A 64,920-nucleotide genomic window follows, 5' to 3' on the forward strand; every position below is an offset into this window, starting at 1 on the left:
ATCCCTGAGTGAGACAAAAAGGATTGCAAGGCAAACCCAGAAAGCTACCATTAAAGGGGTTCTGCACTTTCAATTAACTGATGATCTATCCTCTGGATAGATCATCAGCTTCTGATCGGTGGGGGTCCGACACCCGGGACCCCCGCCGATCAGCTGTTTGAGAAGGCAGCGGTGCTCCAGCAGCACCGCTGCCTTCTCACTGTTTACCGCCGGGCCGCCCGCCCACTGACGTCACGACTTGTATCAACTAGAGTGGGCGCGGCTAAGCTCTGTTCACTTGAATGGAGTTTAGCCGCGCCCACTCTAGTTGATACAAGTCGTGACGTCAGTGGGCGGGTGGCCCAGCGGTAAACAGTGAGAAGGCAGCGGCGCTGCTGGAGCACCGCTGCCTTCTCAAACAGCTGATCGGCAGGGGTCCCGGGTGTCGGACCCCCGCCGATCAGAAGCTGATGATCTATCCAGAGGATAGATCATCAGTTAATTGAAAGTGCAGAACCCCTTTAAGTAACAGCACTATCTTTAGACATAGAGCGCGCTGCCACCCGCTGCGACTTCCTGACCCCGGGTATAACGGAGTCAGACGTGGCTCTTGACACCCTCGTGACAAAATACTGGGGGCACTGTGGGGGCATTATAACAGTAGGGGGCGATATAAATACTGGGGCACTTCAGGGTGAGCATTATAACAGTAGGGAGCATTATAAATACTGGGGACATTAGGTGTTCTTATTACTACTGGTAGCTCTATAGGAGGGACTTATAGATCCACATTATTTCTACTAAGAGCACTATGGGGGTCTTATTACTACTGAAGAGTCTGTAGAGAGCTTTATTACCACTGGGGGAACAATAGGGGGCCTTATTTCTACTGGGGGCTCTGTAAGGGCATTATTAATACTGGAGGGCTGTTCTACTAATGGGGGCACTCTTGGGGAGCACTATCACTGTTGGAGGCACTGTAGGGGGCAGTATTACTAATGAGGGGACTATGAGGAGCAATATTACTATGGGGGGCACTTAGGATAGTTTTTTGGGGGTACAGCGAGCAGCAGGATAACACAGTGGGGACTCCAGGTTGGGAGATGATGATAGAAATGTGAGGAAGCTAAGATGTCCGTGTGTCACACTGTACAGAGACGAGGCGCGGCTGAGAGAAGTTGTATGGACCAAATGGAGAAGATGACAGAGAAGATCTCCATCAGAGGAGACGTCACCTGGGAGGGACTGGATGTGAGCGGTATGTGCTGCTGTATAGCAAGTACAGCAAAATGTCTTCAGTGTTAGTGTTTTACAGGGGAGGGGGTTTGGTTGGGGGAGTGCGTTTGCTCCATATGCATTGGGGCTTGGGCCCCAGATTTTTTTAGACCCTAGCAACGCCCCTGGGGAAAGCATTAAATCCACATTGAGTAATTGCACAATTTTTTTTATCCATTTAGGTAACAAGTATAAACGGCTAAAATTAAACCCCCATGGCTTACAGCTACTGTAAAGCGGACAATAAAAGGACAAAAAGAGAGCATTTAAAAAATGCTAATCTGAGGGGTCAGCTGTAGCGTTTGAAGATTACAAAGGGCTTAATAAAATCTGCGAAAAGGAGATAAAATTAGCAAAAATACAAAACGAACAGCAGGTGGCAAAAGAGAGCAAAACAAATCCCCAAAAAATTATTTAAATATATAAATGCTATAAACCAAGGTCGAGCAGGTAGGTCTCCTAGATAATGGTAAAGGGGGGGGGGGGGGGTAATCGCTGAAGATAAGGAAAAGGCAGAGTTACTAAATGTTTATTTTAGCTCTGTATATACAAAAGAAGATAAAGGAGCTGATATCTGTGGTGCTGGGGCTGTTAGTACATCCAGTAATATACTCAATTGGCTAACTGTAGATATGGTCCAAGAGAAGTTAAATAAGGTAAATGTGAACAAATCTCCGGGTCCAGATGGATTACACCGAAGAGTGCTTAAAGAGCTCAGTTCAGTCACTGCTGTGCCCCTGTTTATAATTTTTAAAGATTCTCTAGGGACTGGTACAGTGCCAAGTGATTGGCGCAATGCAAACGTGGTGCCCATATTCCAAACAGGATCTAGGTCCTCCACAGGAAATTATAGACCTATAGGCTTGGAAAGTACAGTTTGTAATTGGATTGAAAACTGGCTGAAGGACCGTGTCCAGGGAGTTGTGGTCAATGATTCCTATTCAGAATGGGCCCAGGTTATAAGTGGTGACCCCAAGGTTCAGTGCTGGGCCCTCTATTATTTAATTTATTTATTAATGATATTGAGGACGGGATTATTAGCACCATATCTATTTTTGCAGATGACACTAAGCTGTGTAGTAACTGTACGGTCTATGGAAGATGTCCATATACTACAAGCTGACGTGAACACTCTGAGTGATTGGGCATCAACATGGCAAATGAGATTCAATGTGGATAAAAGTAAAGTTCTGCATCTTTTTTTTTTTTTTTTTTTACTTTAAATCTTTATTGCTTTTTACATCATACAAAAAAGGTTATAACAATATTTTATTACATAGAGTTATATACCCTCCCCACCCTCTGCCCTTATTCATTACTCCCTCTTGAAGAGAACAAAAAAAAAATAAAGAATAACTTCTTGCCCTCTTGCCCCTCTCTCACCCCTATACCCCTCCGACCCCAACCAAGAAAACCCCCTTCATCTCCTAGGGAATAACTACATAAGCCATTTCTGACATATTCTAACAAATCTTTGTTTTTTCTTAATATTTACCAGATGAAATTCCTCTCTATGAGGTTTTAGTAGACTTCTCCCATTCCCTGACCGTGGGAGTCATACCACCTCCCCAGTGTCCAATAATACACTTCAGAGCTTGGAAAATAAGTTTAGATGCAATTTCCCGATGTTGTGGGACATCAATTTTATCCATCACCCCCAGTATACATGTCTCAAATTGGCTAGGGACTTTAAAGGGCTTCTGTCACCCCACTAAACTGATTATTATTTTTTGGTGTACTTATAATCCCTATCCTGCGATATTGCTATACCTTATGTTATTAATAATTTTCGTTCAGTAGATTTTGCAAAAAACTTACTTTTATGATATGCTAATTACCTTTCTACCAGCAAGTAGGGCGTCTACTTGCTGGTAGCCGCCGCTAAAAACCGCCCCCTCCTCTTGTTGATTGACAGGGCCAGCCGCAATCTCCTCCTCCGGCCGGCCCTGTCAGCATTTCAAAAATCGCGCTCCTGTGTTGATTCGGCGCAGGCGCTCTGAGATAACGAGGCTCACCTCCTCAGCACTCCCTCAGTGCGCCTGTGCCGATGACATCACCGAAAGAGAAGACGTCATCGGCGCAGGTGCACTGAGGGAGTGCTGAGAAGGCGAGCCTTCTTATCTCAGAGCGCCTGCGCCGAATCAACACAGGCACGCGATTTTTGAAATGCTGACAGGGCCGGCCGGAGGAGGAGATCGCGGCTGGCCCTGTCAATCAACAAGAGGAGGGGGCGGTTTTCTGCAGCTGCTACCAGCAAGTAGACGCCCTACTTGCTGGTAGAAAGGTAATTAGCATATCATAAAAGTAAGTTTTTTGCAAAATCTACTGAACGAAAATTATTAATAACATAAGGTATAGCAATATCGCAGGATAGGGATTATAAGTACACCAAAAAATAATAATCAGTTTAGTGGGGTGCAAAAATGGCGGCTGGGATGCGGACCCAAACAACGGCCGTGTGCATGAGGCCTAAGCAAAATCGTACCTGTCAGTACCCCGGCTCCCTCACCTCTCCTCCAGTGACACACCACCATTCTTCTGCTATCTGGCCTTCTATTGTATAGCATCAGAACACCCACAGGACACACAGGGGCCACCAAGCAGATCATGTAGAAAGGGACATAAAAAGAGGAATGGGCTCTTTTTGAAGCATGGGGTCACCAGCCTTTTTGGGGGGAATTTATGGCACTGAAAATAAGTTCATCTGAATGGAGCCTTTTTAGTGGCAAACACATGGATTTCTGCAAGTCTAATTCAAATTTAATTTCTGCAACAATATTCGCTGCATGTGAAGTCACCTATAGACCCTTAAAGGGCATCTGTCAGCAGTTTTGTCCCTATGAAACTGGCTGACCTGTTACATGTGCGCTTGGCAGCTGAAGGCATCTGTGTTGGTCCCATGTTCATATGTGCCCGCATTGCAGAGAGAAATGATGTTTTATATATGCAAATGAGCCTCTAGGAGAAACGCGGGCGTTGTCATTACACCTAGAGGCTCTGCTCTCTCTGCAACTGCCGTGCTCTCGGCACTTTTATAGGTACACAGGTACAAATCTGCTTACTAATGCCCTTTAAAGGGGTTGTCCAGGACTAGAAAAACATGGCTGCTTTTTTCGCCCCCCTCCCCCCACACACCGCATTTTGCTGTATTTGCTATACAGCAGCACATACCTGTCACATCTAGAGCCTCCGGGTGACGTCTCCTCCGATGTAGATCTTCTCTGTCATCATCTTCTCCATTCTGTCCGGACACTTCTCTCAGCCGCCTCGTCTCTGCAGAGTGTGACACACGGACATCTTAGCTTCCTCACATTTCTATCATCATCTCCCAACCTGGAGTCCCCACAGTGTTATCCTGCTGCTCGCTGTGCCCCCCAATACCTCCAGATACTATCCTGAAGAAATAATAGTGCCCCCATAGTAATACTGCCCCTACAGTGCCCCCAACTGTGATAATGCTCCGCAAGAGTGCCTCCATTAGTAGAAGAGCACTCCAGTATTAATAATACCCTCACAGAGCCCCCAGTACAAATTAGGCCCCCTATTTTTCCCCCAGTGGTAATAAAGCTCTCTACAGACCCCTCAGTGGTAATAAGACCCCCACAGTGCTCTTAGTAGAAATAATGTGGATCTCTAAGTCCCTCCTATAGAGCCCCCAGTAGTAATAAGAACGCCTATAATGTCCCCTGGATTTGCAGTGCCCCCTGTTGTTATATTCCCGCCTCCACCATACAGTCCCATGTAAATAACATCACACCATTTCTCCTGCCCCCTCCAAAATACACTCCTATGTAAATAACATCCCTCTCTATCTACAGCACCCTCCAAAATACAGTCCCATGTAAATAACATCACCTCCTCCCAGGCCGCCTTCAACATACAGTCCCAAGTAAATAACATTGCCCCCTGAACATTCAGTCCAATGTAAATAACATCCCTCCCACAGCCGCAATCAACATACAGTCCCAGGTAAATAACATCACTGCCTCCCCCAGCCACCTCCAACATACAGTCCCAGGTAAATAACATCCCCCTCCAACATACAGTCCTATGTAAATAACATGACCCCCTCCCCAGCCACCTCCAACACACAGTTCCATGTAAATAACATCCCTCCCTTCAGTCCTAACATACAGTCCCAGTTAAATAACCACAACTCCCAGCATTGCTCTGCCTCTCCCCTCACTTACCTCTCCTGATGTAGCAGACATCCCCTCAGGTTCTTCCCCTCTTCACTGCCGCCCTCTGCTGCACTGGTCACATGATGGTGACATCATCACAGGTCCTTCTCAACCACTGACTGTTTTACTGGTCACATGACCTGTGATGTCACCACAGGTCCTTCAGCTCTTCCACCGCATTAGATTCAATTATATTGCCGTTGTTCTAACAAAAATCCTTACTCGTGAAAATACCTTACCTCTCTTGACTTCCGGTGGGGTGTGCCTCAGCGCACTACCACGGCACGGGTAAGGTAAAATGACAGGGAGCGCTGACCCACGGACACCGCGCGTGCACCCTCAGGGGTAAGGAGATCTGACGGTCTTTTCTCCTTACCTTCACACTGCGCACATTGTGAAATCTCCTTACCCTCACAAGGATTAGGGTTATGCCCCCCAATATGGTGCACCCACCCCCTGGATGGCTGATAGTGCTGGGAGCAAAAGGAGATTTCACAATCCGCGCGTGCGCAGTGTGAGGGTAAGGAGAAAAGACCGTCAGATCTTCCATGAGTCAGCGCTCCCTGTAATTTTACCTTACCCGCGCCGTGGTAGTGCGCTTGCGCTGAGGCGCACACCCCCGGAAGTCACGACGGGTAAGGTATTTTGACGAAGTAAGGATTTTTGTTAGAACCCCGTCCAGTGGATGGCAATACAGTTGTATCTAGCAGGTAGGCAGGACTTTCGGGGCCTGGGACAAAACATCAGGGGCCCAGGCCCCGAACTAGCAACACCCCTGTTAATGAGCAACACAAGGCGACAGACGCCCTCAAAGCGGTATTCCAGTTTTGGCACGTCCTGTGGATAGGAGATAACTATTAGATCCGACCACAGGGACCCCAACCGATCACCAAGACTTGGGACACCCCGAAATGAACTACGTGGCAGGTCGGGCATGCACAGTGCTCATAGAGATGAATGGAGCTGCAGTATGCATGCCCAACCTGCCGCGTGGTTCATTTCAGAGGGCCCCGATTCTCAAGTTTGGTGGGGCCCCCACCAACCTAATAGTTACCACCTATCCCATGGATTATTGTTTAACTTGCCACAAGTGAAAGCCCCTTTTTAAACATACCATGTATAATGATTCAGGACACACTGGGGGTCATTTATCACAAACTGGTATAAAGTAGGGCTGGCTTAGTCGCCCATAGCAACCAATCAGATTGCACCTTTCATTTTCCAAGGGAGCTGTGAAAAATGAAAGGTGGAAGCTCATTGGTTGCTATGGGCAACTACGCCAGCCCTACTTTATACCAGTTTGATAAATGACCCCCACTATTCGTGCAGCACAGTTCCCCTTTAAATAAAATCCCACCACTTATAAACAGGAGTCTAGGAAAACTGTGCGACAACCATACAATTTACCATATGGGTTGTCACCCAGCTTTCCCAGAAACAGATAGGAATAAGTGGACGCCACAATGATTTGAAGGCACAGATACGTTTATTTTAGGAAGAAACGCATTCAAGAGCATAATGTGAACGGCAGAGAGAAAGTGACGGGATATGGAGCGTGAGACGTAAAGAGAGCGCTCCATCCCCGCGCCGCCTCACTGCAAAATGGAGGAAACAAACAAGGAAACGAAGACGCTTTTTCTGTGAATGAGGAGGAGGAGGAGGCGGGGAAGGGCGTGCCCACGCTGGCGTAATAAGCACCCACGTCATCCAATCAGCGGCGGGCGCAGGACAGCCTCAGCCAATCCGGCGCGGCGTCTTCCTCTGAAGCCCCTCCCTTCACCACCACGAACATTGTTGTGGAGTGACGTCAGCTCCAGACGATGCGGGCGGCCATTACTGTTGGCTGCTGTGTGATCCTTAAAGCCATCTGAGGAGAGGGGGAGAAGGCCATGGCCAGGACCACTAGCCAAGTGGTGAGGACCCCCGGCTTGTTTTTTTGGGGGGCAGGAGGAGTTCGGGCGGGAACCGGCGGGGCTGGGGAGAGTGTGAGAGGCTTTCCCGAGGAGAGAGGTGTGCGCAGCGGCGGCGGCAGCAGCAGGCCTCTCCCCTCCATAGATGCAAGGATGGGCATCTACCCCTGTGTGCTGAGTCTGTCAGCTGCCCCCACATGGAGAGGAGGTGCTGCCAGCTGACAGGCCCTGGCAGGGTGAGGGTGATGTCACTGCCTGTGTCTGCAGCCCTTCCCTAGGACTACCTTGCCTTGTTTCTATGGCAGCCCCCTGTAACCTATAGATTATCTTACGTAATAGCCTCTACCGCCATAGACCCCACAGATGTCGTAAACCCGCTGTAATTTTTTTAAAAAAAATTTATGCTCGACCGTTTCCACGTAAGCGAGCGACAGCCATCTCGTCGTCGCACTGCAGGTAATCCTGACTTTCCATTAAGAAACCGGGACGTGCAGGGCGGCATTATCCCCGGCAGGTATATGGCGGTATACAGAGAGCATGCTCTGTCCTGTCATGGTGACCGCTGACTTAAAGGGCAGTTCCACTTGGTATAACTTGCGTAAGGAAAAGTTCTGCCACTTTCTAATTCATGCGGTATATTACTATTTGCAATATCTCTGCTTGCTGTTGGCGCATGAGGGCCGTCAAAGGGGCTGGTCCATATGAGACACTGATGGCATATCTCTAGGATATGCCATCATTGTTAGGTGCCTGCTGGGACCCCCTTCTATCTATAGAACGGAGCCCCTGAAGTGAAGGAGAGTGCACACAGCGCTTGCGAAGCGTGTTCTCCATTCATCGCTCTTTTCAGAAGTCCCTTAGCGGTGAATGGAGAGCGTACTGCGCAAGCGCGGCCACCTCTCAAATACACCGCTATGGGACTGCAGGAAATGGGTAAGTTCGGCTATTTTTTTGGACCCTCCCCCATAGCGGTGAGCGGAGGGTGGCTGCGCATGCGCGGCTGTAGTGTGTGCACTTTGGGGGCCTCATTCTGGAGATGGGAGCTGAGAGTTTGCTTCCCTCGGAGGGCTCCCCATGCTTGTGGTTGGTGGGAGCCCCTACGATCTAAGGCTACTTTCACACTCTCGTTTGGTGCGGATCCATGACAGATCCGTTCAGATAAAACAACCGTCTGCACCCGTTCAGAACGGATCCATTTGTATTATCTGTCACATAGCCAAGACGGATCCGTCATGAACACCATTGAAAGTCAAATGGAGGACTGATCCGTTTTCTATTGTGTCAGTAAAAACGGATCCGTTCCCTTTCCTGTCCTGATGGTTTGCTGCAATGTATCGGTGGAGCGTATCACGTCGGAGATCATAGAAGGTCGTCAAGACTGGATGTGATTGTAGCAAACGCTCCACTGTGAGAAGTATGGGATGAGTACAGGAATGACGGCAGAGATCTTGGGTTGCCGACAACCTGGTCAGTGGATATGTAATAAATGTCTGGATGGACCCCCACCTATCTGGGCGTCGGGGTCCCGTAGTCCTAGAAGTCTAACTCCCATGGTGCTGCGGACAGTACAACCATCGCCGTTCATTCTCTGCTACTTTCGAGGTAATCGGCAGCCTCCCCCACTCCAGCTGTTGCGAAACTACAATCCCCAGCATGCTCTATTTGCTCAGCTGCTCTTCAAACTCTCATAGAATTTAAATGTAACATGCTGGGAGTTGTAGTTTTAACAGCTGTTCCTGATGCCTGACCTAGCAGATCTGGTAGGTGAATGTCCCAGAGCTGTGACCATACAGTCCCCCTGTGGATGCGTTTCTGTAAGGCTCTGTTCACATGTGCGTTGGGCGTTCTGTTTTTATGTTTCATCCTAGAAGCAGAATAAAAGCTGTGACGGATCCAGATGCCGATGGACCCCGTGACCTAATAGGAGCCATCGAGTTGCGTCACGTCCAAACGCTGAGCTGTTTTTCTCAGAAAACCTGATGGAATCTGCTGCGGAGACTCTCATTGGGTGTGAGCGGAGGCTGTGTGCGAGGAGCCTCGGGGTACGGGCAGATTACATAAAGGGGTCCTCTATAGCAGACACAGGCAGGCGGTGTGCAGCTTTGTAGTGGTCTCCCTGCGCCAGTTATACTTCTATGGAATGACTGCAAGCATTGATATATTTATTTCAATGGAGTTGTAATACCGCACACAACCCATGGACGTGCGGGGTGCCGTTTCTGAAAGAAAGCAGCCATGTTCTTCTAATCCTGGACAATCCCTTTAAGTATTCCCCTCAGGTTCAGTGTTCACAGGAGGGTCAGGACCTAGGAGGACTTGTAGATTCTCTTATGGACTGGCTCCCATCTCCATGAATTTGTATCCAATTTCTTAAACGGCACCAATATACTCTCATTAAAGGGGTTCGCTAGGATATGCGCCCCCCCCCCCCCCCCCAAGGTCTGATATGTGCGGGTCCCAGACTCCCACCTCTGAGACCCCCACCTACTCTTAGGCCCCTTGCAGACATGTGCAGATTAGGTCCGGCTGCGTTGCGAATGCAGTGAAAAATGCGCGATTTCGCCAAACAAAGTCGGTCAGTTTTGTCTACGATTGCGTTCAGTTTTTAAGACGCGCGGGTGCAATGCGATTTAATGCGTTTTGCAGGCGCGTGATTAAAAACTGAATGTATACAAACAACATCTTAGCAGCCATCCGTGTGAAAAACGCATGCGATTTTTCACGCAGCTCTATTCACTTCTATGGGGCCAGCGTGGCATGAAAATAGCAGAATATAGAACGTGCTGCGATTTTTCACGCAACGCGCAAGTGATGCGTGAAAACCAATGCACATGTACACAGCCCCATTGAAACGAAAGGGGTCTGGATTCCGTGCGGGCGCAATGTGTTCGCATTGCACCCACGCGGAATACTCGCTCGTCTGCAAGGGGCCATCCTACATTAATTTCTATGGGAGTGCCGAAAATAGCGAAGCGCTATTTCCATTAGTCCCATAGAAGTGAACGGAGCGGTGCCCGCGCTTGTGCTTCCTTCCATTTCATTGGGATTTCCGGAAAAAGCCATGCGTGCCACTCCGATAGAAATTAATGGAGGCCGGCTGCGCATGCGCGGTGTGCCTTCTGTCACATGGTCGGCTCCATGCTAAGGATAGGTGTGGGACCCACAACTGTCGGACCTTGGGGGCATGTCCTAGAGATATGCCCCCCCCTATGTACAAAATGCGCCAACCCCTTTAAGCCTCTCCTCGAGAAAACACGAGACGTGTCAGAGAGACCCCCAAGGAGAGATGTGTACAGATGGTAGATAGTGTGGAGACCACTAATGCTGCCTGTCCTAAGGGAGGTGGAGAATGACACTCGGGCCCCCTATAAGATGACTAGTACCTCTGAGGGCAGATCGTGGGTGCTGTGGCCACCCACACAGTTCGCCCATGTACAAGATCTGTGAACTTTTTGCCCATGGACAAGATCTTTGAACTTACACAGTATGGACTCATTCACATGACCGTATAGTCGCCGTGCCCGTTTTGCGGACCGCAAAACATGGGCACCGGCTGTGTGAAGTCAGCATCACAGATGCGGACCCATTGACAAGGATCAGAAGCCCTTCCATGGGCTTACGGGTCCGTGTCTCTGCATGTCCTATCTTTTGCTGTATCTTGCAGATCGCTGACCCACTCAAGTCAATGGGTCCGCATCTGTGATGTTGACTTCACACAGCCGGTGCCCATGTTTTGCGGTCCGCAAAACGGACACGGCGACCATACCGTTATGTGAATGGGCCCTAAGGATGGTATATTAATCGTTACTCTTTCCTTCCCAATAGTCCAGTCCTGACAGCTGCCCCCCAAAAAAACAAAACGACTTAACATGTGCCCGATAGGACACCGTGCATCCACATGTCCTGTCCGTTTCAATAAACTTTATTTATAAAAGCGCTGGGAGCCCTTTAAAGGTGACCGGCTGTGACTCCAGTAACTTTGTGCAGATCCCTATTTGTTTTGCTCTCGTAAACCATGTCCCAGTTCCCTTTCTGGCGAGTGAAAATGGGAAGCGAGTCAGAAGGGTGAAGCCGGCACTTTACTGAATGGTGTGTGGTTTCTCCAAGTCATTCACAAGTGCATTGTCATTCACAGCGGAGAGGAGCGATCTGCTCACGTGCTGCGCGCTGTTATCGGCCAAGTTCCCTCCTAGTTTCTCTCCCACATTTATGGCAGGCGTTGTATGGGATAATTATGGCTGCATGTAACTACTTGTGGATGTGTACAAGGCTCTGGAATGTGGAGGTGGCATTTGCTTGACTTTGCCAGATCAGTTTTCTTAATGATTATTTTTTTTTTTTTTTATTGTGTATGTACAGTATAAGTTAAAAAAACAAAAATAAAACCCACTTCCTGCAGTATTAAAGGGGTCCTCCCATCTGGGACATTCATGGCATATCGTTAGGATAGATCAAGGTCAGATAGGTGCGGGTCCCACCTCTGGCACCCACTCCTATCTCCAGAAGTGAACATAGAGCAGCCACCCTCCGTTCGCTGCCATGGGAGTCCCAAAAATAGCCAATGCCGGGCTTGACTATCTCTGGCAGTGCCGTAGAGGTGAACGGAGAGGTGGCAGCGCTTGCACAGTGCGCTCTCCATTCATCGCTATGGGACTTCCAGAAACAACTCAGCGTGCTCACTCTGCTCTTTTCAGCTCTCTCATAGACATGAATGGAGAGCATGCTGTGCAAGTGCGGTGTGTTCTCCTTCACTTCGGGGTCCCCATTCTGGAGACTGGTACAGGTCCCACCTCTGGGGCCCACTCCTATCTGACATTGATGGCATAATTTAGCAGTATGCAATCGTTGTCCCAAATGGGGGTCTGACCCCTTTTAAGTGCAACTCTAGTTTCAAAGTCTTACCTTGACTTCTGCGTGGCCGATGCTTTCTTTGGGCCGTACAGTTAAAGGGGTTGTGAGGGGGTATATTGATGACCTATCTTCTTTCTGTGTCAAGCCCCTCCTTCACTGCTTTGATTGACAGGTCCAGTCAGTGGCAAAGCAGCCAGGGAGGGTCTGGCCACAGAAAGGAGCGGAGTTTGGGTGCAACAAAAGCATGGGGGTGACACCCTCATTGCACCAAAAGCCTAATTTGCATATTAAGAAAAAATACCATAATTCGGGAATGGAGCCGCGGATCAAATGGCGGTGAAGCACAGCTGGACGGGGAGGTCGCAGGGGACGCGTTCCCTTTAAGGGTCTGCATTAGCGCCACAACACTAGAACAAAGCCCCCAACTGAACACCAACTGTTCACTTGCCAAATGGGCCACCCATGTAGAAAGCCAGTCTGCTCATACGACCTAGCAAGGCGCCGTCAATGTGCAGACTAGTTGTGGATGGACTTGATTAGCGTTTGTAGGTTTGATGGTGACTTTTATGCTTTCTCTCTATTTTTACATTGCAATTTTGACTTGTGTAGTTATTTGCCTGTTTCTTTGGCTCTTTATATACTTAAGTATTTGAAGATATCGGTGGTTCATAAAGAAGCTTGTACCTGATGGACATGGTTGCCGGTATGATTTGAGAGGTGTGTGGTGGCCCCTGGTTAGAACTTTGGACTTTGGATGAGCTGTCCCCTCTCCTGATAGGTCTGTTTTACTACTTGCATTCCTCAAGTAATAAGTCTGGGGCATCTTAGGCCTAGTTCACACAAACGTTTTTTTTGCGGGTGTACGGGACGTTTTTTTGTGTTCTGTATACGGAACCATTCATTTCAATTGTTCCGCAAAAAAAACTGAATGTGTTCCGTATGCATTCCATTTCCGTTTTTCCGTTCCGTTGAAAGATAGAGCTTGTCCTATATTTGGCCGTAAATCACGGGTCGTGGCTCCATTAAAGTCAATGGGTCCGCAAAAAAAACTGAACACATACAGAAATGCATCCGTATGTCTTCCGTATCCGTTCTGTTTTTTCTGAACCATCTATTGAAAATGTTATGCCCAGCCCAATTTTTTCTATGTAATTATTGTATACTGTACATGGCATACGGAAAAACGGACCGCAAAACACTGAAAAAGCTATATGTTCGTGTGAACTAGGCCTTAGGCTAATTTCAGACAAGTGTGTTGAATCCGGAAAACACGGGAGGGTTATTACCCGGCCTGGTCTCTGCTTCTGTGACAGGACCTCATGGCACAATAACAATTTATAATGCTGTGTGTCCCTGCTCAACATCTGATGTAATGAATCGTACTGACTGCATTGAATGCACATGTCCAACTGTTCAATATTTCAGTACTTTTTGCACAACTTGCTGTTCTCTAACAAAGAGTTTAACGGCAAAATTCACAACAGGTGTTTTATCCATGAATCGGCCAGTAAATTTCCTGGTTCAATTAGAATTGGTATTTAAACAGTTCTCCTCATCATGCTGTTCACAATTTGACATCATGAGACCAAGACGACACCTGACAATTGATCAACAGTACCTCGCCATTGTGAGGCTTCATGCAGGATGTTCTCAGGTGGATGTGGCCACTGAGCTTAGAGCGTCATCAGCAGGTTGTATCAGAGATACAGAGACTGGAAGAGTCACAGAAAGGCAGAGAAGTGCCACATCCCACACTGATGCCCTGCGGAACTGGATGATGAATGCCACACAACTCCAGGCACAAGTGTCACGTCACACCATTTAAAAGCGCTTACATCGGTTTGGTCTGCATTCTGGACATCCTGCAAGTGTACCTGACCACAGGCGTCATCATCTTGTATGGACCAGGGAGCATCTACGCTGGACAAAGGACCAGTGGGCCTCAGTGCTGTTCACTGAAGAAAGTCGATTCATGCTGAGCAGAAATGATGGCCGCCAATTATTTTGGAGACGTCAAGGAGAGCGCTATGCACCAGCCACAGATGAGCCTTTGGTGGCGGTGGTGTGACAGTGTGGGCAGCTGTGTCCAGTCATTACAGAACCGCCTTACACTTTGTGAATGGTCCAGTGACAAGGCCGTACTACCTAAATACCATCATTAGTCCAGTCATTGTGCCTCTGCATGAACAACCCCGGCCTAATTTCATCTTCATGGATGACAATGCGCCAGCTCATCGAGGTCGCGTCATTAGGGGAACAGCTGCTGGAGACTGGGGGACCTCAAATGAAGTGTCCTGCACTTTCTCCAGACCTGAATCCCATTAAAAAATCTATGGGATCAGCTAAGTCGCCGTGTAGAGGCTCGTAACTCTGTACCTCAGAACCTCAATGACCCGAGGGCCGCCCTTCAAGAAGAGTGGGATGCCTCAGCAGACAATAAGTCGACTAGAGAACCGCTTTAGACATTGTTGTCAAGTTACTGAACACTGCCATTTTGTGGGGGTGTACCCTCCGGTGTTGGCTTTGGAGATGAGGAAATCGCCATTGCTGCTTCTACTTAAATGCCCGACTTTCATTATATAATCTATATCTTTTATTTTTAGCTCCATTTCCCCCCCCCCGCATACATACACTTTATTCTAAGCTATCCTGACAATTAGGCCGCCTGCACACTGGTGCGGGTGAATCTGCACAAGTTTCCGTGCGGATGTACGTGCTTTTCTGCACCATAACTGCACCAAAATCCGCAATTTGTAATTGCCGACTAGATGCGGTTTTGCAGCTCATCCGTCGTTTGGAAAAAGGGTGAAATCTGCAGTGCGGAAACCTAATTGACATGCTGCGGATTTGGAAATCCGAAACGCAGGTTAGTTTCCGCACTGCAATAATCGGCAAAGTCTACAGGAGATTGGTGTAATCTCATATGCTTTGCTGCAATATTTCCGCACTGTAATCCACGCAGAGAAAAACGCACATATTCCGCAGCGTGTGCCGGTGACGTTAAAGCTGGAGTAATATGTCATTTGAAAACATATAAAATTAAACTATTAATGTTTTGCATTATATGTCTCACTTGCCCTGGGTCTCATAATTCTGAGGCTCATGTCTGTCCTCCTGGAAATCTACTAAAAATACGTTTTGTGTTTTCTGTGGAATCATTTAATTTACTGAATTTCACACTTTGTAAAATTCCACTCCAAACAGTGAGACTGATAAGCGGCGCAAGACGGCCTCTCCGTCTCCCAGGCATGAAAAGGACTACCACACCTAATATCTGCTTAGGCTACTTTTCACACTAGCGGTTTCCAGTATTGAGATCCGTCATAGGGGCTCAATACCGGGGAAAAAAACGCTTCCGTTTTGGCCCCATTCATTGTCAGTGGGTACAAAACGTAACTGAACAGAACGAGTGCCCCAGAATGCATTCCGTTCTGTTTAGTTGCGTTCCCAGACCGGAGAGCAAACCGAAACATGTTGTAGTTTACTTTCTGTCCTTGGATGCAGAGCAAGACGGATCCGTCCTGGCACACAATGCAAGTCAATGGGGACGGATCCATTTTCTCTGCCACAATAGAAAACGGATCTGTCCTCCATTGACTTTCAGTGGAGTTCATGACGAAGCTTGGCCATGTTAAAGATAATACAACCGGATCCGTTCATAACGGATGTTGACGCTTGTATTATCAGTAACTGAAGCGTTTTTGCTGAACCCTGCCGGATCCAGCAAAAACGCTAGTGTGAAAGTAGCCGTAGTCATTTTTAGGCCTCTTTCACACGACCGTATGGCTTTTTCAGTGTTTTGCGGTCCATTTTTCACGGACCCGTTCCGTTTTCTGTTCCGTTTTTCCGTCTGTTTTTCTTTATGGCATATACAGTAATTAAATAGAACAAATTGGTCTGGGCATAACATTTTCAATAAATGGTTCTGGATGCATTTCTGTATGTGTTCGGTTTTCTTTTTTATTTTTTTTTGCGGACCCATTGACTTGAATGGAGCCACGGAACGTGATTTGCGGGCAATAATAGGACATGTTTGATCTTTCAAAGGAACGGAAATATAGAAACAGAATACATTCATGCGGAACCATTGAAATGAATGGTTCTGTATACGGGACGCAAAAAACGGCCCGTAAAAATGGGGGAAGAAAAAAAAAAAAGGTTGTGTGAAAGAGGCCTTAGGGCTCGTTCACACGACCGTTGGTGTCCCGTTCCCATATTGCGGACAGCATTTGTCATTTCGCATCACGGATGCGGACCCATTCATTTCAGTGGGTCCGCAAATCCGGGGGTGCGGAACTGAAGAACGGAACACTACGGAGTGCTTCTTGGGGTTCCGTGCCTCCGCACCGCAAAAAGATAGAACATGCTCTGCGATCCCCATGCGCCTGCCCCACGAAAGGTGCCCATGCATTGCGGACCACAATTTGTGGTTCACAGCACGGGACACCAACAGTCGTGTGAACGAGCCCTTACAGTGTGGATGATGGGTTTCTTTGCATTTTGGATTTTTATTTATGCTCGTTTGGCTTCATGCACATGACCGTTCCGTTTTTTTGCGATCCGCAAAACACGGAAGCTGCCCGTGTGCCCTCCGCAATTTGTGGAACGGAACAGACGGCCCATTGTAGAAATGCCTATTCTTGTCTGCAAAAACTGCGGCTCGGATGCGGACCAGAACAACTGTCGTGTGCATGAGGCCTTTGTGTCATTCTTCATTCATGTAACTACTCAATTCATTTGTGGAAATTTTATGAAAATGTTATCATTTCTTATTGATTGGAGGATGTCTGGAAAAAATGTAGAGAATTATTCAAAAATCAATGATTCAATAAGGTAATAAGTTATTAAATCTAACCTGTAGATCTCCAAGAGGAAAGATAACTGTTAGCCACTAATTATTATTATTGTGATCGGCGACTGATCCTCTGCTGTATAATATTCCGGCCGCTCATGTGATATTAGATGTAGACTATAAATAATACCGTCACGTGTCGTGTTTTCTATATTCCACAAATGATGAGTCTTCTGCTCTTAAGAAGTGATTGAATTGTGAGCGAGCACAAAGAGCCTTTCATTAAAAGTAACCATGTGCTAGAGATTGATCAAATCGCCGTTATCTGGAGAAAAAGAAAAATCAGGGGATGTTCATTTAGGTTTTTGTGCCATTTTACAAAATATTTCCATAGCAAAGTGTATCCGTAGAGGCAGCCTCCACTTGGTGGGTTTTCCTGTGGATGGCATTTATGATGACGAAATAAATGATATATTTATTGTGTATAATATTTGGAAAAGATAAAATAATCAGAATATCCGGCCGTGATTCATAGTTGGGGAAAGTATCTTAGAAGTGAGCAGTGATTGGGATGTAAAGCAGCAAGAAGATGTCCAGGCATCGGCTTCTATCTAATTATTTCTTAGGCCTCATGCACACGGCCGTTTTTCGGGTCCGCATCCGAGCCGCAGTTTTTTTTCGGCTCGGGTGCGTACCCATTCACTTCAATGGGGCCGCAAAAGATGCGGACAGCACTCCGTGTGCTATCCGCATCTGTTACTCTGTTCCGAGGCTCCGCAAAAAAAAATATATATAGCATGTCCTATTCCTATCCGTTTTGCGGACAAGAATAGTCATGTCTACAATGGGCCGCCCGTTCTGCAAATTGCGGAAGGCACATGGGCGTCTTCCGTTTTTTGCTGATCCGTGGTTTGCGAACCGCAAAAAACTGAATGGTCGTGTGCATAAAGCCTTACAATGAATGTATTTAGCGGTATAACAGAACAGAGGCCGGAGCATTGTTTTAATTTGGGTATTTTCATCTTGTTTGATAAAAATAGCAATAATAATAGTATAACATTCAAATCTAAGGCTACTTTCACACTGGCGTTTTGGCTTTCCGTTTGGGCTCTCACAAGCGGCCCAAAACGGATCAGTTTTGCCCTAATGAATTCTGAATGGAAAAGGATCTGCTCAGAATGCATCAGTTTGTCTCCATTCCGCTTGCAGCGTTTTGGTTTCCGTCTGACGAAACTGAGCCAAACGGATCCGTCCTTACACACAATGTAAGTCAATGGGGACAGATCCGTTTTCATGGATACAATCTGGGACAATAGAAAACGGATCCGTCCTCCATTGACTTTTAATGGTGTTCAAGACGGATCCGTCTCGGCTATGTTAAAGATAATACAAACGGATCCGTTCTGAACGGATGCAGACGGTTGTATTATCTGAACGGATCCGTCTGTGCAGATCCATGACGGATCCGCACCAAATGCCAGTGTGAAAGTAGTCTTTGTTAACATTCAAATAGTAATAATATAATGTAGTAAAATTTAAATGGTTTGCTTTTAAATTTTTTGGGCAGGACTGAGAAATTAAACTTGATTCCATGACACAAAAAATCTCTTAAAGGGAGTCTGTCAGCACATTTACCCCTTTTTTACAGTTCCCATAGCGCTGTAGCCGCAACACAGATGATTAAAACGGTACCTTTATATGCTTTTGTGGACTTGTAAAACTGCCAAAAACGAACTTTGATGCATATGTAAATGAGGCCTCGCAAGTGCCCAGGGCGGCGTCCACCGCGTTGGTGCCCAGGCAGCTCTGCCTCTTCGGCTCTTATCCCCGCCCAGCCTCTTCCTCTGCCCACCCATCATGTTTTCTCTCCCCCTCAGCGAGATCCCGCGCCTACGCGCTGACTTCCTTGGTCGAGGCATGCGCATAAGCGTGCCAGCAATAGGCATCGCAGTGCGCATGCCCCGGCCAAGGAAGTGCGCATGCCCCGGCTGTGGGCTTTCACCAGGGAAGGTCCAGCGCACTTCAGGTCTGTAGTTCAGGTCTTTTCCAAATGAAAATAGTTTTTCTGCAGTTCATTTGGGCCAGCTCTTTCCCAGATCTTCCAGCTTTGTTCCCAAAAATCACTTTTATGTAAATATTTTAGTTTGCAGAGTGCTGTTGCATTGTACATTATAATTTTTTTTGCCTTTGTGCTTTCAGCCTTGGCAACGCGCACCTGCGCATTGGATGTGCTGACTGACCCCCAATTTTTCTTTGCAGTTAAATTTTACTACGGTATCATTTTCACGTTATAACATGTACTTCATGCGACGCACCTAGGTTTTAGAGGAGGAAAATCGGGTAAAAAAAATGTATATTTTTTTTTTCATGAGACTTTAAATTAGACTTCATTTTTTTATAAATGTGGATACAAACAATAAAGCCTTAACAGCTCGTAGAACATACAAAGTATATCAAGTTCACAATCACCCCTCCACCTCACCCTGATGGAAGTATAGCACTGGGGGGAAACCCTCTACGTGAAACCTTTCTAGGATTACGCCACAACGCAGTCGTTAGCGTAAACGCCTCCACGTGTAGCAGTTCTTCAAATTATTTTCCACACCCTGCACAGTAAACTGATTGTAGGGGTCTAGGAAGTGTGCAACCCCCAAACCACCCATCTCCAACCAAGCAGTAGATGTCTTTTGACACGCATGAAGATTTAAACTGAGCGCGTGCGACCCCCACAGTGAGGCGGACAGAGAGAAAAAGGACAAACAGCAGGTGGCGCTTTACAGATTTTATTAAATAACTCAGTAGCTATACTAGATTAATTGCAAAAGTATTCAGATCCAGGTGCTGGATCCCATTCCCCTTGTGGCCAATGGGGTTGAAGCGCTCAGATCAGCGGACGGTTGCACCGGTCATGACGACGTATTGATATGCGCTCTGTAGGTGCCATGTAATGATGCACTTGCCTGTTTTGGTAGCAACAATACTCCATGTATATATAATTAAGATGTCTTCTGGACGTCTGCGGCGTAGAATGCCATCCTTGATTCTTCCTTGGATTAGACAAGGACATTAGCGAGGTTAACCAGTACAAGGCCAATTGTTGTTTTCGACCTGATTGTCGTCCTGCAGTAAAACCCTCACCCGTGAATGACACACAATAAAGTTCCTGTTTGGCCTTTGTATCTGAAATCCGATAGGTGTGTAAGCAGCGTCTGGTATGCGACCTAGAATTCTTGCTCCTTTTTTTTCCCCCCCTCAGAAATTTGCTGAAACGAGGAGGGACGCTACTTTCCACCAGCTCAAGAAATGCCAAAAATAATTTGCCCAGTTTTCTACCACTTTCAACATGTCCAAGTATGTCGCTGATCGCCCTCATAGCACAGAGGAGCAGGAGCCGTGGTGGGGGGTTATTGGTGACGGATATCTCTAGGCTCTTCCCCCCCCCCCGGTGCGTGTTACTTGCTGCAGGTATCTGCTGCCTGGGCCACGTGCAGATATGCTATAGGGAAGTAGTTGTGCAGTGTGCAAATCGCGCACCCATGGCCGACTCAGTAGTTAAAAAGGTGTACGTTTTAAAACCGGAAAAGGGGGCAAAAATGGACAGAATATGGCATGCACGTTGGTTCCGGAAAAAGTACCGTCTCTCTGCACATAGTCCAATACTTTTTTTTTCTATAGTGTGCAAGCACGCACAACCACCACCATGGATTGCAGGGTGGTCGTAACCATGGAAACGAGCAGTGTATAATGTGATGGAAAAATAAATCCAGCCAGCAATGGAAGCAATATGGACAATCACAATACATTAGTAGGTGCCTTGTATTAACTTTCTCTACATGATCAATACCATTTGCTGAAGTGACACAACCTCTTTTTGGTGTAAAATTGTTGCCTGACCCTTTTTTTTTTTTTTTTTTTTTTTTTTTTTTTTTTTTGTGTGACTTTTTTTAAATTCCTGTGCGACAATATATTTATTACGGTGTTTCTCCCCCCCACCACTGTTTTTTGCACATAGGAGTGGCAGGGGCCAGGAACCCCAGCTCCGGTAAATTTTATTAATTTGACCCCAGGATAAAGGTATAACAGTTACCAAAAAACTATGTCCGCAAGGGGCTAGCGTAAATTTTCCAGCAGGTGCAAGGACTACCAAATTGAGCACATGCCCCGTCATAAATTAGGTGCATCGACTGGCAGCAATGTCAGTGTAAAGGACGAGAAAGACCACCGAAAAATGAGTCTTAGGCTACTTTCACACTTGCGTTCGGGGCTCCGCTTGTGAGTTCCGTTTGAAGGCTCTCACAAGCGGCCCCGAACGGATCCGTCCAGCCCTAATGCATTCTGAGTGGATGCGGATCCGCTCAGAATGCATCAGTCTGGCACCGTTTGTCCTCCGCTCCGCTCAGCAGGCAGACACCTGAACGCTGCTTGCAGTGTTCGGGTGTCCGCCTGGCCGTGCGGAGGCAAACGGATCCGTCCAGACTTACAATGTAAGTCAATGATGGCGGATCTGTTTGAAGTTGACAATATGGCTAAATTTTCAAACGGATCCGTCCCCCATTGACTTTCAATGTAAAGTCAAAACGGATGAGTTTGCATTTTTGTTCATGGTAATGCAAACGGATCCGTTCTGAGGATCTAAGCGTTTGCATTATAGGTGCAGATCCGTCTGTGCAGATACCAGACGGATCCGCACCTAAACGCAGGTGTGAAAGTAGCCTTGGGCCTAGTTCACACGAAGGTTTTTTTTTTTTTTTGCGAGTGTACAGGCTGTTTTTTTGTGTTCGGAATACGGAATTTTCGTATACGGAACCATTCATTTCAATGGTTCCGCCAAAAAAACTGAATGTACTCTGTATGCATTCTGTTTCCGTATTTCCGTTCCGTTGAAAGATAGAACATGTCCTATTATTGCCTGCAAATCACGTTCCGTGGCTCCATTCAAGTCAATGGGTTCGCAAAAAAAACTGAACACATACGGAAATGCATCCGTATGTCTTCCGTATCCGTTCCGGTTTTTTTCTGAGCCATCTATTGAAACTGTTATGCCCAGACCAATTTTTTCTATGTAATTACTATATACTCTACATGGCAAACGGAAACAGAATGGAAACAAAAAACGGATCCGTGAAAAACGGACCACAAAACACTGAAAAAGCCATACGGTCATGTGAACTAAGCCTTAGTAAATGACCCATGTTGTACCCATTGCTGCAGAGTGACAGTGTAAACCAGTCTCATTTGTGCACATCTTTCCATATATATATTATTTGTGCCCTTATTCTGATCTCTGTTGTTTTACCAGCGATACTCCTCCTATTCTGGTTGAAGCACAAGTGTCCTACTCCTGGGACCCCCACCGATCACGAGAACAGGGACCCAGTACCTTGTGGGAACCCCCGGAATGAAAGTAACAGCAGGTTAAGGGTCCATTTACACATCCGTATGTGTTTTTTGCGGACCGCACATCATCGGCACTCTCATAGAAAATGCCTTTTCTTGTCCGCAATTGTGGACAAGAATAGGACATGTTCTATTTTTTTTTTGGTGGATCCGCAAATGTGGATGCGGACAGCACATTCCAGCCCCATTGAAAATTAATGGGTCCGCACCTGTTCCCAAAATTGCGGAACGGATGCGGACCTGTTTTGCGGACGTGTGAATGGACCCTAAAGGGGTTGTCTCACTTCAGCTAATGGCATTTATCATGTAGAGAAGGTTAATACAAGGCACTTACTAATGTATTGTTATTATCCATATTGGTTCCTTTGCTGGCCGGATTCATTTTTCCATGGACAATCGCAATACATTAGTAAGTGCCTGCTATTCACTTTCTCTACATGATAAATGCCATTCTCAGAAGTGAGACAACCCCTTTAAGCATGCGGACTGCTGCTCCATTCACCTCTATGGGAGCTCTGGAAATGGAGGAAAGCTATACTATCTCCGGAGCTCCCATAGAGATGAATGGAGAGGCAGTATGCATGTTTGACCTGCTGCTCTGCTCATTTCAGGGGACCCCTTGAGGTATGGGGTTCTTGTGATTGGTTGGGGTCTCAGTGGTAGGAACTAATAATTATCCCCTATCCTGTGGATAGGGAATAGCTTGCTACAACCAGAGTTCCCCTTTAAGGCGATGTCCACACACGGTGGACAATTTGACAATTTCCACCAGGGATTTTGCTGTGGATTTCACCGTCTGCTTTGCAAAGGGTGAAATCCTCAGTGAATATCTGGGGCATGTGCAGAGCGGCTTGTTCTGAAGTTCTCTGGTTGATGCGAATGGGGTTTTAAAAAATGTAAATTCATGCGGAATCCGCCCCTTCCTCGCGCTGGCGATACACAGAGCAGTTTTCTCAAGTTAATCAATTATTCAATTGCCTTCACCCCCCAAAAAAATAATAAATCTGAAGAATTTTGCTCCGCACAGTTGATGCATATGGCTCAGTGTCGCCCTGTATCCTCCTGCACAGCACTCTGCTGGGTGCCAGACACATTAGACGACCCTCAGTGAACCTATCAGTTTTTCGACAGGACCGGCCTACCATCTAAGGCCGCCTGGATCAGGCATGTTGGAGAGGAGTGTGGCCATGTTCGGGCCGAGCATGCATGTGTACTGAGAGTCAGGAGGCTGAGGGATAGCTTCTGAAGGTCAGTGGGGTATGACTTTGCTGCTTGCCTAATGTACAGAAAAGCTGAACGTGAACAACGCTTCCAGCAGCGCGAGCTTGTGTTTCCAGAAATGATGAGCGCGGAGAACATCCACTACAATTAGGAGGATCTGTGTGACTCATTTGTATTCTCTCCTGCCCGGGGGGATTTGCAGCCTCCATTAGCCGGCTATATTCAGACTGTGTTTATGTGAGGATTTGCTCAGACCTGCGCCCGGTTTAGAGGGGAAGATCACATTGTACCTTCCCGGAGTGTTTTTTTTTTTTTTCTGGATGAGCCGTCTTATCTGTGTGACAGAAGGGATGGTCTGCTTCCTTCCAGATAGTGCAGACTCATTGCATCATTCTGCGGTGCCACCGTGCCCGTGCCTTGTGGTGACCTCACGTAGCGGTCTATGGCTTTAATCCTGTAACAGCATTATTATTACATCCTTCTGAATCCCAAAGCGGCTGACCTCGGGGAGACCGCTCGAGCTTGGCGACTTATCCCACGCAATGTATCACTGGGCACCGAATAGAGCGTTTTAAATGATCTATTGCAATATACGAGCAAGAAATATTAGGTTTTTACGTGTATTACGTTTTCCCCCTTAAGTGGCGCCCCCTGCTGTTTTCCCTTCTGGTAGACTAAGCTGCTCAGTAGCTTCCTTGCGCCATTCCTGTTGTGATCTCGTAGAGAAGCAGGTGAAGCGACCCTGACACCTTGTCTTTCACTCGTCCCTATATCGCTATATCTCTTTATAGACAGTGAGGGCGTTACATCTCTGGGGCTATATGAGGGGGAATTAGGGGTTAAAGGGAGTCTGTCGCCTACTTTAGACACATTAGGGCTCATGCACACGACGTATGTATTTTGCAGTCCGCAAAAAAATCTGCATGACGTCCATGTTGCATCCTCTTCTTCTTTTTTTTTTTTTTGCAGATCCATTGTAGCAATGCCTGCCCTTTTCCGCAAAACGGAACGGACATACAGACACGGAATACACAATACACACGGTGTCATTTCCGTTCTTTTTTTCTTCTTCCAAGCCCCATTGACATGAATGGTTCCGCATACTGACCTGTAAAAAATTGTAATGGAAACTGAAGAAAGATACATTAGTGTGCGTGAGCCCCTAAACGAATTTCACTGTCCTGTAGGTGACATAAACAGTTAACAGATCTTATTTCTGTGTATTTGATGTTGAATAAACAAAGTTTGAAGATATATGCAAATGAGCTGCAAGTGCCCATGTCCTCCGGAAAACGCCGTTAGCGCTCCTGCCATGTTTCACTGTAAGCCGGCCCAGTGCCCTCACATCACGGACTCTGCTCCGTGAAATCCCGCGACAGCTCACGTCACGGCCGGGCCCGGGCATGCACCGTATGCTCCATTAGTAAAATGACTGCGCATGCCCGGGCCCGGCAGTGACGCAGGATTTCAGGGAGTGGCAGAGTGATGGTGCAGCAGACGTAGGAGCCCTGCCCTCTGTGCGCCAAACGCCTTATTTGCGTCAAGATTATGGGACCGTATTTTTGTTTTGTTTTGGGGCAGCTACCCTACATGGCGGTATGCTTACTTTGGAGGTAACAGAATACCTTTAAATTCATGCAATAACCCCTTTAACAACACTAGTAAACGTCTCTGCCTAGACGGGATGGTGCATGCACCGTTGTGGGTTTTACTAAAGGTCCATCTAGCACGGGCATCTCAAACTGCGGCCCTCCAGCTGTTGTAAAACTACAACTCCCACAATGCCCTGCTGTAGGCTGATACCTGTAGGCTGTCTGGGCATGCTGGGAGTTGTAGTTTTGCAACAGCTGGAGGGCCGCGAGTTTGAGATGCCTGATCTAGCAGTTTTAATGCCTTTTTATATCATCATTACAGAGCGGACTGCCTTTGGGTATCACACATGACTGATCCATCAGTTTATCCAGCGTGGAAAACTAATAAAGCCGTGTAACTTCCTAATACACTTCCTGTATTACTTTGCATCTGAAAACCTGTTCTGGCTCGTTACAGTGTATCGGTGTAGTCATCGACCTGGAGTCTCCAGAACAGGGGATGATGGATTTGTAGTAACATCATGCTCTGACCTAAGGTACATGCACACGTTCAGGATTCACGTGCGGAGAATCCACAGGTGTTTGCAGGCAAATCCGTGCGTTCGATCCGCATCAATTTTTCGCATGGGGATTTGTGTGCATTGAGAATTTCAAATTCTCATAGAATACAATGTACATGACCTGCGGTGCGGATTTTCCGCACGCAATCCTGATCATGTGCATTTAGCCCTGATCGTGTGCGCGCTCAAGAAGGGAGTCGTTTATAAATCCTTTATTATGAAAGTCATTTTGATAAGGTTTAATGCTTCCATGGGGGGTGGGGGTGGGGGTGGGGGGGGGGGGGGGGCTGGCACGGGCCGAGGCGTGCTTATAATAAACTGAATCACCTTGTCCTGTTTACACATACGCCCAGAAAATGCCATGTCATTGTGAATGTGCAGCCTGTACTACGGATCAGGTGCCCAGCACTGCTTCATCTGTCACCTGTGCCAGGCTCTGCCGAGGCCTTGGGTGGGGACTTCAGGTTGGGTGCTGGCTCCTCGTCACCCCCGATATCAGGAGGAATCCTACTGTACATTGTTTTCCATCTACTAAAACCGCTCTTCTAGTGCCCATAGCGCCAGTCACGGCCCTTCTTTCATTGCCCGCACATCGCCCCTGAGTGGCAAAATGACATGGTCGTGTTGAGTCTGCCGGAACAGGAAAGCGCTCTTCTCATAGACCTGGACTTCAAGCTAGGGACCCCTCTATAATGTCCAAATATCATAATAAGGTTACTTTTTAAAGTTTTTATTTTTTTATTTTTAGGATTTGCCTATTGATGACCAATCTTCATCAATATCTGATTGTGGGGGGTCCTTCTCCCAGCAGCGGATGTGGTCTCTTCTCAGCGTACAGCGCCGTATATTGCGTAGTGGCTGTGCTTGGTATTGCAGCCCAAACCCATTCACTTCAGTAGTGTCACTGGCCTTGGAAGGGAGCACCGCTGCCTCTTCAAACAGCTGATTAGCAGGGGTGCCGGTCATCCAACGATCGGATATTGATGACCTATCCTGAGGATAGGCCATCAGTATTCTGCTCCCAGAAAACCCCTTTAACCGTGTATGTTTGCCGCATGCATTGGCATAAGTCAAATGTATCCATAGACCCGTATTTACCTGACAGAGGACAAAAGAGTGGTCTGGCCAGTAGATGTCCATATAGCTTTCTTTTACCTGTACGGACTGAGATGTACAATATAAAAAGGTTAGTTACAATCGGAGCCTGCGGGCGAGGGATGCATGTACAGTGACGATGGTCAGAGGTATACACCGGAAAATCCCCCCGATGTATACAGCCGACAGGTGCAGATAAAAACACAGCGTAAAGGAACCAGAGTCCTATGGAAAAAGGGGTCCCAGATGGGACAACTCCTTTAAAGGGAATTCCCAAATCTGATAGATGTGTGGATTTAACACGGTTTACACTTTGGATTTGCCCTGGATTTTTGCCTTCTGCGTTGCGAAGGGTGAAATTCATAGTGAAAAATCGCCAGCGTCTTAAACATTCCCGTAAGATGATTTCTTTCTCGGCACCTTTATCTAGCAGGGAGCGTTCATTCGATGTCGGTGTTTTCAGGGAGCTGCGTATTGGGACAAACCCCTGTGGTTTTCACTTGAAAGAAGATACAGAAATAGTGCGAGCGGCCAGGTGCGTGGAAAGTACCCCTCGCTGTTTATCAGCTCGTAACATTGACTTGAAGGTTTCGCCTCTGTACCATTTGCTATATGTAGGAGTTTCCTGTAGTATGGGGATTCATTTAATAAGAGATAATTTAAGTGCATGGTTGATACGAGTACACAGCAGTGTATATGCAGGCATCAGCTGTAAACCCTGTATTTAAAGGGGTTATCCGGGAAATGATAATGATGACTTATCCTCAGGATAGGTCATCATTATCACATCTGTGGGGGTCCGACGCCCCCGCCGATCAGCTGTTTCAGGGAGCCGTTGTGCTCACCGAAGCCTTAGTGAGCGATGCAGACTTCCCAGCAGCTTTCCAAGGACAGCGCTTTACATAGTATAGTGGCAGCGCTTGGTATTGCGGCTCAGCCCCATAAATTGAATAGGGCTGAGCTCCAACTAGGCCATGTGACCGATGTACAGTGATGTCACTGGAGGCTGCAGCACTGAAAAACCTCTTCTAACAGCTGATCAGCAGGGGTCCCGGGCGTCGCACCCCGCAGGTATGATACTGATGACCTATCCGAAGTCATAAATATATTTTCCTGGATAATCCCTTTTAAGGCTCCATTCACACGTCCGCAATTCTCTTCCGCGTTTTGCGGAAAGGAATTGCGGGCCCATTCATTTCTATGGGGCCACACAATGTGCTGCCCGGATCCGGAAATTTGGGTCCGCAATTCCGTTTCCCCCCCAAAAAATAGAACATGTCCCAGGGTGGATTTGATTTAAATCACTAGTCAGTAAGGCTCGATTTAAATCATAGTTTTCTACATAAAAACTAATTCTTGCTGGTATAACTTATAATATGCAAGTAGAGTAAGATTTTTAGAATAACAACTTTTCATATTAGTTTGATTAGGTTGATTCTGCATTCATAGTTTTGTAGAAGTTAGGATTAAAGGATAACTGTCGTATTTTTATTTTTTGGAAGTATTGGATTGTGGTGATTAATCTCCTTGGTGGCCCTATATCAACTTTTCACTGTGTATTCAATTACCCCTTAATTCCACATTTTTGTTCCCTGTACTGCCTACTTTTACCTGCGCTTAAAATAGGGTTGCTAGGCATGGTCCATCTATGTGCATCACGCTGCGTGCAAGGTCAGATTACAGCCAGGGACTGTAAGTAAATGATTAAAGCCAGGTCCTCCCCAGCAGCTGATAACAGTGCCTGGGCTGTGTGCACTTCTCCCTGTCCCTGCGCTTGGCAGACGCTCCCTCACTCAGCAGAGCTGGGACAATGCAGAGTGGAAGCAGCGCAGAGCAGGGAAGGGAGATCTGCCGTCTGCTCAGTGTATAAATGAAAGCAACATGTGGTAAGAGGACCTCTTTGTGCTGCAGGAGATTAACCCTTTAGGGAGGAGGGCTCTGGTTACTGGCACTTTTGGGGTGCTATTGTTACTGGCTAGTGAGGGCAGGCGGGATTAGCCTCAGGGGGAGGGCAGTGGCGGCCATCTTAACTGAATAGTGAAATTGCAGTTTTATGCAGACTGGTTGCTGAATCTTATTAAATATGGGGTAAGTCAGTCTAATAGTAACTGATTCTGGAATATCATGTTATTAGTAACTACATATATGAAAATTGAAATTGGGGTCTAAGTGTGACAGTATTTTTCTCAACTCTGTTCATGTTATAACATTTTTGCTGTGAAGAAGAGGCATGTGATCTCTGCTGAGTCAAATTCAGTTTTGAGAACTGCAAAAGTAAACCAAGCATCTGTGATAATATCTTGTAGGCAGAGAAACTGCCCAATAATCTTACAAAAACCTCTGGAAGAGCATGACCTTGTGAATGGATTAATGGAATTTATTTACCCCCAAAAAAATTATTAAACATATACAGCCTTATTCTACATCGTTAAAAAACAAATCTTTATTTCATGATGGAATAACCTTTGGATGGTAATATATTTTGCTCAAAAAGCATTTTATATAAAAAAAAATCTGATTTAAATAAAAATAAACATTTTTTTATATTATTTTTTTAAATCATTGATTTTTATCCACCCTGACATGTCCTATTCTTGTCTGCAATTGTGGACAAGATTAGGCATTTTTTATTATTATTATTATAGTGCTGGCGATGTGCGGTCCGCAAAATGCGTAACGCACATTGCCGGTGTCCGTGTTTTACAGATGTGTGAATGGACCCTAATGGAGTGGCAGGTTGAGCATGCACGCTGCCCTTACATTCATTTCCCGTGGGACTGCCAGAGGTAGTTGAGCGCAGAGAATGAATGCGTTTGGGACCGCCATTTTGTGATTGGTGTGGGTCCTGGAGGTGTTAGCCTGCACCATCCTGTGGATAGGGGATATGTCGATTTCGGGACCCAACCCCCTTAAAGGGAACCTGTCGCCTGGATTTTGGGTATAGAGCTGAGGACATGGGCTGCTAGATGGCCGCTAGCACATCCACAATACCCAGTCCCCATAGCTCTGTGTGCTTTTATTGTGTCAAAAAAGTGTATGTATGTATGTGTGTGTGTGTGTATAAGGTTACTAATGTTTCCGGAGCCCAGCCACACCCACTGTGAAGGAGCCCAGCATCGCCCCACATCCTCCGAATCTCCTCCTTGCTCCCCGATGTCACAAAGCTAGAGCGCCGTAATCTTGCGATGCGTGAGCTAGCGCATGCGCAGTGTCGGCATAGTGTTCCTTTCCTGTGCTGGCATCAGCCTCAGGGCTAGCTCGCGCATTGCGAGATTACGGCGCTCTAGCTTTGAGACGTCGGGGAGCAAGGAGGAGATTTGGAGTATGCGGGGCGGTGCTGGGCTCCTTGACAGTGGGCGGTGCTGGGCTCCTTGACAGTGGGCGGTGCTGGGCTCCTTGACAGTGGGCGGTGCTGGGCTCCTTGACAGTGGGCGGTGCTGGGCTCCTTGACAGTGGGCGGTGCTGGGCTCCTTGACAGTGGGCGGTGCTGGGCTCCTTGACAGTGGGCGGTGCTGGGCTCCTTGACAGTGGGCGGTGCTGGGCTCCTTGACAGTGGGCGGTGCTGGGCTCCTTGACAGTGGGCGGTGCTGGGCTCCTTGACAGTGGGCGGTGCTGGGCTCCTTGACAGTGGGCGGTGCTGGGCTCCTTGACAGTGGGCGGTGCTGGGCTCCTTGACAGTGGGCGGTGCTGGGCTCCTTGACAGTGGGCGGTGCTGGGCTCCTTGACAGTGGGCGGTGCTGGGCTCCTTGACAGTGGGCGGTGCTGGGCTCCTTGACAGTGGGCGGTGCTGGGCTCCTTGACAGTGGGCGGTGCTGGGCTCCTTCACGGTCATTTACATATCTATAAAGTCGTTTTTTTTAAACAATAAAAGCACACAGAGCTATGGGGACTGGATATTGCGGATGTGCTAGCGGCCATCTAGCAGCCCATGTCTTCAGCGCTATACACAAAATCCTGGTGACAGGTTCTCTTTAATTATTTAGCTCAGAGTTCTCCAAATTTTTGCAGGCTGCAACCTAATACAGATGGTTTTGAGCCACATTGAATGTCAAAATGGAAAAATTTAATCCGATATGACCTGATGATGATATGGCTCCTTGTGTAATGTTTTGATTGAGTAGCTGTGGCTCTCAACAGCTGTGGAGCCACATGAAGAGTCCCAAGGGCCACATTTGGCTCCTGAACACTGAGAAAAGAGCTTGTAGCAGTATGGATGAGAAGATCCGTATCCATCAGTCTTTCCCAGTGCTCCCAGTATATTCTGCGGTGCTGTATGTAGATTGCCACCAGTCATTTACATTCCCGGTCTCGAGCACACACAGTAGGATCGGTATAACCTGTCTGTTTTTGCAGTGTGGGAGGAAACCTGAGAACCTGGAGGAGACCCACACAAGTAGGGGAGAACATAAGTCTACGCTGATGTTGTCCTTGGTTAGATTCAGGGACCCAGGACCCTAAATGCTACAAGGCAACAGCATTAACCACTGAGCCACCGCGCAAGGGGAAAATGGCAGTATATCTCTCCTTAGATGCAGTAGTTATTCTAAAGGTGGATTTAGACTGCCTGACCGAGAAGGCAATTATCAAGAAGGGACCGTTTCTTCCCAATAAATGCCTTCTCCTCAGAGGGGGTAAGAGCTGCACTTACAAGCGGCAATCTCCTCCACTGCATGCAGATTCATAGCTGTTCACACAGTGTGACCTGCTGCCCAGAAACACTGACTGAGGCGTCTGCATGAAAGATTATTTCACCCGAAGAGTGAGCGTTTGGCTCGTTCATCGGGGCATTGGCGACACCTTTACACGGGCAGATTATTTTGTGGCTCCACAAAATACGGATATTGTCTATGTTGCATCCGCATTTTTTGCTGACCCGTTTACTACAGTGGGTCAGTGGTCTGCATTTTGCAGCCAAATATGACCTATTCTATAATTTTGCAAAATGGAAATATGGATCCGAAAAGCACACAGATCACCCATGTGTTTTTCGCATCCGTGTGTCCGTTCTTCAAAAAGATAGAATTTATATAGGTTATCCAGTAATCGATAGCATGTATACAACCATTCATAGTCTGCTACGGAACTGATAGGTCCCTGTCCTTGCCCAGGTACAAACTAGATTAGTGGCCCCTCAGGCAACATGGAACATCGTATTTTTTTCCTAATAGGTCGCTTTGTGCATTGGTAAAGAATGTGTCCAATGAGAGACTGGGAAAAATAATTGGAGCGACCTTCATTTATTGTATGTCTGATTTTCATGTGAGCAAGATCCATATAGCTTTGCTGATCATTTCTTTATTTCTTTCTCCTCCCTTTAGTATGATACTATGCCTATTCAGTCCAACGTGGTTTTGTGCCCCTGCCCATCTCCTTCTCTCGTGATCAATTCAGATTCTGGGTCGTCGTCTGCTCTTGCAAATTGCAGCACCCGTGCAGGATCTTCCAGTGGCGCCAACTCGGCAGAGTCCGAGCAACAACCCGTACAAAAACCAGCACAACAACCTCGAAAGAAACGTCCCCAGGACTTTAGGCTTGGCAAAATCCTTGGCGAAGGGTCCTTTTCAACAGTGAGTTCATTTTTCTTGTATCTCTTAGGCCCTTTTCACACGGGCGAGAATTCCGCGCGGGTGCAATGCGTGAGGTGAACGCATTGCACCCGCACTGAATCCGGACCCATTCACTTCAATGGGGCTGTTCCGATGAGCGGTCATTTTCACGCATCACTTGTGCGTTGCTTGAAAATCGCAGCAGGTTCTCTATGTTCAGCGTTTTTCGCGCAACGCAGGCCCCATAGAAATGAATGGGTCTGCGTGAAAATCGCCAGCAAGTACAGATGCAATGCGGTTTTCACGCATGGTTGCTAGGAGATGATGTAAGTAAATTGATAAGTCAATTTACTGTATTATTTTCCCTTATAACATGGTTATAAAGGGAAAATAATAGCATTCTTAAAACAGAATGCTTACTAAAATGTGGCTTTAAGGGTTAAAAAATAAAATAAAAAATTAACTCCCCTCATCCTGTTGTTCGCGCAGCCGGCATCATCTTCTTTCTCCTTCTTTCAGGACCTGCCAAAGGACCTTCGATGACGTAATCGCGCTCACCACGTGGTGAGCGCGATTACGTCATTAAAGGTCCTTTGGCAGGTCCTTAAGAAAGAAGATGGTGCCGGCTGCGCGAACAACAGGATGAGGTGGGTTAATTTTTTATTAAGCCACATTTTAGTAAGCATTCTGTATTAAGAATGCTATTATTTTCCCTTTATAACCATGTTATAAGGGAAAATAATACCTGCGCGATAAAAACTGAACATAAGAACACAATCGCAGTCAAAACTGACTGCAGTTGTGTACCTACTCGCACGATTTTCCCTGATCGCAGACGCAACGCATCCGGACCTAATCCGGACACGCTCGTCTGCAACGTGCCTTAAAGTACTTGCACAAAGGTGCAGGTTAACGTGCAGAAAATACACATTGTTCTTGTGCAGATTTCTGTGGGTTTTCGCACCAAAAGAGCATGGTTCAATCGCAATAGAGAGCATCGCAGCCAGGGAGAAAAAACAGCTCACCTTCTCCCTGATTGTGACGCTCTCCTCTGCGATTGCACCGCGCTACAGCCAGGGAGAAGGAGACGCCATTGAGAAATCCGTCCGTCTCCTCCTCCCTGTACTGATACTCTAAATTAACTAACATATGAGGCACCAAAAACAGCGGGGGACACAGTGCCGGATTGGAGGGGTATTTTAGAAAAAAGTTCTTGCATCTGTAGGGGCTGCCCTTTCTGGTAAGCATACTAGTTTTTTAAGCCATAATCCCATGAAAGGTCCTCTTTATTTCGTCAATCGTAAGCTGTGCACTACTGATATGTCTTGTGCCTGGAAATTTCTGTCAGTGTTTTAGGGCTCAAGCACATGACTGATTGGCCCAGGAAATACGGTCCATGTGTTAGATGCATCTCATGGCTTCCCTGACCTGAATTTATTGCATCATAGTAACTTAAGATACACTCAGTCTCTGATCGTGGGGCGAGTCCAGTGTATTCACATAATGTATAGCCCCTAGACTGACTGTATCCTAATGGAAAAAACCCTTAAAAAAGTCCTTGCTTTACCATCCTCTTAATAATTTTGGCGCATTTCACTCCACCTTCAAGCAAAATAAGGCCTCATGCACATGACCGTTGTTTTATTCTGTGTCCGTTGTGCCGTTTTTTTGTAATTTTCTGCGGACCCATTGATTTTCAATGGGTCCGTTGAAAACTCGGCTAATGCACCGTTTGCCATCTGCGTCCGTGATCCGTGGTTCCAGTCCGTCAAAAAAATATAACCTGTCCTATTATTTTCGCGGAAAACTGTTCGCAGACCCATTCAAGTCAATGGGACAACTAAAAAACGCGGAGGCACACAAGATTGTCATCCGCGTCCATTTTTTTCCTATCATTTGCATGGCAAACCTGTCTTAGACTTTTTTTTATTTTCCTTTGTCTGGTGGTCCTCCAAAAATAAAGGAAGACACACGGAACACGGATCAACGGAACCCCATTTTGCGGACCGATAAAAACAACTGTCGTGTGCATGAGGCCTAATACTGCTGCTAGAAACACCAGTCTTGGTAAATCTTCCCTGATGCTTTCTCCTAGAGAAGAAGCCAGCATTTCCATGCCTTAGACTAGGGATTTCCATATCCAGCACTTCTGTGGACAAAGTACGACTCCCAGCATGCATACTTGCTTGGCTGTTCTCCAAACTCCCATAGACTTCAATGGAGCATGTGGACCCCTGCATTAGAGGTTGCAGTGGTCCCTGTGTAATTATTCATTGCTACTGCGTGGCGCTGCAGGGGATCCAACACGGTGTCTGAATTCGAACTCTCCTTACAGTTGATTGCTGAAGGTGCCAGCAGCAGAACAACCTGTGAACAGCTCTTATAAATAGGCAGCCCAAAGCGGCATACCCCTTTAAATGACCACATGTGGCTAGTACTCTCTATAGGGCCTCTGTGGAAACAAAATGATTGTCTTCTTTTGCTTTATACGCGTTAATACATTGTGTATGTACTGAATGCTCCGTTTTACTGTTTTATAGGTTGTTTTGGCCAAAGAGATCTCAACAGGAAGAGAGTATGCCAGTAAGTATATGTATGTAAGGATTTCCGCAGCTGCTTAAAGGGAGGTGTTTGTCACCTTTCTTGGATTTTATGCCCCATAAATGAAATTGTGAATTCATTAAAGGCCATGTCCAAGGAGACACATTGGGCTGCATAGGATCTGCAGCCAAAAAATGATGGGAACAGTAGGATTGTAATTAAGGCTACTTTCACATCTGCGCTTTCCCTTTCCGCTATTGAGATCCGTCATAGGATCTCAATAGCGTGGTGAAAACGCTTCCGTTTTGTCCCCATTCATTGTCAATGGGGGCAAAACTGAACTGAACGAAATGGAGTTCACCAGAATGCATTCCGTTCCGTTTGGCTGCGTCCCCATTGCTGACAAAAAAACGGTGCAAGCAGATCCGTCCTGACACACAATGTAAGTCAATGGGGAGGGATCCGTTTTCTCTGACACAATACAAAACAGATCCGTCCCCCATTGACTTTCAGTGGTGTTCATGCCGGATCAGTCTTGGTCATTTTAAAGATAATACAACCGGATGCGTTCATAACGGATGCATGCAGTTGTATTATCGTGACGGAAGCGTTTTTGACGATCCATGATGAATCCAGCAAAAAATGCTGGTGTGAAAGTAACCTTAAATTATTCACAAAGTTTCCTTTTCTTCTTCTTTTTTTTTTTTTTTTGGATGCGTTGTAGTAATACAATATAATGGTTGTGAAGGTGGACATAGCCTTTAAGAATGTTTTCTCAGACACATCATTTCATCCTTTATTCATTTATTATTTTTTTCCTTCTAGTTAAAATTCTGCAGAAACGTCACATTATGAAGGAGAATAAGGTACCCTATGTGACCCGGGAACGAGATGTGATGTCACGATTAGATCACCCGTTCTTCGTCAAACTATACTTCACATTTCAAGATGTTGAAAAACTATGTATCCTTTAAAACTATGAAATCTGATGCTTAAACGTGCAAAGCAGCCAAGGTTTTTTAATTATTATTTTTTTAACCCCTTCCTGTAAAATGATATACCATTATGTCCTTATTGTGATGGTCTAACTGCACTAGAATGCAATGGAGGGTCCGTGGATGATGCAGGCATAGGAGCCGTGGCCACTGTTAGCAGTGGGTGAAGGGTATAATACACGCTGTGAAGCCAGTCCATTAACTCCTTAAAGGGAGTGGCCGGACCTGTAAAGGAAAGATTACTTACCTGCTTCCCGGCGCAGGCTCACCACCTCTTCTACTCCAGGCCTGCGATTCTCCGCTGGGCTCCCACAATGTCAACATCCGGTTTGGCATTGTCGCAGCTAATCACTGGCTGCAGCGGTGGCCGGATCCCCTTGTGACATGATGGCAAAGGGGTTCCAGTCTCCACCCCGGCCAGTGAAGAGGAAGGAGCGCTGGATCCGAGTGGGCTGGGAAGAAAAGTGTAAAATTTTTATTAGGCTACTTTCACACTAGCGTTATTCTTTTCCGGCACTGAGTTCCGTCCTAGGGGCTCAATACCGGAAAAGAACTGATCAGTTTTATCCCGATGCATTCTGAATAGAAAGCAATCCGTTCTGGATGCATCAGGATGTCTTCAGTTCAGTCTTTTTAACTTTTCAGGATGGAGATGAAACCGCACCATGCTGCGGTATTATCTCCGTCCAAAATTCCAGAACACATGCCGGATCCGGCATCTTTTCCCATTTGAAATGCATTAATGCCGGATCCGGCCCCAAGTTTTTTTCTCATCAAAGCTGTATGAGGGATTGTTTTATGCAGGACATGTTGTATTTTTTTTTTTAACGGCAGTATTTTGTGCTACAATTTGTTCTCTGGGCCGAAATTGACATGGTGATTTTATTATGCGAGTCAGTACAGTTACGCCTATACCAAATTTATGTTTTTCTTTTATGTCTTTATACTTTTGCTCAGTGAAAACTGTCTTTTCAAATGGTTTGGTTTTTGTGTTGCCGCATTCAATGACCCATAGCATTTTTATTCTTCCATCAGCGGAGCTGTGTGAGGGCTTGTTTTTTACGGGATGAGTTTTAGTTAGTGCCATATTGGGATATTTTCAGCTTTTGGTGTTTTTTACCTTAAGTAAAATGAAGAAAAAACAGCATTAAGCGTTGACCATATGGGATAAGTATTGTAATCATTTTTTGTACAAGTCATTATGGACGTGGAGATGCCAATTACGTACATGAAGGCAATTGTAATGCTTGTTCATTTATTTTTTTTCTAAGTCCCAGTAGGGCACTTGTGATCCTCTGATCGCCCATATAATACACTGCTATATTTCTGTATTGCAGTGTATTATGTCAGTTACAGTAAAATTTGACATAATGCTTACAGTAAAATTTGACAAAGGCAGGGCCTTATAGGCATCTATACGTGGCAGACCTGGGGGTTGCCATGGCAACCTCTGTCTAGCCACTTAGATGCCACAGTCTGCATTGTCTGCAGCATCTAAGGGGGTAAATGTTCAAGATTGGAGTTGCCTCCAAGTGATGGCACAGGCAGAGCTCTGGAGTTGTCTGTACAAGGTTTAAAGGGGTATTCCTATCTCAGATATTGATGGCATATCGCTACGATATGCCATCAATGTCCTATGGGTGCGGATCTCACCTCTGGGACTCGCTCCTATATCCAGAATGGGCCCCCGAAACTTCGAGCCGCCGTGCATGCGCCCTCACCTTCCATTGACACTGGCTTGGCTGTTTTCAGAACTCCCATAGCAGTAAATAGAGAGTACGCCGCTCATGCGTAGTGCACTCTCCTTTACTTCGGGGGCCCCTTTATGGAGATAGGAGCAGGTCCCAAAGGTGGGGGACACCCATCCATTGGACACATATCCTAGCAGTATGCCATCAATGGTTAAGATGGGAATCGTTGTCTGTTACCCTTGTATAGGAGCTGTGTAAATGAAATGATAGGACATTTTTAATCAATACCAATTGCAAAGTTACTTTTTTTTCATTTTAGAGGTATTTGGCACAATTTATAAATGGTTATGGAGGTGAATATGACTTGTCGTGGGGAAACTTTACTAAGTGGAAAAAAAAACAACCAAAAAAATAAATGATCTAAATACTTGCTGCAGCCAACCTGGCACAAAACCCCCCAAAATGCTGAATGATAAGGACTGGACAAGAAGTGAATGGCCGTGGCTGTCACATGATGAATAACGCATCCAAGGCAAAAACGGAGTCGTGCTCCTATTACTATATGAAATAAAACCAAACGCTCTCTGACAGCCATTCCACTGTTCACTCTCACTACCTAGGGCTTCACCCAAAACGATGTGCGATCAGGAAGAAAATAAATTCCAGGCTTCGTCATAGTTACTCCTTAACAATGGCTGCAGACTTTGGCCTCAGTTATGCCAAGAATGGCGAACTACTGAAGTACATAAGGAAGATCGGCTCATTCGATGAAACCTGCACAAGGTTTTACTCCGCTGAAACTGTGTGCGCTTTAGAATACCTACACGAGAAGGGAATTATTCACAGGTGAGATCCTAAAAGGGTTAAAATCTTTGGTTTAGTGGATTTTTGACACTTTAGATGGCTGCTGCAGGAGTCGCAGGATCTCCAGCCACGTGCCGTGCATGGGGATTTGTTTGTGTCCCCCCAACCCCCCACGGTGCATGGGTGATGTAGTGACCTTTTCTGCAAGATGCTTGAACTTTACCATTTCAGCTGTAAGAAGATTTGTCCTGAGCAGCCCAGAGGGCATAATGCAGGGTCTGTAAATCCTTCCCATGCCAGTTTTATCCCTGTGTCCTAACCCTTCATAAGTCCAGCATTATTTAACCCTCCCCCAATTCGCCCAGCAGTCACATGAAAACAGTAAAAAAAACAAAAAACAGGAATTGTCACCTTTTTTTTTAATTGTAGATTTTTGGATTTATATCTGAAGTAAATCTATTTGCTGCCCAGCTCAGGGGGGAGGGGGGAGGGGGGGGGGGGGGGGGACAAGGACATTTTTAACTCATTAGTGGCATCACTAATATTTAGGCTTCTTAGGGGTTCCACCTCTGCACCTATCCTTAGAACGTGCCAGAGGGTTCACCGCGCATGCACGACCGTTCTCCATTCATTTCTATAGGAGCGCCGGCTCGGCTATTTCCGTAAGCTGCATAGAAATGAATGGAGGGCAGCCATGCATGCGCCCTCCGGCACTTTGCAGGCTCCATTTTAAGTATAGGTGCGGGTCCCAGAGGTGGGACCCGCACCTATCGGACATTGGGAGCATATCCTAGCGATATTCCCACAGTGTCCAAGATGGCAATAATCCATTAAGGACCAGTAAAATTTTTCCTCTGTGTTCCAGTGGTCATAACTTTATTTCTTTTTTTCAGTTTAGCTATATGAGATCTTGAAATTTGCGCTATGGGGGAAAGGTGAAAAAACAGCAAATTTAACATGATTTTATTAGATTTTTATCTTCACTGTGTATAAATAACATGATGGCTTTATTCTGTGCGTCGGTACGATTTACGATGATGTCAATTTTATTATTATTAATATTTTTTTCTCCTATACTGCAGGCTGTCGGCGTCCCCATTGCCCCATCTCTTCCTTTATGCTGGCCGAGATCACAGCCAGCTGAAGGGGGAGGGCTTCTGTAACTCTTCATATCTCAGGCTGACAATCTAAGCTTTAAAACATGACTAGAATCACTGCATTATCTCCTCTACATGAAGAAATATAGCTGTTAGCAACTGAAAGTGATAGCAGGCTTCAGCCGCTTTCACTCCCGACCCAATGTCTATCACTCCTGATGTAGAGGAGATAATGCTGTGACTGGTGTTAGCTTTTAAAGAAGACCAGGCCCATATTGCTACTTTCTACCCAGCCCAATATATGATGAGTTGGTGACTGGTGAAGGGCCAACCCCTGGGACCTCCACAGCTCCGGAGACTGAAGGGGCTATAGCACTGATGCAACACCTGGCTGGCTGGCTTGGTGGGGGTCCCAGAGGTCATTGACTGATTATAAAGTAATGGCTTATCCTAGCAATATAATACCTTTTTATTCTGGACATGCACATAAGTTAAAAGTAAAACCTGCTGATCCACCATCAGTCTTATATGTTTGGGGGCCTTTTGTCTTTCACCAGCAGATGTCTGTGGTGGGGTAAGGTCAGACTGATAAGGCATGTTGGATTTTACATGCCTGATCGTTTTGTCAGAGGCTTATAAGAAACCTTAGTGAGCCCTCATTTACACATACGTGGATTTTCACGGACCACAGTCCTGCTGAGTGCACGAGTGTTCCGTGAAAATCCACGTATGTGTGAATGAGGCCTAATTGTGGAATAATGTTTGTTTCAGAGACCTGAAGCCAGAAAACATTTTGCTTAGTGAAGACATGCACATTCAAATCACAGACTTTGGGACAGCGAAGGTGTTATCATCTGATAGCCGGCAAGGTATGTAATCCGGTCACAGTGCAGCATCGGCAGGCAGGCTGCCTGTCCTCAATCCTAGGAGTCAGAATCGTGCAGTTCAACATAAAAATGTCTAAAAGCTACTTTTTGCCTCTTACATGATCTCATAGGATGAGATCATCACTGACTATCTCATCCTACCTGATCCAATTGATCATTGCCCTAAGGCCTATTGCACACGGCCGTTTTTTTTTCCCGTTTACTGGCCGTTTTTTGCGTTCCGTATACGGAACCATTCATTTCAATGGGTCCGCAAAAAAAACGGAATGTACTCCGTATGCATTCCGTTTCCGTATTTCCGTTTTTCCGTTCCGTTTTAACATAGAACATGTCCTATTATTGCCCGCAAATCACAGTCTGTGGCTCCATTCAAGTCAATGGATCCGCAAAAAAAACGGAACACATACGGAAATGCATCCGTATGTCTTCCGTTTCCGTTCCGTTTTTTCCTGAACCATCTATTGAAAATGTTATGGCCAAGCCAATTTTATCTATGTAATTACTGTATACTGTATATGCCATACGGAAAAACAGAACGGAAAAACGGAACAGAAACGGAAACACAACGGAAACAAAAAACGGAACAGCGGATCCATGAAAAACGGACTGCAAAACACTGAAAAAGCCATACGGTCGTGTGCAATAGGCCTAAGGCCTCATGCACACGACCGTTGTGTGCATCCGTGGCCGTTGTGCCGTTTTCCGTTTTTTTTCACGGACCCATTGACTTTCAATGGGTCCGTGGAAAAATCGGAAAATGCACCGTTTGGCAGCCGCATCCGTGAGCCGTGTTTCCTGGCCGTGAAAAAAATATGACCTGTCCTATTTTTTTCACGGCCAACGGTTCACGGGCCCATTCAAGTCAATGGGTCCGTGAAAGAACACGGATGCACACAAGATTGGCATCCGTGTCCGTGATCCGTGGCCGTAGGTTGCTTTCATACAGACGGATCTGAAGATCCGTCTGCATAAAAGCTTTTTCTGATCTAAGTTTTCACTTCGTGAAAACTCATTTCCGACAGTATATTCTAACACAGAAGCGTTCCCATGGTGATGGGGACGCTTCTAGTTAGAATACACTGCAAACTTTGTACAAGACTGCCCCCTGCTGCCTGGCAGCACCCGATCTCTTACAGGGGGATATGATAGTACAATTAACCCCATCATATCCCCCTGTAAGAGATCAGGGCTGCCAGGCAGCAGGGGGCAGACCCCCCCCCCCCCCCCCCTCCCCAGTTTGAATATCATTGTGCGGCCCCCCCCCCCCCTGTTGTTAACTCGTTGGTGGCCAGTGTGCGCACCCCCCTCCCTCCCTCTATTGTTTTAATACATTGGGGCCAGTGTGCGCGCGCCCCCCCAACCCCCCCTCCCTCCCTCTATTGTTTTAATACATTGGGGCCAGTGTGCGCGCGCCCCCCCCCCCCCCCCCCCTCCCTCCCTCTATTGTAATCATCATCGGTGGCAGCGGAGTGGAAGATTTTCATACTTACCTGGCTGCTGGCTGCTGCGATGTCTGCGTCCGGCCGGGAGCTCCTCCTACTGGTAAGTGACAGCAATGCGCCGCACAGACCTGTCACTTACCAGTAGGAGGAGCTCCCGGCCGGACACAGAGATCGCAGCAGCCAGCAGCCAGGTAAGTATGAATCTTCTACTCCGCTGCCACCGATGATGATTACAATAGAGGGAGGGGGGGGGGGGGGGGGGGTTGGGGGGGTGCGCACACTGGCCCCAATGTATTAAAACAATAGAGGGAGGGAGGGGGGGTTGGGGGGGCGCGCGCACACTGGCCCCAATGTATTAAAACAATAGAGGGAGGGAGGGGGGGTTGGGGGGGCGCGCGCACACTGGCCCCAATGTATTAAAACAATAGAGGGAGGGAGGGGGGGTGCGCACACTGGCCACCAACGAGTTAACAACAGGGGAGGGGGGGCCCACTGGCCACCAATGAGTTAAAAACAGGGGGGGGGGGGTCTGCCCCCTGCTGCCTGGCAGCACCTGCCAGGCAGCAGGGGACAGTCATGTACAGTTTTTTTGTATATTCTAACCTGAAGCGTCTCCATCACCATGGGAACGCCTCTGTGTTAGAATATACTGTCGGAAATGAGTTTCACGATGTAGCTCATATCCGACAGTATATTCTAACATAGAGACGTTCCCATGGTGATGGGGACGCTACAAGTTAAAATATACCATCGGATTGGAGAAAACTCCAATCCGATGGTATAACAGAACTCCAGACTTTACATTGAAAGTCAATGGGGACGGATCCGTTTGAAATGGCACCATATTGTGTCAACATCAAACGGATCCGTCCCCATTGACTTGCATTGTAATTCAGGACGGATCCGTTTGGCTCCGCACGGCCAGGCGGACACCAAAATGACTTTTTTTTCATGTCCGTGGATCCTCCAAAAATCAAGGAAGACCCACGGACGGAAAAACGGTCACGGATCACGGACCAACGGAACCCCGTTTTGCGGACCGTGAAAAAAAACGTCCGTGTGCATGAGGCCTAATGCTGAGTCATATCCACAGCTGCGTTTACAATTCTTCAGGTTTCACAGCTGAAATCTCTCAGCCCTCCTTTCTGATTCAGTGTCTGCACAGGCTGTTGGAACTGTACAGTGTAGAGAATTCTGGCTGACCCGGCAGTTATAGGAAGACCTGATGTGCTTCATAGGGGTGTGTCCGGCACCAAACTTGTTGACAGTTTCCAGTGGCAATCAGCAGAACTGTGAATGCCGCTCTGGAGTTGCAACTCAAGATCGATAATGAATAGTTTTTTTCAAAGTAATTTATGTTGTTGTATTTTATGTGAATCAAACAATATATAAAGTTTCAAACTGTGTTATCATTTTTGCTTCTCTATAGCACGGGCAAATTCATTTGTCGGAACAGCACAGTACGTGTCTCCTGAGCTTCTTACAGAAAAATCTGCATGTAAAAGGCAAGTCTAATGGTTATTCACAGCTGATTTCCTGTTATGAGCTTGTGAAACATTCGGTAATTTCACACAGTCCTTCTTTATGGAAATTGACACTGAAAATCGTCAAGAATCTCAGCAGTCATCCTCCTTTTAGAGCATTTATTTTTCTTTTCTGTATAGAAAACCATGGTTGACTGCACTTTTGTACTTGAGCATACCACAAAAAAATCATACACTGTGCGGTATACATTTATTTTATTTTTTTAAGTCAATGAGTGACGTATGACATTGTGGCATAGATTGGAGGTTAATGTTGAGATATTCTTTTGATGTATACCTCCAACAGAAGCTTAAGCTGGACATGCCGACCTTATGGGTGGCTGCACATGGCGCGGATTACGCACGTTATCTACTTCACGGATTTACATGCGGAAAACTGCAGCATAATACAGTACCAGCAAAGTGCATGAGATAAGAGAAATCTCATGAATGCTTTTTTTTTTTTTTTTTTTTTTTTTTTTTTTTTCCCCCATGCGGAAATTGACCTGCCGTGCAGATTTAGAAATCCGCAACATGTTGTTTGCACGTTGTTGGGTTTTTTTTGTGTGCGGATTTACCCTTTTCAATACAAGGATGAGATCTGCGGAAATTCTGCATCTAATGCACACCAAAAACTGCAAGTAACAATGGTTTTTGGTGTGGAAACTCATAGAAATCTGCACAGATTTTCTGTTTTGAAATCTGCACTTGTGGGAAGGTACCCTGAGGGGGTCGTTCCATTGCAACAACTTGTCCCCTACTCTCAGGCTTGGGTGTCTGATCAGCGCAGGTCCCACCACTGGGGACCCCTACCAATCACAAGAATGAGGGCCCATGTTTCCCTGTTTTGAATGTAGCGGCTGTATTGGGATCCCAGGCAGTTTCATAGAAGAGAATGGAGCGGTGGATACGCCTGCCTGCCCCTCTATTCAAACAAGGGCTTACAGGCCCCTGTTCTCATGAGCGATGGGGTCCCCAGTGATCTGACAACCCTTTTAAGGTGGACATACAGATGTTTGACTGCAGCGATCTCCACCTACCTGAAACAAAAACAGCTGCTGGGGAGTATGTGAAACCTAACACAAAAACCAATACGTGTCCAGCAGACGAGGAGTCCTCTTACCTGAGAACAGCACCGTTGTTTTAAAAAAATATATATATTTAAAGTGGTTTTCCAGTAATATCACAGAGACCAGTAACTGGCCACAACCGTCACACGCTTAGATGGCAGTAAACTGGCAGGGACTTGATTAAACTGGTGCTATTTGTTTTATTATTTTAACGGTCTCCTTGCCTTTAGGAAGAAAATTTAGATACTGGACAACCCCCCCTTTAAGTGTACACACTGGGTGGATTCACTGATAGTCATATCATGCTTGTCCTTCCCAGGTTTAATTCTACTGGAGAGTACGAGACGTGCGATTTAGACATATACATGCATGTTTGAATTCCTGTTACATTTCATGTTAAAGCTTCCTGCCCTTAGGATTATGGAGGATGTAAAGCATGGAAGTTGTAGCCACAGGAGGATGTGCACTAAAGTAACTGAGAGCTAACTGTAGAGAGGGAGACCCCTGGTGGTCACCATTGTACTTGCATTATGTTATAAAATACTTATTTGTAGTTACCTAATTATTGAATTCATTTAATTTAAAGTTGTTTTCCCCATAGCTGAAGATAAGCATTTTACTTCATCTTCAGAAAAAAGTAGTTAATAAAGATGTTTTTCAGGAGCATAACACGGATGTTTGACTCTTCGTCACCCTTTGTCACTGTCTCAAGCAGACAGAATTAATATTTTCTTTTTTTCCTTTTTTCAGTTCGGACCTTTGGGCGTTTGGTTGCATTATCTATCAGTTAGTAGCCGGATTACCACCTTTCAGAGCCGGGTAAGATTGACGCTTATCGTAGGTGAAGAAGGGTGTTATATTTGTGCAGAATCACAGTTTATGATTAGCGGTGTTTTGTCTCTTGCAGCAATGAATACCTTATATTTCAGAAGATAATAAAGCTGGAATACGACTTCCCAGAAAAGTTCTTCCCTAGAGCTAAAGATCTTGTAGAAAAACTTCTGGTATGTTCTTTAATTCGTCTCAAAAAAATGTGAAACAAATAAAATAAAAGTTTTTCTTTATGTATGCAGATGTAGCAGGGCTGTGTTTGCAGAGTGGCACAGCTCAGCATGATTCCTGGGGTTTCCCATGTGTTAAAACAGGGAAGTCAAACTCGGGAGGCCCTCCAGCTGTTGCAAAACTACAAGTTCCATCATGCCCGGACAGCCTACTGCTATCAGGGCATGCAGGGAGTGTTAGTTCTGCAACAGCTGGAGGGTCACCAGTTTGACCCCATGTTTAACCATAGTGTATTATTATGATTATGTAAGTATATTACAGTACATGTAAGTATGTTCAGACAGTCAACCATAGCAGTATTAAAAAACAAACAAACAAAAAAACTCACCTAATGTGTCTGTTGCCGGAATGTTGTAGCGGGCCGATCATGGCTGTGACCACTGTACTCCTATACATTATACTCTTCTGCCCTGTTAAAGAGGTTGCTCCACTAATAAATGTAAATTATTATTATTTTTTTCTGAGATCATCCACAGTTTGAATCATTAGCAGTTTAGGTCTAGATATTGGTGTTACATACTTGTTCTGGTGTCCTCTTGATTTCTACTCAGATCGTCCACCTGATGTGCCCAGTACTGGTGGTCACCATTGCTCAGTAGCTCCGTCCCGGACAACAAGATTTAGCCCGCTAGAAGCGACTTCTTGCCAGCACTAGGCACATTAGGTGGACGGAATCAAAAGAACAGCAGGGGGCACCATAACAGGTCTAAACACAGGAGCATTCCTTTAAAGGGGTTGTCTCACTTCAGTAAATGGCATTTATCATGTGGACAAGGGGGAGATTTATCATTGCCTGTGTGCCTGAAAAGTGGCGTTAAAAAGTCGCAAGTGTGACATTTTAACTGCGACTTTTTAAAAAACTGTCACATCTGACACTTTTAGTTAACCTTGCCACTTTTCTGAAAGGGGTCATGGCAAGGTCAGGGAAAGGGCGTGGCCAGCGGCTGCGGCAAATTTATCTTCATGTACGTCAGTTTTCTAGCTTAAAGGGATTCTGTCACCTCCCCTCAGCCAAAAAACGATTTTAAAGCAGCCATGAAGCACAGCTTACCTGGATTAAGCTGTGCTGTTTAATCTTGAAATCCGTCCAGCAGTTACTTTAAAAAACGACTTTGATCAATAAGGAAATGCGTCCTGAAGGTGCCCAGAGGGGCGTTTTTTTCTTCTGAGAGAGCCCAGTCCCGCCCCTCTTTCAGTGCCCAGCCCGCCTTCCTTGTATTTTCTAACTGCCGCCCCCAGCCTGCCACAGCCTCCCCTCCCTCTCCTCCCCCTCCCTCACGCCGAACGAAGTCTCGCACAGGCGCAGTACCCACTGAGGGCTGCGCCTGTGCGATCAGCAGGAGACTGAGGGCAGCAGCTTCATCTTCGTCACTGGGCATGCGCCGAGCCCAGTGACGTCCGATGCTCTCTCTTCCCTGCTGACTGAGGGAAGAGCGAGCATCGGACGTCACTGGGCTCGGCGCATGCCCAGTGACGAAGATGAAGCTGCTGCCCTCAGTCTCCTGATGATCGCACAGGCGCAGCCCTCAGTGGGTACTGCGCCTGTGCGAGACTTCGTTCGGCGTGAGGGAGGGGGAGGAGAGGGAGGGGAGGCTGTGGCAGGCTGGGGGCGGCGGTTAGGAAGTAAAAGGAAGGCGGGCTGGGCACTGTAAGAGGGGCGGTACTGGGCTCACTAAGAAGAAAAAAACGCCCCTCTGGGCACCTTCAGGACGCATTTCCTTATTGATCAAAGTCGTTTTTTAAAGTAACTGCTGAACGGATTTCAAGATTAAACAGCACAGCTTAATCCAGGTAAGCTGTGCTGCATGGCTGCTTTTAAATCGTTTTTTGGCTGAGGGGAGGTGACAGAATCCCTTTAAATTAATCCAGCCAGCAAAGGAGGCAATATGGACAATCACAATACATTAGTAAGTGCCTTGTATTAACTTTCTCTACATGATAAATGCCACTTACTGAAGTGAGACAATCCCTTTAATGATTTCAATTGAAAAAAACATTGTTCTGTGTGCTTTAACAGAGAAATGTTTCTATTTCATTCTGGCACAGCCCCTTTATGCCTGTGAATTACAAAAGAAGTGCTTTAGGGTGGATTCACATCACGTTTTTCCCCATCCTCTTAATGTATACGTTAACTGGACGCCTCAGACTGATGCCAAACAGCGGCATCCGTTCACCATAGAGTTTCATTGTTAAAGAAAAAAAAAAAGTATATTTTTTTCTTACCATTGTAAAAAAAAGTGTACTTTTATTTTATTTTTATTTTTTTAGAGGCCTGCCGTGGCGTGATGCGTTTTTGTATCCTATTTTTTTGTAACGTATACGTCAAACGAAGGCATAAAACATTACGTGAACCCACCCTCAGGCCTCATGCACACGACCGTATGTAGTTTGCAGTCCACAACAAATACGGATGACGTCTGTGTCCATTCCGTATTTTGCGGAACGGAACATCTGGCCCCTAATAGAACAGTCCGATCCTTGTCCGTAATGCAGACAATAGGACATGTTCAATTTTTTTTGCGGACCCATTGAAATGAATGGTTCCGTATACGGTCCGCAAAAAAAACAAAAAAAAACGAACGGACACTGACAATTCAGCTCTTCAGCATCCGCCTATAAAAGAATTTGCGAGCATGTCCTGCTTTTCGTATGGATTTATGACTTGCTGTTTGAAGCCTTTCCGTGTTCATCTTTACAGTGATCGTTGTATAAATATACCGTCTTTTAGTCCTGACCGAAGTCCCCTCTTAAATGAAGTCTTGGGGTACTTTCACACTTGCGTTTTTCTTTTTCAGCATAGGGTTCCATCCTAGGGGCTCAATACCGGAAAATAACTGATCAGTTTTATCCTAATGCATTCTGAATGGAGAGCAATCCGTTCAGGATGCATCAGGACGTCTTCAGTTCAGTCTTTTTGACTGTTCAGGACGGAGATAATACCGCAGCATGCTATGGTTTTATCTCCGGCCAAAAAAACTGAAGACTTGCCTGCATGCCGTAGCATCCGGCATTTTTTTCCATAGGAATGTATTAGTGCCAAAATGTATTAATTCAAAATACCGGAATGCCGGATCCGCAGACCAAAAAAAAAAAGGTTAAAAAAATAAATGCCGGATCCGTTTTGCCGGTTGACACCGGAAATACGGATCCGGCATCTCAGTGCATTTTTTTGACTGATCATGATCCTGATCAGTCTTACAAATGCCATCAGTTGGCATACGTTTTGCCGGATCCGGCAGGCAGTTCCGGCGACGGAACTGCTTGCCGGATCACTCTGCCGCAAGTGTGAAAGTAGCCTTATCGGTTTCTGTTGAAGTAAATTTTGAGAGCATTTTTTCCCCCATTAGGTCCTAGACCCTACTAAACGATTAGGCTGTGAGGAGATGGGAGGATATGGTCCCCTTAAAGCTCATTCATTCTTTGATGGCATCACGTGGCAAGATCTGCATCTTCAGACTCCTCCAAAACTCACAGCCTACTTGCCTGCAATGGCCGAAGACGATGAAGAGTTTTATGGAAATGTAAGTTATTTCAGGTTTTAAAAGATCTGGAAATCTCTGGCGCTCAGGTAATTTTGCTTCTGCATCATAGTGAAAGGGGGAGCACCAGAAGCCGTCCTCATTCGCACACATAGCCTACTCTCCCACCGAGAATGGGGACTTGCCACCTCTTACTCTTCCTGACACTAGGTGGCCCGTAGGTTGGACCCCACCTGCCATACTTTTATTACCCGTCTGATTTGACAGGCGTAAAAGTTGAAAAAAAAAAAGTAGTGAGACAAGCTCCATATCCCATCTCGATGCTAATTAGCCAGGGCTATCTGCAGTTCACTCCTGTATATTGCTAGTAGCAAATTCTGCTGCTTATTGCGTTTTTGTTTTTTTTTTGCCCGATTTACATACTTGCATAATTTATAAAAACAGAGGTTACTTCAAGTTCAGAGCTGCATAAATCTAAACGTACTGAGCAGAACAGCAGCCACCTACACACGGTACCGCCATAAAGTTATAATAATTTGATGGTGTCACATGATCAGCCAGTCTCTTAGGTTAGGGCACAAAAAACCTGAGGGCATGCAGCCGCTGCATATTTTAGACTTTTGTAAAGCGGCAGTACTTTGCTAGAAAACAACAGTTTTCAACTGAAATCTTGCTACCACTTCCCAATTTAAAAACTGCAGCGGTTGCGAAGACTGTATGGGACTACCCATGTGGACTTTTTACAGGAGTGGCCATTTTTTGAAAGCAGAGACTAGCCAGCCAGCAGCCGAGGATCAGGAGGATTATTTATTTTTTATAACCCATTCCACATCTTTTTGTCAGAATTTGTTTATCCAATGGACAACACCTTTAATATAAACTGATTGCTAAGGCTTATTTCGTGTCACGTTTTGAGCCTTTTGTCAGGAGTGTATGTCTGGAGGACTTAAAGAGGACCCGTCACCAGAAAATGCAATGCACTTTGCAAGGAGCAGGTGGAGCGGAGCAGATTGATGTATAGCTTTGTGGGAAAAGACTCAGTAAAACTTGTAATTTTATACCTTTTATATCTGCAGCCCTGTGAAGAGCTATCGGTACAGGAGGGAGGTGTTATCAGTGACCGACGTCTATCTCTGTGTGCACACAATCCTGTACCGATAGCTGTTCACAGGAAGTGGAAAAAGCAAAGATAGAAATGTATGAAATACAGGTTTTACTGACTCTTTTCCCACAAGAAGATATATCAATCTGCTCAGCTCCTCCTGCTCTATAACATTTTGCTGTCAGATTGTGTTGCATTATTTTGGTGATGGGGCCTCTTTAGTATACATCTGACAGAAGGCTCAAACATATCCCACTGTATAAGCATCAGCCACCACACAGTCCCTCTCTATAGCACCGTAGTGCATTCACTAATGAATTATTTTGCAGAATTTAATTTACATCTTAATGAAATCTAAGCTCTTGTGTTCTCTGTATTTCCAGTATGACGACCTCTTGAGCCAGTTTGGGGGAATGCAGGTAGCCTCGTCGGTATCCTCGCAGACACTTCCCACACCAGAGCCTATTCAGCCACAGAGATCTGGGAGTAACATTGAACAGTACATCCACGACCTTGACAATAACTCTTTTGAGCTTGATCTCCAGTTCTCCGAGGAGGAAAAGCGGCTACTGTTAGAGAAGCAAGCCGGTGGAAACCAATGGTGAGTCCTCGTAATGTATGGTGAATGGCAATTGTGACAAGTCTAGAGGTGAGTCCCCATCCTACTCACGTCTGTGCGCAGAAGATGCCATCTATATATTTCATTTTATAAGCTTATTTTCTCCCTTTTATTCATCTCCGCTGCCACTGAATAGACGTGGGGTGCACAATCCTTACAGGTCTATGGGTCACAATATCATATTGATCCAATTCAAAGGGTCACAATAAAAATAAAGGGGTATTACCATATGACCTGAAATGGGCCATCAATATAAAAATCCTGGACAACCTGTTGAATATCCTCTATATAAAAAGAATCTTTATATAAAAGAGAGTGTGTGTGTGTGTGTGTGTGTGTGTGTGTGTGTATATATATATATATATATATATATATATATATATATATATATATATATATATATATATATATTTATATTATTCCTTCAGGCGGAAATAATCGCCTCTAAGTTCTTTTATCGAGTATCTTAATTTGATTTGTGAAACAAAGGGACAATTGTCTATGCCAAAAATATATATGTAATTTATTATACACAATACAAACCAAGAATATAAAATGAATACAATTGCAAAGACAAACAATGAAGCTATAAAATAATGCCCAAAATGCGCCACACTACTTAAAGTTTACCTAACTTTTAACAAATAGACCAATGATTTATATTCCAGGAGAAACTTAGGACCTTCTGTTTACCAAACAGGCTATAACAAAACACGGAATAATACAGGAAAAATAAATGTTATCCCTTGACCCCTTGTTTCCTTATGACCAATCAAAAATATATGACAAAGTACTCAGCTCGGCAATCAGACTACGGAATATAACTTCCAAGGGTTTAGTCCTCTTCAAATAATGTCAGATCTTTCATTAGCAATATGCATTTTTGCTAAGAGAATAATCAGCATTATGGAGGCGCCTAACACTATATATTCCCACAGTATGGGGACTTTTGGCTATATACCGAGAGAAATATCCTATTAATATCGCAAGCAATAAGCACAGTATACGTTACCGGCTCAAAGATAGACCAAGTTCCTTTTGCTATATCATTCTTGTGATCAGTTTCCTTTGTGAGTTTTCCTTTTGGTTTGTCAGTCCTCCCTAACGCTCTGCACACGAGTAATTATTCCCCACCTTATCTAAGAATCATCCCCTTCTGGATTAGGGATTTCCAATCGGGTAAGGTGGGTATATTCGTATGCTAATAACACAATGATGTCATATTAACCCTTGACATGGTATAAAACAAATGGTAAAATAATATAATGTTGTCCATCTGCCTCCAGATGGCACTGTTGTAACATCAGACTTTTAAGTTAAAACTTAGATAACGTGGCTTTATTTTATTAGGTACCTTTTAACCTTTCTCAACGTAAATCAAAGAGGAGCGATACTTCTCTGACACTCTGAAGTAATCTTTCCCAGACTTGGTAGAACCAATTTGATGGTTCCCATACCATCTTGTATATGGTCAGATAAGAAATACAATGGGCCTTATACTCACTCGCACTGTGGGTTTGTATATCTAACTGTCCAAGCTATTGAGTAACGACGCCTGGAATAACATTAGCTTTTCTGAGAAACTTCCAACAGCAGAAAACCTTAGTGTTTCTTTACCTCCTGAGACTCTATTCGCTCAGTGTGATACGGCATAAAGTATTACCTTAATATTTGGTTATACTATATATCAGTATTGCACATTATACATGAATTATTGATATGTTTATACTAAAAAGCTAAATAAATGCACACATAAATATATATAATACTTATGACTATATGAATAGACATCACACACCCAGATGTGGTTTAAGGAGATAAATTCTTAACTTGCCATGAAGCAACCATTGTTCCCTTCAGACAGACATGTCTGGAGAAGCCGGTATACTCCCCATAGATAAACCCACATCTTTTAGCAATAACTTTTAAAATACAATGTCTGTTCATATTCACGATGACTCTTATATAAACTGGACTTGCCATGAACTCATCTTGGCCTCTTCAGCCACATAACAGAACTTTGGTTCAAGCTGATTTGCTCTTAAAGGCAATGAGCATTCATTTTGGCTATAATATCATTAGATAATACTGTACACTTGGTTTTGTTTTGCTAGTATGGCTTTGTCCTCTTACGTTATAATGTTAAAGGGAGTCTGTCACCACTTTTTTGCATGTTAGACCATTAAAATAGGGTTATTTGATCCAGCCAGAACATAAAAACGGTACCTTTGTGGTAGAAAACGGACTTTTCAATTTGCAGAAAACGAACTTATAAGATTATTTTCGGAGCCCTCTCAAGTGCCCAGGGCGGTCTCTCAATCCTCAGAGCCCAGGCAGGCACCTCCTAAACGGCTGATAACTCCGCCCTCCGTGCGCCTCTGCCCGCCCGTTTACTCCCCTCCCCTGTCCCTTTCCACTGCGGCTGTGCGGTACAAATCGTAGTGGGCGCATGCGCAATGCGATGCCCGCTCCTGGCAGGGCATCGCAATACCTATTGCGCATGCGCCGGCTAAACGGCGATTAGCCGGCGCATGCGCAATAGGTATTGCGATGCCCTGCCAGGAGCGGGCATCGCATTGCGCATGCGCCCGCTACGATTTGTACCGCACAGCCGCAGTGGAAAGGGACAGGGGAGGGGAGTAAACGGGCGGGCAGAGGCGCACGGAGGGCGGAGTTATCAGCCGTTTAGGAGGTGCCTGCCTGGGCTCTGAGGATTGAGAGACCGCCCTGGGCACTTGAGAGGGCTCCGAAAATAATCTTATAAGTTCGTTTTCTGCAAATTGAAAAGTCCGTTTTCTACCACAAAGGTACCGTTTTTATGTTCTGGCTGGATCAAATAACCCTATTTTAATGGTCTAACATGCAAAAAAGTGGTGACAGACTCCCTTTAACTAAATCCCTTCCACGTTATTTTACTTCCCTCTTTTGGATGATGAGTATATTTTTACTATCATTACAGGCACCAGTTTGTGGAAAACAATTTAATACTGAAAATGGGTCCAGTTGATAAAAGAAAGGTGAGTGAAGTTTAATGTGACCCTCTTTATTTCCGGGCAGAGAAGACCTCCGATCCTACCAACGATGCATGCAGGCAATAGAAATATCTCCAGTTCCATGCAGCAGATTGTTCTCTTGGCCAACGAGCACGTCCTGTTTCTGATGTTTTTTTATTTTTTATTTTATTTCATGCTCTCACTGCCTTATGTGTTCGTGTTTGGTCTCTCAGGGGTTGTTTGCTCGTCGGCGTCAGCTTCTTCTTACAGAAGGACCACATCTATACTACGTGGATCCAGTAAATAAAGTCCTGAAAGGAGAAATTCCATGGTCACAGGAGCTGCGCCCAGAAGCAAAGAATTTTAAAACTTTTTTTGTTCATACTGTAAGTATATAATGTAAAAGAGCATCTGTTGCCAAATGTGTTCTCCCAAGGATATTCTGTAAAATGATGCCTACTTTTAGTGTCTGAGTCTTAGGGGTTTATTGGTCTCAAACCTAAGGGCAGGGGCTACATGGAGACATTTGGACACCGGATTGCCATGTGCTAACCTCATATGGTAACCTTTTGCTGTGTTCAGATCTTGGTAATGTAATTTGCAGTAGCCCAAGACTAAAGCTTGGAGCTTTTAGGGGGTACTCTGACCAATTATGGTTGCTCTTGCTCATCAGTCAATGTGCTGGAAAGGGGAACAGAACCCTATATGAATATTCGTAAGTGGCCATTATATACAGTTTGGAGATCAATGGTCTTTGAATAGAAGTCTCTGTATTGCTTGTATAATAAAAAGGTAAAAACATGACTTCTGTGCTGCTTCACATGCCGGTGTAACGTTACATTACCCTACTTCGTGAGATTTTCCTACCTCGTAACTTCCGGTCGCACCTGAAATGACGAGAGGAGGCGTGCCGGAGTTGTGGCGATCTGCGCATGCACAAAACGACGGTTTAGGGAAATCTCACAGCGGAGTTCAGCGGGACACTGCGCATGCGCCGGAGAGCCTCACCAGCCTTACTAGAGTAGGGAAAAATTGCGGCCCAGTGCGCAAGCACGGCTATCTACAGAACATCCATCCGATCTCCGCGCCTGCGCAGTGTGGGGGTAGGGAGATTTCTGTTAAATATGTATATATCAGATCTCCCTACCCCCACACTGCGCAGGTGCTGCGATCGGATGGATGTTCTGTAGTTAGCCGCGCTTGCGCACTGGGCCGTAATTTTTCCCTACCATAAGGCTGGTGAGGCTCTCCGGCGCATGTGCAGTGTCCTTTTTGCGCATGCGCAGATCGGCACAACTCCGGCACGCCTCCTCACGTCATTTCCGGTGCGACCGGAAATTACGAGGTAGGGTAATGTAACGTTAGACCGGCTGTGAACTGCGCCTGGTGTTCTTTTTTGCAGAACTCTGGGTATTTCATGCAATAGCTGTTGAAATAGAAATTTGTGTAGATTGACCGTTTAAGCGGTTTGTCTCACTTCAGCAAATGGCATTTATCTTATATCTTCATATGTGAGGATGTAGTTTTGATATACCCATCCAACTGTATTGTACAATATTGCAGTGCATTTGAGGTGCAGAATCTGCCTTGGCATACCCTTAAAAGGGGTTGTCTCACTTAATTCATTTTTTTTCATCACATTATACACTGCTCGTTTCAAGGGGTTACGACCACCCTGCAATCCAGGAGCAGTGGTCGTGCTTGCACACTATAGGAAAAAGTGCAGGCCTGTGCGGACTTATGCAGCCCCAGCCACCAGAGAGGCACTTTTTCCTAGGACAGGCATGCTCAACCTGCAGCCCTCCAGCTGTTGTAAAACTACAACTCCCACAATGCCCTGGTGTAGGCTGTTCGGGCATGCTGGGAGTTGTCGTTTCTGCAACATCTGGAGGGCCGCGGGTGGAGCATGCCTGTCCTAGTGCAAGCATTACCACCGCTGATGGATTGCAGTGGTGGTCGTAACCCCTGGAAATGAGCAGTTCTAATGTGATGGAAAAATGAATCAAGGGAGGCAATTAGGGCAATCACAATACATTAGTAAGTGCCTTTCTCTACATGATAAATGCCATTTGCTAAAGTGAGACAGCCCCTTTAAGGGTATGCTCAGGCAAATGCCACACCTCAAATCCAATGTAATACTGCACAATACCGTTAGATGGATATATCGAAACTATCCTCGCATATGCAGAAATATGAGCATGATGCAGGTTTTCAAACCCACAGTATGCTCAATATATTGCGGAAAAGCAGCAGATTTAGGCTACATGCACACGACCATATGTGTTTTGCGGTCCGCCCAAAAAAACGGATGACATCCATATGCCATAATTTATTTTTTATTTATTTTTTTGCGGGGCTACAGAATGGACATACTGATGCGGACAGCACATAGTGTACTGTCCACATTTTTTGCGGACCCATTGAAATGAATGGGTCCGCATCCTATCCGGCAAAAGAACGGAACGGACACTGAAACAAACAACGTTCGAGTGCGTGTAGCCTTAACCCTTTTTTTTCAGTAGGGGTCTGCCCGGGAGGAGTGGCAATGCATGAGCCACCACCCCTCCAACCAAGAACGAGGACCAGAGCCCCTTAGACTAGCCTAGGGCTACATAGCAATTTGTGCTACAAAGCATGAAGACCTCAATGTCGCATTGTCAATGGGGCCACGTTGCGACACCTCGACACAACAGTTGCTTTTGATTGAAAGTCATATTAGACTTTGCCATCATACGATGCAAGCTTTTTTTCTTTTAAAGCCAAATTGCATTTTGTAAAATAGTGCAAGTCACATAAATGTTTTTGGTCATGAGACTTGCTATGTAACCGTAGTCTTATGCTTGGTCACACGTTGAGGTGTCCGAGACAGAAGTGAACAGTTTCATGTCGTGGCGTAACTTCCATGTTATCTACTGAGTCACTCTGATTTGTAACCAACATTTTTATGTTGCCATATCGGCAAATATTCAGATAAAACTGCCCGGCCGGACATTCCCTTATTTTATTTTAACTCCTCCATATTCCTTTTGCAGCCTAACCGAACATATTACCTGATGGACCCTAGCGGAAATGCACACAAGTGGTGCAGAAAGATCCAGGAAGTTTGGCGGCACAGATACCAGAATCACCAAAACAGCAGCATATAGCATCGCCTCTTCCACGTCTTACAAGCTTCCCTCGTGCTGCTAGAGTCCCTGATTCAACAGATGAGCTTTACATAGCAGAACAGAAGAGAAAACCCTTCTCCGCTCAACCAAGCCACCATCTCTCCATGGGAAAGCATATTTCAGAAATACACATTTGAAAACAAAACAGAAAAAAACGTGGACGTTAATGGAATCCAGGGTTTACCTTGCTTCTTCTCTGTGCTTCTGTTGAGTTACAACATTGCATATCGTTGCTGTGGTGATTTTTATTGCTTTTGTGCACACCAGCTCTATATCTAGTGGGTAGGCCTCTGCTATGCCAGCTTAGCGTACAGTCAGTAGACACACAGATCATTGTACTCGTGCACATGGTGAGAAACTCCTGTACAGTCGCCTGTGGGACCCTTCATCTTTGCCTATTTTACTTATTTATTTTCTTTTGTTTCTTGGTTTGGCAATGAGCTAGTCTGATCAGGGAGCTTTTACAACCTTGTACAGTAAGGAAAGATAAACCCGTGCAGCCGATAAGGGTAACCGCTAGCCATCGGCGCAGGGATCGTCTTACTTCCGTTGATAGTGCATTCGATGAGGTCAAACGCATGCTTCCAAACCTTCTCGTCTTAGGTGGTACTTCTACTTTAGTACATGAACTGTGCACCTATCACACAGACTTAGAAATAATGAGAAGCAGGGTAAGAAGAAAGGAAAAAAAAAAAAGTATGAAAGTGTGTTGACCGTAGCACTGAATATATCATCGTACATTTTTATTTATATATATATATACACATATAGATATAAAGTTGTAAAGAAGAAAAATCCTATATCCCAGATTTTATCCTCAGTCTGGAAGAACCATTCTCTTCACTGCGTCCTGATATAGCTGCCGAGCTCCCTCCTGCCTCAGGATCCATTATAAGGAGATCCTTGTTTCTTGTCACCATATTATTGAAAAGCACTTTGTGGATTTTTAAAAGGCCAACCATTATTTTTTTTTATATTTTTTTGGGGTGGGGGTGGGAGACGGGGCGTATAGGAATGCTATAAAGACTGTTCTACTGACTCGTTACATTTACCCACAGAGAGATGATGTTTTACCATAGAGCTGTGTCCGTTCATTGGCTTTATGTAATATCTGCCTGCTGCTATTTCAACACATATTTTTTGTGTTTTTTTTTTTTTTTTTTTTAAATAGGGCCACAAATCTTAGACCAGTCAGGCTTAATTGTCAGAAAGGATTTACGGTACTTGTCACATCCCAGATATCAATTTCTGAATAAGTTCTATTTAGGGTCAAAAACATTTCTGTAAGTAAAAGGAAAAAAAAAAAAAATGTATGGATAGCGACGAATATAGAAGACCACTCGCTTGTATACAGTTTAGGCAGATGTGTTCTATAGAAGTGTAGCTAGTGTGACCGATGCATTAGAGCAGGCATCCTCAAACTGCGGCCCTCCAGCTGTTGTAAAGCTACAACTCCTACAATGTCCTGCTGTAGGCTGTTTGGGCATGCTGGGAGTTGTAGTTTTGCCAAAGCTGGAGGGCCGCAGTTTGAGGATGCCTGCATTAGAGGCTGCGGCGTCTCCTCCTTGGGGCGGGTGGAATTGATCATCGCTTTTGGACAGAGCTGTTTTCCCAGCATCAGCGTCACTCTTGTCCATAGGCTGTGCCTGGTACGTATGGACAATAATGATGCTGTTTCAGTCACCTATAACCCATTGAAAAGGGGTTCTCCTATTTCCATATATCCTGTTAGGAGAATCCTAAATTAAAGGGCATCTGTCAGCAGTTTTGTCCCTATGACACTGGCTGACCTGTTACATGGGCGCTTGGCAGCTGAAGGCATCTGTGTTGGTCTCATGTTCATGTGTGCCCACAGGATTTACTTTATGCTGTTAAAAACAAAGCAGGGCGCACCATAGGGTAATACCGCGCACCATAGGGTAATACCGCGCACCATAGGGTAATACCGCGCACCATAGGGTAATACCGCGCACCATAGGGTAATACCGTTGGTAGACAGATAAAATAAATGGTTCCAGTACAGGGCTCACCTTTTTGTGGTTGTGCTATTTGTAGGCACAACTCTAGTAAAAGCTTGTCAATGACTGCGATGGAGTCACGGTTCACTGGTGGATCTGCAGCCGCGGAGGGATGACTTCTTGTCGGAGATCCCTGAAGTCTCCAAGAAGTGGTAGGATACAGATATAAATAGATAAAATATCCCAGGGCGCAAGAATCCAGTCCAGATAGTAATAGTAAATAGAAACGTATTTATTGCAGAAGTACTTCTGCAATAAATACGTTTCTATTTACTATTACTATCTGGACTGGATTCTTGCGCCCTGGGATATTTTATCTATTTATATCTGTACCATGTTCATATGTGTCCACATTGCTGAGAAAAATGATGTTTTATTATATGCAAAGGAGCCTCTAGGAGCAATGGGGGTGTTACTGTTACACCTAGAGGCTCTGCTCTCTCCTCTTTAATTGATAGGACCAGGCAGTGAAAACGGCATCATGCCTAGCCCTGTCAAAGTGCATAGGACGTTGCAGTTGCAGAGAGAGCAGAGCCTCTAGGTGTAATGACAACGCCCCCGTTGCTCCTAGAGGCTCATTTGCATATATAAGAACTTCCTTTTTCTCAGCAATGTGGGCACATATGAACATGGGACCAACACAGATGCCTTCAGCTGCCAAGTGCACATGGAACAGGTCAGCTGGTGTCATAGGTACAAAACTGCTGACAGACTGCCCTTTAACATAGAGAAGGTCCTCTGTTCAGGATCTTCATCATAGTGGAGGGTAGACAGAAGGAACTAATCTCCCGCTCTTGAGGCCCTGTCCTGTCTACACAGACAGCCCATTGAATTGAATGGACACTGTGTAATACTTCATTTCCCCTGTGGGAGTGCTGCAAGGAAACTGAACCCTTACTGCCAGGTTTTCCCACAGATTACAATAGATTGCTGAGGATCCCAGCAGGGAGAGCTGCTTATTGTCAAGGGCCCTTTCTAACAAGTAGGGATTGTTTAAAGCTGAGAACCCCCTTTTAAGGACAGGGACATTATGGTGGTAATATGACTGCTGAGGGACAAGACGGAAACAAAAAAAGGATCCTACAGCCCAGTTTTAGTAGATGTGTGTGATGGATGAGTAGCGCAGCCGGCTGTGCTGGTTTTCTGTAATATAAATCTACCTAAAACCCGTCTGTAGGCTTTTTCATTTTAATAGCCTTATCCCTGCTGAATATTTTAAAGTGGTGGTTACTACATCATACAATATGGCTGCCTCTATCCGGGACGAGTCCTCTAGCCTCTTGTCACACAGCTTGGTGCCCTTTAAGAATAACCGGCGAATTTCTACCAGTAAAGCAATGGTGTCTCTACAGTACTTGGAACCATATTGGGCTCAGGAGCGGGAAGCCTGATGACATCATCCTAACGCTGGATGTGTAGCTCTTAGACTACTTTAGGATTTACCCAGAGCGCCCTGCTCTGCAATACTACGTCTGGTAACATTGACGCCTATGCTGCTCAAAAGGAACGCACATGCAACTTGCACAGTGACCTTAAAAGAAGATAGTTAATTATGATAATTTTTTTTATTTTTTTTAAGATATATTCTGTGACGCAGCTAGTATAAGAGCCTGGTGGGGGATAAAAGCGCTCACATCGACCACAGTCTAGGTTTAACACGCTGTCTAATAGGCCTCGATTGGTGGCAGAGTTTATAGTACTGCTGAAATTTAGTTACAGAATTGAAATTCTTGATAGTACGTTGGCTTTCATTTCAGGTTGGTGGCAGTTTCTGTTTTTTTATTTTTTTCTCTTCTTTTACTGTTTTGTAGCTGACTGTAACTGTGATGTACAGGCTAAGCTTAAAAAAAAACCTGAAAAAAAAAAAATATGACGAAAACAAATAATGCAATGATAGGATATTCACTTTTTGTATTTTTATTCTTGTATAAGGTTATTTGCTGGCTAAATGTTGGCCTCTAGTTCAGTCTGTGTTATTTAAATTCTAATATATGAATTATTTGGATTGAATTCATGTTCCGGGCCACGTTGTTGTATGTATTGATGTACAGCCATGAATGTGAATAATTATTGTAAACTATATTTTACAACATTTTTTTTTTTTCTGGCTTTATTATATAAATTTTCTATTTGGTCAATGATTTAATCATATTTCTCATAATTTAATGATTTTTTTTTGTTCTTTCCAAATATTTGTGCCCCTAGATGTTAGTAACTGAATGAGGCATTTTTCACATATGCTCGATTTAGTCTTGTAATAAAAAGCATGTAGGGTTATAGGTGTACAAGTTGTCTGTTTCTTTATTTCCCATTTAATTTTTTATTTTATTTTTTTGCAGGAAGTTCTGAAAGTTTTTGACTAGTGTTTTTTTTATTTATTTATTTATATAATATATATATATATTATTTATTTATTTTGTCTACACATCCCTGTTAAAATGTCAGGTTTCTGTGCTGTAAAACAATGAGACAAAGGGCTCATGCACACGACAGTATTTTGCGTTCAGTATACTGGCCGTTTTTTGTGTTCAGTATGCAGTACATATACTGAACGATTCATTTCAATGGTTCAGCAAAAAAAAAAGAAAATGTAGTGTCTCCGTGTGCATTCCGTTTCAGTATTTCCGTACCGTGAAAAGATAGAACATGTCCTATTCTTGTCCGCAAATCAAGGTGCTTGGCTCTATTCAAGTCAATGGGTCCGCAAAAAATACGGAACACATACGGAAATGCATCAGTATGTCTTCTGTATCCGTTCAGTTTTTTCCGGAATCATCTATTGAAAATGTTATTCCCAGCTGAATTTTTTTCTATGTAATTACTGTATATGGTATACGGAAAAACGGAAATGCAACGGATCCGTAAAAAAAAGGACCGCAAAACACTGAAAAAGCCATATGGTCGTGTGCATGAGCCCAAAGATAAATCATTTCAGAACTTTTTCCACCTTTAATGTGACCTATAAACTGTACAACTCAATTGAAAAACAAACTGAAATCTTTTAGGAGGCCGGAAGAAAAAAAAATAATAATAATGTGGTTGCATAAGTGTGCACACCCTCTTATAACTGGGGATGTAGCTGTGTCCAGAATTAAGCAATCACATTCACAATCCTGTTAAATAGTAGCCAGCATACACCGGCCATCATGTAAAGTGCCTCTGATTAACCCCCAAAAAAGTTCACTGCTCTAGTTGGTCTTTCCTGAAATGTTCTTAGTCGCATCCCACAGCAGAAGCCATGGTCCACAGAGAGCTTCCAAAGCATCAGAGGGATCTCACTGTTAGAAGGTATCAGTCAGGAGAAGGGTACAAAAGAATTTCCAAGGCATTAGATATACCATGGAACACAGTGAAGACAGTCATCATCAAGTGGAGAAAATATGGTGCAACAGTGACATTACCAAGAACTGGACGTCCCTCCAAAACTGATGAAAAGACGAGAAGAAAACTGGTCTGGGAGGCGACCAAGAGGCCTACAGCAACACTAAAGGAGCTTCAGGAATATCTGGCAAGCACTGGTTGTGTGGTCCATGTGACAACAATCTCCTGTATTCTTCATATGTCTGGGCTATGGGGTAGAGGGGCAAGACGAAAGCCTTTTCTTACGAAGAAAAACATCCAAGCCAGGCTACATTTTGCAAAAACACATCTGAAGTCTCCCAAAAGCATGTGGGAAAAGGTGTATGGTCTGATGAAACCAAGGTTGAACTTTTTTTTTAGCCATAATTTCAAAAGAACACTATACCCACAGTAATCATGGTGGTGGCAGCATCATGCCAAGGGGGCTGTTTTACCTTTAGCCAGAACTGTGGCCTTAGGGTACTTTCACACTAGCGTTTTTCTTTTCCGGCGCTGAGTTCCATCCTAGGGGCTCAAATCCGGAAAAGAACTGATCAGTTTTATCCTAATGCATTCTGAATAGAGAGCAATCCGTTCAGGATGCATCAGGATGTCTTCATTTCAGTCTTTTTGACTGATCAGGCTTTTCAGAAAACCGTAGCATGCAGTATTTTTACCTCCGGCCAAAAATCCTGAACGCCGGATCAGGCCTTTTTCCCATTGACTTGCATTAACGCCGGATCCGGCGCCGTGTGTTTAGTCAAACCGGATCCGGCTTTTGCATGTTAAACCCGAAAAATTAGAAAAAAAAAAGTTAAAGTCCATAAATGGCGGATCTGTTTTTTTCCAATGCATTTTTACATTGTGATCAAAATCCTGATCCGGATTCAAATGTAATCCGTTTTCACACGTTTTTCCGGATCCGGCGGGCAGTTCCGGTGTCGGAATTGAACGCCGGATTTAAACAACGCTAGTGTGAAAAGTAGCCTTATTTAAAGGGGTTGTCCAGGTTCAGAGCTGAACCTGGACATCCCTCCATTTTCACCCCGGCAGCCCCCCTGACATGAGCATCGGAGCAGTTCATGCTCCGATGCTCTCCTTTGCCCTGCGCTAAATCGCGCAGGGCAAAGGCATTTTTCTGAGTCCGGTGACATACCGGGCTCTCTATGGGGCTGACAGGAACCCTGGTGACGTCACCGGCACTGATGGGCGGGATTTGGCTCTGCCCTAGCCAGTAAAACGGCTAGGGCAGAGCTAAAGCCCGCCCCTCAGAGCCGGTGACGTCACCGAACACACTGCTGGGCGGAAGTTACCGCCCGGCAGTGTGTTATTGTAAACACAAGAGCCCGTGCCCTGCGCGATCCAGCGCAGGGCACGGGAGCGCATCGGAGCATGAGATGCTCCGATGCCAGGCTCAGGAGGGCTGCCGGGGTGAAAATAAGGGTATGTCCGGGTTCAGCTCTGAACCCGGACAACCCCTTTAAGCTAGAGGGAATGATGAACAGATCCAAATACCAGTCAATATTGGCACAAAACCTTCAGGCTTCTGCTAGAAAGCTGAACATGAAGAGGAACTTCATCTTCCAGCCTGACGACCCAAAGCATACATCCAAATCAACAAAGGAATGGCCTCACCAGAAGAAGATTAAAGTTTTGGAATGGCCCAGACCTGAATCCAATTGAAAATCTGTGGGGTGATCCGAAGAGGGCTGTGCCCAGGAGATGCCCTCGCAATCTGACAGATTTGGAGTGTTTTTGCAAAGAAGAGTGGGCAAATCTTGCCAAGTCAAAATGTGCCATGCTGATAGGCTCATACCCAGAAAGACTGAGTGCTGTAATAAAATCAAAAGGTGCTTCAACAAAGTATTAGTTTATTCTTCCCTCCCACGCCTGTCTTCATTCGGCGCAGGCGCTCTGAGAGAAGGAGGCTCGCCTCCTCAGTGCGCCTGCGCCGATGACGTCTTCTCTTTCGGTGACGTCATCGGCGCAGGCGCACTGAGGGAGTGCTGAGGAGGCGAGCCTCCTTCTCTCAGAGCGCCTGCGCCGAATGAAGACAGGCGTGGGATTTGAAATTCTGACAGGGCCAGCCGGAGGAGGAGAGCGATCGCTGGCCCTATCAATCAACAAGAGGAGGGGGTGTTTTTTTGCGGCGGCTACCAGCAAGTAGACGCCCTACTTGCTGGTAGTGAAGCGATTTGCATATTTTAAAAAATCAATTTTTATGGAAATGAAGGCACAGACAAAGGTAAGAACCCTATGTAGGGAATAGTCGTTAAATAAGGATTTTAACAAGCCCCAAAAAATGTGTTTTGGGGGTGACAGAAGCCCGTTAATGAGGTCACTGCGCTCATCACATAATCCATCACCATGGTGATGAGCGCATTGACGTCATCAAATGGACATGTTACTAAGCATTCTGTATTAAGAATGCTATTATTTTCCCTTATAACCATGTTATAAGAGAAAATAATAAAATCTACACAACACTGATCCCCGAACTTCTGTGAATTTTTCTCACGCGCGTGCAAAACGCATTAAAACGTTTTGCACTCACCCAGAAAAATCGCACATTTTCCTGCAACGCACTTGCATCTTGCCCGGCCCTTACACGCGACGCCCATGTTAAAGAGGCCTTACTGACAATACCAAGTGAGGGTCAGCATCTGCACAGGAGTACTTGGATACTCGTCCC

General features: G+C 45.4%; 1 protein-coding gene across 1 annotated transcript; it reads left to right on the plus strand.

Moving 5' to 3' along the window:
* Nucleotides 1–7,228: 7,228 nt before the first annotated feature.
* Nucleotides 7,229–58,727, plus strand: PDPK1 (3-phosphoinositide dependent protein kinase 1). The gene is made up of 14 exons (XM_044303367.1): nucleotides 7,229–7,348; nucleotides 32,172–32,420; nucleotides 34,940–34,982; nucleotides 35,766–35,903; nucleotides 38,328–38,472; nucleotides 40,299–40,396; nucleotides 43,286–43,361; nucleotides 45,200–45,268; nucleotides 45,357–45,453; nucleotides 48,859–49,032; nucleotides 50,476–50,693; nucleotides 53,671–53,728; nucleotides 53,938–54,090; nucleotides 56,737–58,727. The coding sequence occupies exons 1-14, from the start codon at nucleotides 7,325–7,327 to the stop codon at nucleotides 56,848–56,850; spliced, it is 1,656 nt and encodes a 551-aa protein (XP_044159302.1). The 5' UTR covers nucleotides 7,229–7,324; the 3' UTR covers nucleotides 56,851–58,727.
* The last annotated feature ends 6,193 nt before the right edge of the window (nucleotides 58,728–64,920 follow it).

Source organism: Bufo gargarizans, chromosome 8, assembly GCF_014858855.1.
Source record: "Bufo gargarizans isolate SCDJY-AF-19 chromosome 8, ASM1485885v1, whole genome shotgun sequence".
NCBI classification, from domain to species: domain Eukaryota; kingdom Metazoa; phylum Chordata; class Amphibia; order Anura; family Bufonidae; genus Bufo; species Bufo gargarizans.

Excerpts from the sequence above, each read along its gene's own strand:
- PDPK1 (XM_044303367.1), top strand. The coding sequence starts at position 7,325 with ATGGCCAGGACCACTAGCCAAGTG. Across the intron at positions 34,983-35,765 it reads AACAGGAAGAGAGTATGCCA|TTAAAATTCTGCAGAAACGT; the intron begins GTAAGTATATGT and ends TTTTCCTTCTAG. Across the intron at positions 38,473-40,298 it reads GAGAAGGGAATTATTCACAG|AGACCTGAAGCCAGAAAACA; the intron begins GTGAGATCCTAA and ends TGTTTGTTTCAG.